Source organism: Lontra canadensis, unplaced genomic scaffold, assembly GCF_010015895.1.
Source record: "Lontra canadensis isolate GAN:19392208 unplaced genomic scaffold, GSC_riverotter_1.0 scaffold63, whole genome shotgun sequence".
Taxonomy (NCBI): domain Eukaryota; kingdom Metazoa; phylum Chordata; class Mammalia; order Carnivora; family Mustelidae; genus Lontra; species Lontra canadensis.
This window is the reverse complement of record NW_022631057.1, coordinates 11,625,739-11,686,686: the sequence shown is the minus strand read 5'-3', so window position 1 is coordinate 11,686,686 and position 60,948 is coordinate 11,625,739. Positions and strand designations below refer to the sequence as shown.

Genomic DNA, 60,948 nt, shown 5'->3' with positions numbered 1-60,948 from the left:
ATTTGGGGCCTGGCATTCTCACAGTGCTCTTGGGAAAACAAACCTGGACACTGAACTGGAAAGCAGAGCGAGACATGGAGAGCTCTGGGAGAGAGCAAGGAGGTCGTGTGCCCCCAAGGTAAGAGACAGTCTGGGCAACAGAAGGTGGAGTCCAAGTTTGTAGAAATTGCTGGATTGGATTAGGGACATGTGCAACCTCGTTCTGGGCCCTGGCCTTGGCCACCCCCCATGTTGCCCCTCTCCTAAACCTCCCCTTCTTCCCTCCCAAGAAGTCAGGGAGCGGTTTGGTTGGGGGAGCAAGAGGGCAGGTACAGCAGCCGGCCCCCCAGACCCTTCCCCGGGGACTCCCTCTTGCTCTCCTGGCTGGCCCCACCCCTCAGGCCCTGTCCCTGGTCCCTGGGTGAAGGCCTCCTCCATGCCTCCCCACAACACCCAGAGTGAACTTCCGGTTCTGGAGGCAGCAGCTTCCGGCAGACAGCAGGAAGGGTGCGGGCTCCCCTCCCGTGCCCAGGGTGGGTTCACAGATATACACAAACCAAACTCTCTGTCCACTTTATACATATACACATATAAGCAAGCCCCACCCACACTCATGGGGCCTGGGGAAGGGTCTTCCGTCCTCCATCTTTGGCATCAATCTGTCAAAATCAGCTTTTCTGTACAACATGAATTAAATATATTATCTGTCTTTGTGCTGAGTCACGGGACATTCACAGTACAGTGGGGGGAGGAGGGGAAGGACTCATGCGGAGGCCAAAACCCTCCGGGGTTGCTCCTCAGGCTTAGGGGTTGGGCTGGGCAGGGGGCTTGTGGAGAACAGCCGCGCCCGGCCTCCCTTTGGCCTTGCCATTAGAGATGCAGGCAAGTGTTGAGGAGACCTTGGGAATACAACAGGCGTGCTCGGAAGGGGTGGTGAGGGGCCTTCTTTGGGGCTGCGGCCCCTCATGCTCCCAGCTCCCCAGGGTGGGGCTCTGGCTCAAAGCCTGTGCGTCCTGTCCCACCTTCCTCCATGTCAGACTGTGGCATTTACACCCTGCCCTCTGGGGAGGCCGGGGTTATGGGGAGGCTGGTGCCAGGGTGGGGTAGGGCATGGACCGGGCAGTGGGGGCTGGGAAGGAGGGAAGAGGCTGGGTGAGCCCCAAGGAGCTGAGGCTGGTCTGGTACCAGAATCAGGGTGACCCTGCCTATCGGGGTGTCATCCCCCGGACCCTGACTCGGGTTGGGTTTTCAGGGCCCAGGCATGTTAAGCAGGAGCCACTCTTGGGGAAGGGTGGACAAGTAGGAGTTTGGGTCAGAGCTCTAAGGGCAGTGATGCTCTACCCCCTGCCGATTTAAGGCAATCCCATTCAGGCTGGGGGGCGGGCAGGGGCCAGCTGGTGGGACCAGGCCGCCTCTGGACTCAGCCGGGCAGCCAGCAGCATATGGGGCCTCTGGCCAGGAGAGGGAATGGGGACAGGCTGAGGATGTAGAGAAGGGCTGGTCTGCTCTGGGGACACCTGCCCTCCAGGTAGAGGCTGGGTTTTGGCGCCCACCACAGCACCCAGGATTCCAGAGTCCCAGACAAGTGCCCTGCGCTTTCTGCTCTCAGAGGGGAAGAAAGAGAGTGACGTGTGCCAGGCAGCCCCTGGCAGGAGCTATGGTAGGACCCACATTCAGTGCACCCTGCTCAGCCGGGCACCCGGATTCTCCCGTCCATGTGGGTCCTACACTGGTGCCCAAGCACCTCGGGGTGGGAAAGGGTCGGTGGTCCCTCCCTGCCCCTCATCTCCTCCCAGGAAAGCAGCTCAGGCCCAGCTCCGGGGCCAGCGACAGAGGGGTGGGTGTCGAGGAGAAGGCCACAGGGGAGGCATGTGGGAAGCAGGAAGAGGAAACAGCCGTGGCCAGCAGGGCTGCCAAGAAGTCTTCTGGGCCGGCCATTAGCCCTTGTTCCTCAGTCCTCCCAGGGCCATGCAGGCCCCCTCCTGTCCGTCCTCGTGCTCTCCGAGAACTCTCGTCTTTCGTCCCTGGGGCTGCAGCAGGGTGGGCCCGGCTCAGAAGATGCTCTGCCGCCGGCTCTTCCCTCGGCCTGGAGAACAGAGTGGGGGGTGGGGGTGTGGCTGCAGAGAGGGGGCTGGGCAGCAGGGTGCCCCAGGGACCAGGCGGAAGGGCAACCTGGGGGGCTACTCTGACAGGGCTAGCAAAAGCATGCTCCTGGAAGCCAGTCGGTTCTGGGTTCAAATCCCATCCCTGTTACTGACCAGCTGTGTGAAACTGTCCTCACCTCCCCGTGTCAATGAATGTGATGATGAAACGGGGACCACGAATAGTATCTATCTCAGGGCTCCTGGCTGGCTCTGTCAGTAGAGCCCGTGATGTGTGATCTTGGGGTCATGAGTTGGAGCCCCACATCGGGTGTAAAGATTACTTAAAATCACACACACACAAAATACCTACTTCAAAGGGTAATACTGTACTTGTCACATCTGAGGCCATCAGCTGTTCTAGAGACATTCTCCCAGAATGGAGGTGGGAGAATTCTAGAATGGAATTGTGGAGAATTCCAGAATAGAGAGAACCCAGAACGGAGGTGGGTTTGCAGACAGAATGTAGCCCAGAGATCGTGCACCTTCCTCAGGGCTCCGTCAGATGCCGTGTTGGGGCTGACAAGGGACACGCTGTGAGAGGAAGCCTGGGCAGGAGATAGGGAAACCAGTCCCTTCCCTGCTCTCCCTGGGCCCCCCAAAGGGAGGCCAACGTTGTGGGGAGGCCATGCTGACTGCCCACTCTGTTCTTCAAGAGGGAGGAGCAGCCTGTCCTGGTCTCTTCTAATAAGGGGCGGGGGCGGGGAAGGCTCGAGCCCCTACCTGGCTGCTGGAAGGCCAGGCCCCGATAGCCCGGGTCCTTCTGGAGCTGGATCTCCTTCAGGGAGAAGATGGACGCCGCTGTGGGGAGAGAGGAGAAAGGTAGGGAGAGGGCCGAGCCCCTGGGGGGAGCCCCCACACTCACCGAGGGCCCTCTGGCTGGGGAACCCCTTCATTCAAGACTGCCCCAGGAACACCTAACTGGGCCTTTCAGGCAGCTTCTTAGATCCCACAGTTTTGCCCTTAGTTACAGTCGGGAACCCAAGGAGGGGAAGTCCTGTGCCCAAGCAGCTTGGCTGCGCTGGGGGCCTCCGGCCTCTTTGCTCCAGCTCTTCTACCCACACCTGCCGCCCCATTTCTTTGGCTCTGAGGTGACCCTGGTCCCTCCCCAAACCTCCCCTCACTCACTGTCTTCAAGCTGGTGCACACGCTCTCCCAGAGACCGGAAGTAGGGGTGGTTCAGGGCTGCCTCTGCTGCCAGGCGACTCTTGGATTCGTACTGAAAGGTACAGGGTGGGCTATGGGGCCCTGGCTGGGGGACTCTGGGGACCCCTCAGTGCAGCAACTCCTACACTGAGTTAGATGGCCAACATGAGGGGGGCCCGCGGGGTCTGCTGCCAGCCTCCCCCTCCAAGCCAGGCTGAGGCAGTCTCCGGGCTCAGCTCCCAGATCTCCAGCCACCAAGAGAAAACCAGAAATGGGACTTCCTGAGTGACCTCCTCTTGGGATCATAACATTAATAATAGCAATACTAACACGTAATACCAACAACTCCCCTTTACTGTGTGCTTCCTTTAAGGCAGGTCCCACACTAACTGTGTTCCATTATCTCAGTGTGTCCTTGCGACCAGCTTAGGAAACATGAATTATCAATCCCTCTTTGCAATGGAGGAAATGGAAGCTCAGGAAAGTTCTAGAACTTGCCCAAGGCTACATAGTAAGAGGGTTTGAACTGCGTTTGAGTTCAGAGTGCGCCCACTCCCACCTCTGTGTGGGAACCAGTGCTGGGGGCGGGGGCTGGGGGTATGGGGATGGGGTGGAATATGGGGGAGGGTGTGTGCTGTGAGCTCAGAGGCGGGTGGAGGGCCCAGGTGGGGTCTCGGGCCTTCAGGCTGCCTGTCCCTGGGCCCCGCTGGGGGCACACTCACCAGGAGGAGGCTGGTCAGAAGGTGGATGCCATCTGTGTCCAACCTGCAGGAGGAAGGAACTGGCACAGGCCTGGCCTGGTTGGGGGACTGGGGGGCTGGGGGCCAAGGAGGGGTCCCCCACCTCCAGGAGGGACAGCCCGGGCCAAGACCAGCAGAGAAGGTGTGGGGCAGCAGGGCTACCTGGGAGCATGGCTGATGAGTGGCTGCGGGAGGTACCGCGGGAAGTTGTAGGCTCTGAACTCGGACAGGGCCATCACGCCGGGCCACGTCTCTTCCGTAGGGGTCCCTGGGGAGATGAGAAGGCATGGGAAGCGCACAGTGAGGGGCCAGGGCCACGGGCGACTGGGAAGGGTGCAATGAAGGAGGTGGGGGCAGGCAATGGCGAAGGCCACAGGGGTCGCTGCCCCGTGGAGAGCGAGTGGGAGCCCCTCTTCCCAGTCCCTATGTGAGCCTGGACTGGACGCAGTTCTGGCGCCCCCTGGTGGCGATAGGGTGGGAGCGGCCGGAGACTGACCGAGGAGTCGGAAGATGAGGTGCAGCTCCTCCTTGACCGTGGAGCCGGGGAAGAGGGGCCTCCCCGTGGCCATCTCGTAGTGGATGCAGCCCACGCCCCTGCGGGGAGCAATGGGCAGGGGCGGCGTCAGGCCGGGCCTCTTCGCACCCGCCCTTCCTAGGGCTCTTCCACCAGGACACCAAGGACGCCCTGCCATCCTGCCATCGTGGCTCCAAGGGTCCTGGCTCTGGGGTGGGCGGCCCAGGACAGCGGAGGCTAGCCCAGCTGCATCCGCCACTGGGGCCTCTTTTGGGGGCTCCTCTGGGCTCTAGGACGCTTTAACCTCTCCCCTCACCCCATAGAGTTTGGGTCTGCACCCTCGTAGCAGTTTCTCAAGCAGCGCTATCTCAGACTCTGTCCCACGGAAGAGGCGAGTCTGCAAATCCACTCTCTTGGGGACCCCGGGGCATAGAACACAGTGGCATTAATCAGAAACCTGGGTTTCAGCTTTAAAATTGGGCTGATTTTTTCTTCATTCTACACCAAATCATATGCATGTTAATTTTAACACACACACACAAATAATAGATCCTTTCCAAAATTTTCAGTAGAACTGATGCTTGGGGAAGATTCGTCGTATTTACGGTGGTGGCCCTCCCGCACCCTCTGGGAACCTCCCAGGGATCCCTGCAGCAGTATTTCAGAAGCAGAGCCGGGGAGGGTCTACTTAGAGACCCGGGAACGCTAACGGAGTCCAGACTTAATTCTTTCCCATCCGGTTACTTCAGGAGGAGGTCACATGGCTTCTAGTCAAAGGAGGTTAGGCAGTTCTTGGCAGAGGGCCTTGAGGCAGCAAAAGGGAATGTGGAGGTGTGGGAAGCCCCCTGGCCCTGGTCCCACAGCTCACTCACCACATATCAATGGGGGTGGAGTACTCGGTAGACCCCAGCAGCACATCAGGAGGCCTGTACCACAGGGTCACCACCTCATTGGAGTAGGTCTTCGTGGGCACTGACTTGGCCCGCGCCAGCCCTGGGGATGGACGGGTCACTGAGCCTCCCAGCTCCCTGCCCCCCACCCACACCCCCCCTCCGGCGAAGACCGTTGGGGACCCGCCCCCTGGCCCCGGCGGGCCCGGCCCTCACCGAAGTCAGCCAGCTTCAGCTCCCCCCTCTCGCTAATGAGCAGGTTCTGCGGCTTCAGGTCTCGGTGCAGGATTTTGCGGCGGTGGCAGTAGGCAAGGCCCCGGAGCAGCTGGAACATGAAAATCTGAGGGAGGAGGGGATGAGAAAGGTAAGCAGTGGAAGGCAGGTGTGTCACATCTGCGAGAATCTATGTTTCTGCCCTAGGGCTGGGGTGGGGGGGGGTGCAGTGAGGTCCCTGGGGAGCTACGCTGGTTCACCACCCGCACTGAGCCCCCTCCTGGGCTCCATGCATCCAAGGGAGTCCCATCCACAGAGGAGGGCCCCAGGTGTGTGGAGGAGTCAGCAGGGTGCTGGAGGCCAGAGCATTGTGTGGCCGGGAGCTGAGGGGGCACCACACAGGGCCAGGAAGCCCACCGGAGTGGGGAGCCATGCACTTGGTTCTCTCACAATGGCCAGAAGGGGTCTTTCCTCCCTTCAAGCTTCTCCACAAGCCTCCTTTCATCCATATACCCATTTTACAGATGGAAAACATGCTCAGAGTTGGAGAGGGAATTTTGTATCATCGGCTAGATGGTGGCAGAGGGTGCGTGTCTGCACTGGGGGGGGGAGGGTGTTAGCACAGTTCCTGGGATTCCCTGAATGGCATTGACTTTGCACGCCCTCATACCTTGGAAGGTCTGAGCAACCTCGCAGCTGAGCCCCTGGTGGTAAGAACGGTGCCTGTGTTGGGCTTGAGAACAGATGGGGACCGAAATGGGGCACCCGGGGGCAGGCGGCCCTTACGGAGGCCCTCACCTTGACATTGTGCATGCTCATGAGGTTTCCGCAGTGGTCCAGATACTGCTTCAGGTCACTGTCCTGCAACACAGAGCCTGCTCAGCCCTGACCTGTCTTGACCTCTAGCCGGAAGCTCCTCCCTGGGCAGGGCCCAGGCTCTGAGCTGCCCTTACACCCCCAGGCCTACTCCTGTATGGGAGCATCTGAGAACCTGATTCTAGAACAAGGCCTGGGTTGCCCCCCACCCCGCCCCCACGCCCCACCGCAGAGGAGAGAAGCTGCTAGCTCCAGCCCAACTCACCAGGTACTCAAACACCAGGGTGAGAGACCGCTCCGTGTGGATGAGGTCATGCAGGGTCACAATATTGGCATGCTTTAGGTTCCTCAGGAGAGACACTGTGGGGTGACAGGCCTGCCTGGGTCCCTGTGGCTCCACACACCGCTCACACCCTCTCTTCCTGGGATCAGCCCCTAGCAGACCCCACTCCGGCAATGACCTTCTGCCCCGAGGCTCCCACTGCGGCTCATGTCAATGAAGCCCTCCTCCCAGAGCCCCCAGGAGCTCAGGACCCTAGGGTGCTGTACCCTCTCGGATGGCCGTGCAAGGTGCCCCCTCCTCGTGCTCCAGCCGGATCTCCTTCAGGGCCACGAGGTTCTCCGTCAGCTTGCTGCGCCCTTTGAAGACCGTGGCATAGGTTCCCTGGGGACGAGAACCCCCACAGCGCCGGCCACACTCAGGGTGCACACTCCTCTGTCCAGCGCCCTCCTCTTTGTGTGTCTGCTTGGGCTGTGCCCTTCCCCCTTCTTCTCCTTTCACTGAAATTCATGTTTGCTCCAAGGCCCATCTCTCTCTGACTCCGTCCCTCCCTCCTCCCTGTTCCGAATGAACCGTCCTTCCCGTGAGCCCCCAGCAGGTGAGGCGCCCTTCTGTTAGAACGCCAGTTTTGTTCTTCCTTATGTTGATGTTTACAGGTAGGTCTCCTCTCTGGGTTCCTGGAGGGAGACGGCTGTGTCTTCCTCCTGTCTGTAAACCTCTGGCTGCCCGAAGGCCCTGCCACAAAGCGGGGCGCAGTGGTAACAGAGACAGCTAACAGCCCACCGGGCGGCCCCTGCGCCAGGCACAGTGTAAGCGAGCATGCAAGCTTATTATAGTAACCGAGCCCGCCCTCGCGACAGCCCTAGGACACACAGCCATCGCATCTCCATTTGACAGAGAAAAAAAAAAAAAAAAAAAAGCACAGAGCGGTCACATAACTGGCCCAAGGCCACAGAGTTAGTAAATGGCAGAGACAGGATTCAAACCCAGAGAAATAGTTGCAGGAAAAACAGACAAACTGGATTATGCCCAGAGCCCACGGGCCCCACGCCATCCTCATGCCTTCCTCCAGGACTCGGGCCCCCCTCAACGCCTGCAAAAGGCTGGGCCAGATTGGATGGCCAAGATGGTATGTCTCCACGGGGCAGGGGCAATAAGGCAAGACAGGGCAGCACGGGAGAGCCTGTCCCTGCTCCTCACCGCCCTGCCCAGCCTCTTACCTCCCCCAGTTTGTCCAGTTTCACATACGTTTCCAGTTTTCCAAAGCCGATATCTGACTGAGAGGGAAAGACACAGGGTCCTGTGAGTGTGAAGGCCACACAGCCCGACGTGCATGACACCCCCCCAGCCAGCCTCCAGGAGGGAAGGGAATGAGACCCCCATCAGGGAGAGGGAACAACAGAGCCTAGCACGGATGAGTGCAGCCACAAGTCCTGCCTCTTGGTCTCTCCCCTGTCCCCATGATAAAGGAAGGAGCCCTTGGAAGTATGAGTTTCTTCCTCCCCTGGCAGTGGAGGGGGCGGAGTCAGGGCCCAGGCACCTGGGATTGCCACGCACCTTCAAAACCTATCCGTCTCCACCATGCTCAGACCACTAGAGCCTCGTGGGCAGAACCTGCCTTGTTCCCCACTGTACCTCAAGTGTCCAGTTCAGAACCCGCCTCCCCAGCAGTCTCTCTCATCAGCATACTTCCTCTAGGTCAGTGGTACCCGACCCTTAGCAACGGAGTTTCCTGGGCCCCACTACCCGGAGTCTGACTCTGTAGGTATCTGGAGTGGGGGGCCAGAGTCCATGTTTTGCAAGGGGTTCCCAAGGAAATATGATAAGCAGCCGTGACCGGAAAGCACATGCCAGCTGGTCTAGGGGTCTCACCGCAGTGGAAACCGTGGGGGCCCAGAGAGGGCTAGGGGCTCTGCTCCAGCCCTGGTGGGACTCACCTAGGGGAATGGACGTCGCTGACCAAGGACTACAAGCTTGCGAATCAGCTGAGACCAGCAGGTGGCGCCAGAGGCCCACAAACTGCTGCAGGACTCCGCGGGGCCAGGCAAACCCCATCTGATGTGTCCAAGCTGGGTCTCCCCTGACCCTCTTAGGACTCACCAAGGATGCTCGGCGGGACATGCGGCTGAGCGGCTTGGGTAGGTCCGGACTCTCCAGCTGTAGCTTCTGCAGGAATTCCTGGGGTAGGCGGATGTCCATGGGCAGAGACAGCCTCTTACTGATGTCCTGCAGTGGCCAGGATAAGAGGGGGACACCTGTGCTTGCTCCAGGTTACCTCGTGCTGTGGGACCCTCACTCATCACCCAGGACCTGGCTTTCCCCTGTAGAGCAACCCCAGCAGGGCCAAACCACAGGCTGTGACCCCAGGCTCAAAGCTGCTTCAAAGATGCGCTCAGAGACATATGTGAACACGCAGGAGTTGCTGTGTGACCTCAGGAGGTTCCTTTCCCCTCTCTGGGCTGCAGTATAACCATCTAAAGAATGAGATTCCAACGGATAAGAAGCCTATTTTTCTCATACGTGGGTCCATGCCTACGAGTCATAAGAACAGTAGTCAAGTTGTCTAGCCTCCTATGTACCAGGATTGCTCTAGGTACTTGGCATATATTAACTTGCTTAATCTTCCCGATGACCATTTTAACACAAGGAGACTGGTATGCAGAGGTTGAGACAGGTGACAGAGATGACCGACAGCAGAGCTGGGATGTGAATCCATGAAGTCGGGGTCCCAGGCGGCCACCCTCCTTGGGCATATACTGTTGCCGGGTCCCCGGGGGAGAGCCCATTGCCCCTCACCTCCATGGAGAAGCGGCGCTGGTTTTGCCGCCGGTACTGCATGCCGGGGGACAGCTGCCCAGGGTCCTCCCCACTGTCCGTCGGGGAGAAGGTGCTGGACTCCGGCTGGGGGTCTCTGCCAAGAGGCCCAAGCTGCAGGTCTGAGAGGGGGAGGCGTCAGCTGCCCACCCTGCCCCTCCGCCCTGGGGCTGGGGGTGGGGGGAAGGGAGACTGCCTCCCACCTCTGTCCTCCCCCAGCCATGAGGGCCGGGTCAGGGAGGGCCAGGGCGGGGCAGGGGGGCGACCGGACCCCTCACCCTCATTGCGCCGGTTGTGGAGCTGGTTGAACTGCTCTGTGAACTCGGCCAAGGACTCCTCGATGGTCTCGGTGCGCGGCACGGACAAGGAGAGACGACGCTTGAAGTTCTTCATCTTGTTCATGGTCAGCGGGGCCCGGGCGGTGGGGCCTGAGACGGGGGGGGGGCGGTGGGGTTGGGGGCAGAGTGGGTGAGAACAAGGCATGAGGCCGGGCTGACAGCAGATGCGAATTCTGGGTCTGGGTCTCCACTGGCCCATCGAGCTCTGAGGCCTGCACCTCGGAAGGCCTTCACCGAGATTCCAGGACGTAGCCCTCTCCCTCCCTGAGAATCCCGCTCCCCCACCACCACCCCTCCCCCGCCCCCCACCCCTGTGCCTGGGGAGGTAGTCACACTATGGACTAATCAGTGTAGCAAACTGCGGCCTAATAGCGGTATGACGTGCCAGCAAGATCCTGGGGGCCTCACCAGGGCCAGACCTTTGAGCTGCTGGAGGTCTAGAGAATTCTCCAAAGAGGCCTGGAGTGGCAGGGAGGGGACCAGAACTCGGGCCAATAGCTCTTCACCAACTTGTGTGTAAGAGCCTGAGTATGTCAACAGCCAGTAAGTCTTACTGACGCCCAGCGGCTGAACCCAGCTCAGCCCGCGGCCTCATGACAGAGTCTGGTCCAAACCCCACTTCAGCCTCACACTGACACCTTGAGGTCCCTCTCTGGCATGTCCTAGGCCTCGGGGAGGCAGGAAAGGAGAAGGGACAAGGGAGGGGACATGTGCCTCTGAGCTGGCCCAGTGCCGTCTCTCCAGCTGAAATGTGGGAGGTCAGGAGCAGCTGAAGGTCTCAGGGGAAACACAGAAGCTTGCGGGAAAAAGAGGGCCCCAGGGACAGGAGGCTGAGGCCCTCTCATGCCAGAGCCCTGAGGGGGCAGAGTGTCCACGCTGCAGAGAACATAGCGCAGGGAAGGGTGGGCTGCTCTGTTCCCCTCAAGGCCCCTTCCCGAGCCAGAAAGTATTCCCTCCCGGGGCTCCCCAGCCCTCGTGCTCTGTGAATGAGGGGGTACCCTGCTGTCCACTCAGTTAGACTGCCTCTTCCTGCACACTCCTCCTTCCGTATCTGGCCCTGAAAACCCACCTGCCTCTCCAGTCACCACCACCCCCCACCCCGCCACTGCCCTCCATGATGTCCTAAGTTCTCTGTGCAGCTGCCCCTGGTCCTGCTCGGCCCACACCTCCCTGGTGAACAGAGGACCAAGAGGCGTCCCAAGCGCCCCACCGACACTGGCCAAGAAGGCATCCAGGGCCAGTCCTGTGATGGGAGAGGGGCCACCCCGCACCCCCTCCCAGCTTTTACCTGAACAGCCAGGCACAGCCCTTTCCCAATCACTAGCTGGTAATCTGAGGCCAAAGACCCCTTCTGAGTCCTCCTGGTTTAAGGGGTTCTGGGTCAGAACATGTTCGCTTTGCTTCACTGTCATCCTCTGTCCTCAGCCAGCCCGGAGAGGGCTCTTCCCTGGGCCAGCAGGCTCCTGGCTGCCCCCACACTCCCGGGGCAGCTACCTGCAGCAGCTCTGAGCACAGAGATGAAGGGGGGTGGCAGCCAGGCCCTCCTCCCTCAGGTTGGCATGGCAGAGCCATCTCTGTCCCTGGGCCCCAGAGTCGCCCTAGGTTCAGTTCAGACAGGTGAGGACCGAGTAGCTACTACGTGCTGGGTCACATGTAGTCACATGGGGAGTGAGTGTGGTCCCTGTTCTCCAGGAACTCAGGGGCTCCTGATGCCCCCTCTAAGAAGGCATCCGAAGCTCTTCTTCCAGCTTCCTTGGCAAAGCCCAACACCTCGGACTTTCCTGAGTCCCTGTCCCTAAGCTCATTCCTGCCCGCCAGCCTCCGCCTCTCCTTCCTGGCCCCCTGCGCTCACAGGCCTGCCGTCTACAGGACACACAGACAGACGTGAAGCTCCCAGCGGGCACTCACCCTGCCTTATCCTGCCGTGTGCAGGCGGCCGGGGGCCAGAGCGTGTCCCCTAACAGAAGCTTCGTGACAGTGGCCGCACATGGGTTCCAGGGACAGGGGGACCTAGATGTGCCCTACCCGTTGCCGGACATTTCCCAGCAGGACAGGAGAGTGGAGATGTCCCCACTGGACAGGTCAGTTGTCTACAGAGTTGTTGAACCTCAGTAGCACCAGGGAGGATTTTTAAAAATTCAGATTCCTGGGTCTCCCTGTCAGATTCTGGAACTGAAGACGGTGACTGTGAAAATGAATTTTTTTTAAAAAGCATCCCCGGGCACCTGAGGAGCTCAGTCAGTTAAACATCTGTCTTCAGCTCAGGTCATGATCCCAGGGTGTTGGGATTGAGTCCCCCATCAGGCTTCCTGCTAAGCAAGGAGCCCATTCCTCCCTCCGCCTGCCACTCTCCCCTATTTGTGCCCCCCACGCTCTCTGACAAATAGATAAATAAAATCTTAAAAAAAAAAAAAAAAAAAGCATTCTTAGTGATCTGGAGCCTTGGTGAGAAGCATCTGAGGTCTGGGTAAGGGATGGTAATTCACCCAGGATTCCAGATTGCCCTACTGTGCTGAGACACGGTATCCTCCGAGCTGGGAAGAAGGAAGGCAGACGTCAGGCTGAGTGGAGCAGCAGAGCCCCCCCCCTTTCCCAACACCCCACAACCCAGAAGGGGAAGAAACATCTGCCCTGCAGACTGATGTTCCATCTCGGTCATGGTTAGCCTAGGGCGATGGGGGGAGCCAGGCACTTGGCTCCTTTAGGTCTGAGCTCTGCCAAGAGGCAGTAGGCACGCCCCCTTCTAAAAACAGGGCTCCCCCATAAAGCCGTCCTGCCGTCTGGGATTTATGGGATGGCATGTTGGGTTTGTGTTCAGGAATCCACCAGTAGCTGCCATAAATCTTATACCCTTGCTCTTGCCTGTGGGGGAGGGGGGCTCATCAGAAGCCTTCTAGGAGGGAGACCCTCGATTTCTGCAAAACAAAAGAGAACCAGCCCTGAGTGGCACCTGTTCCTGCCGTCCCCCTCAGCTCCGTTAGGAGCAAGGGGCCACCAGCTGGGGCCTGGGGTGCGATGGAGGGTGGGCTGGGGAGCTAGAAGGAGGGCGAAGCTGAGACGGCATCTCAAGCAGGAACGCAGGGCCAGGCGATCAGAGCGATGGAGACCGGCTATCTGCCACCCACTTGAGAGACCCAGAGGAAGCAGTATTCCCTGGAGCAGGACAGGGATGGAGGTCAGATGTAAGGATGGACTTACTGATGGCGACAGCAAGGCAGGCGGCAGGGGTGGTGACCACAGCAGAGAGTGGACGCCTTGCTCTGCTGGGGACAATCGGGGCATTGAACCCAGCAGGGTCTTGGGTGTGACAGGGCAGACCGAGTCGTGAATGCTCTCTGTTGTCCCCTGGCTCAAGACATAAGATGCCTCTGTCACTTTTCCCTGGAGAGAATCAGCTCTTCAATTTTGGGGGGTCAATGGGGAAGGGAGACAGGAAAAAGGCCTGTCACCTTGTTGCTGTCTGCCCCTCACCCCCATCTGGGGACAGAATGGCTCAGTGTGACCCAGCCTGAGGCCAGCCCCAGGCCGGGCACAGTGTGGCCTTTGTCCCCAGGCCAGGGAGCCATCTGGGGCTGTCCTCGTGCAACTGGTGCCAGGGGAAGAGGGAGCTGGGCATCCAGGGATGCTGGTCTGGCCGGGCTGGCCGGGGAGGTGTCGTAGGGGAAAAGGCCCCCTCGGGAACCATGGGCACAGACCTGCCCCCTCCCCACAAGCAGACCCCGCAACCAGCCCTTCCCTCCTGCCCGCCTGCCAGGTAAGCCAGGAGTTCCCAGCTTACCTCCTGTCATTTCCTCCCGGGCACACACCGACCAGCCCAGAACTTCCTGCTGGTGTCAGAGCAGCGGGTGGCCCAGGAGAGGGAGGAGCCAGGCCCGGAGAGAGCTGACACTTGCCCAGAGGCCACCATGTGCCCGGTGAGAAAGGACTGAACACGAGGAGCCGCAGCAGGAGAAGCACTTACAGACCCACCGCTCCATCCCCTTGCTGCCCCGGGGAGGACACTGAGGCTCCCAGATGAGACCCGACTTGCTCAAAACCATACAGCAATTTCCTGCTTGTTAGTAAGGGCCCAAACTCCGTGACCACGTTGCTCCCTGCTTCTCCTAACGGGAGCCCTCCCCACCCTGCCCTTCCCTGGGGCCTAGGCTGTAAGAGCTGTTTCCACTTCCGGGTCTCCTCCAAGTCTCCTCCACCCCCACCCCGAATTAAAAGCCAAATTCATATTCTGGTGCCACCCTCTGCAGGGCTGGAGGGTGGCACTTAGGGTAAATAATGTCTCCGAGCTTTGGCGCCAGTCCTTCAGTTGGCAAGTAGCTATTAACAGAATCACATGCCAGGCACTGTTGTAGACCCTGAGAATCCACGTATGAAAGAATCAGACATAATTTCTGCCCTCGTGGCACTTCTATTTGAATGGTGGGGAGCAGCAGAGACAAGAAAATAAATACATAACCTGCACAGGAAGTTAGATGGTGACAGGTGCAAAAGAAAGCAGCAGAGAAGGATGGGGGTGGGGAGGGTAGGATGTTGCAATTTGAAACAGGGTGTCGGGAAGGTCTCCCTGGGAATGTGACATCTCAGGAAGAATTCCAAGGAGTTGTAAGCAAGGGAGTTAGTCATGTGGAATCCAGGGGAAGCAGATCAGTGCAGGAACAGGAGGTGCAAAGGTCCTGAGGCAGAAGTGAACTTGGTATGCTCTAGGAACAGCAGTGTGGCTGCAGAGGAAGCCATAGAGGAGTGCAGAGGAGGCCTTAGGGGAGCACAGAGCAGACCGTATGGGCCCCCACAGGGAACAGGAGAGTTTCAGCAGCTGCAGGATGTGGTCCCACTTAGATTTCAACAGGCTTCCTCTGGCTACTGTGTTGAGAACAGATTGTGTGGGCAAGGAAGGAAGCAGGGAGCCTATCGGGAGGCTACTGGAGAGATCCAGGTGACAGAAGGTGGTGGCTGAGAGCAGTGTGGGAACAGTGGAAGCGTCTGGCATTTGGTTATATTTTGCAGGTAGAGCCCAAGGGATTTGCAGAACGGGGTGTCAGCGAGGAGTCGAGCAAGACCCTGAGGGGCTCTGGCTGGAGCACCTGGGAGGATGGAGTGGCCACCGCTGGACACGGGGAATGCTGGAGCACAGGTTCAGGAGGCAAGACCAGAAACTGGGTTTGGGGCCAGTGTTTCATGTCCATCAGACATCTGAGCGCAGATGCCGGGTGAGCTAACATGACACAGCCCTAGCACGAGGAGAATACTTCCCTCCTCCTCTCGCAAGCTCCGGCTCAGACGCAAAGATGTGCCGGAAAGGAGGCCCCCGATAACACAGGAAACATGTTCTTCACAGACCTCCTTACAGCATATAAGGGACCCCCCGATGGAAAAGCGCAGGAAACCGGGCAGTCCCGAGGCACCCGACTAAGAGGGAAAGACCAGGCGGGCAGGGTCTCCCCCAATGCCGACTTAGACTGACAGGGCAGAGGACCCCAGCCTCCCAGCTGACTGCTCTCAGCCCCGCTCTCAGCCCCGGTCCTTGCAAGGGAGAAAGCTCCCCAGAGCAGGCCGGGCCAGCCCCCAGGCCCAGTGTCCAGGGAGGGCGGACACAGCCGGCTGCCCCCAGGACAGCCTCTACCAGGTCCCAGCCCTACCTGCTCCAGGACCGGGCCACCTGCCAGGCCCTGCCAGCGAGACTCCGGAGGCAGAGGAGGAGGTTGGCAGAGCCTCCAGGGAAGCTGGGCAGCCTTTCCCTCCCGGAAGGAGGTATGGAGGGCAGCAGCCGGATTCCTCCCCTAACCTCCAGGGAGCCAGGCTCTGAGAAGCCTCTCTCAAGCAAACCCCTCTGAGAAGCCCTTTCCCTCCTCCCTGAATGAAGCCCCAATTCACAGCCTGCACCCAAGGTCCTTCAATTGAGCCTCCTGCCTCCAAAGGCTATGGTCTCCCCGCTTCCCACAACCCAAGCTCAGCTCCAGTACCGGTACCCACGCCCACATTTAGGCCAGCTCAGGCCGGGGGTCTGGCAAGGCTTCCCCGACCCCCAGGGCCACCAGGCGGCTGGGAGATCACATCCTCTCCCTGGCTCTGGCGAGGACTTTTCATGCCTCTGTCTCTGGGGCCACTCTGCTCCATCGGCCTGGTGCTGCTGACAGACATCACACAGGCCCACGGTGAGCACCTTCTGGGCTCCAGGAACGAGTCAGGTGCTTCTCCAAGTCCCCCTGTCTCAGTCTCTGAGGGCCCAGGGGCAGGGCCTGAGGCTCTAACTCACAACTGCCCACTCTCGGGAGCCTAGAGGGGCTGAGCCTTGGTCTCAAAGGCTGATCACTGGCCAGGACACCCTCTGCCACCCTCTCCCTGCCCCGCCCCCCATCTCAGTCACTCTGCCACTTTGGGCCTTTGGGCGGGTTTCAAAAGAACAAGAGGCCACGGCTGACCGAGCTTGCAGACGTCATAAGCTGGGACTTCAGAGACACTCCCTCCTCCCAGGGAGAACCAAGCCTCGGGGAGCCCTGTAAGATAGCATCTCTTCCTTCATCCTGCAGCTGACCCGGCCCAGGGGGCCTTGGTTTCCCTGCGACAAACCACAGGGGCAGTCAGCAGCAGCAGCCCCGGGGGGCCTCATCACTGACCTCGCCCTGTGCCAGCTCGGCCTGGAGGAGATGCTGGGAGCCTGGGGCCTCCTGGGTGGCCAGAGAGAGGCCTGCAGCCGGCCAGTGAACAAGTGCTTCCCACTGCCTCTGCTGGGAATGCAGGAAGCAGGCGGGGAAGGCCTTCCGGGAGCATGCAGGGCTGACCTGCAGGAAGCATGGAAGGAGGGCAAGTGTCTGAGGCTCTGGGACGCCCCTGCTCTTCCAGCAAAGGTACCCCTGCAGGGTCCTACCTGATGGGAGCATCCTAGAGGGAGGGCCACGTGCTGGCCAGGCCTGCGCTCCAGAATTCTCTGCTGCTTGGAATATGGGAGAAATGTCAGCTTTCCCACTCACCAGCACCGTGACCTGGGAAAACACCCCATGCCTCGGTTTCCCAGTCTGCCAAATGGGGAGAATATTTAATCCCCGATCCAACTGTCAAGAGACTCCCAGACTTAACTTTCTTGGCTGCTTTCGGACGATGTCACTCCCGTCTTTAAAATCCTTCAACCTGACAATGCCCTCAGACAAAAGTCCAAACTCCAGGGCCCAGCAGACTGGGCCTCTTGTGTTTTGATCTGTCTCCTTCTCGAGTCTCGGCTCTCACCGCTCCCTGGAGGGTCCAGTTTTATGGGGTGCACTTGTTGTTCCCAGAGTAAACCGCACTCGTGCCCCACAGCTTTGCACGTGCCGCTCATTTGGCCAGGGACGCCCTTCCTCATTGTTCCCTTAGTAAGACGACGTCCAAACTCAAGTGTCACTTCCTCCGCAGAACCACCTGTGACCACAATTGGGACGCTTCCTCCTTGTCACTCCTAAACCAGCTTGCGTACCTTTCTCACCTGACTGTGACGCCCTCCAGGATGAGAGCAGGGTTTCGATGAGCTGTTTGCCCAGTGCCTTACTCGAATGAGTGAGGCCACAGGCCACTGAGCCCCAAAGGTTTATTTAAAACTCTTTCCTCCACATACATACGAGGCCCATTGAGGACAAAGGCGGTATACGCTGGTTCTCTTCCTCCTTTCATCCGGCCAAGGCCCATTTCCAGGTTTATCTCACGAGGCCAGCTCCATACCTAGTAGGTGGGTCCTGAGCACACCTGGGGTGGGCCCAGCCCTGCCCTCTTCCTGGGCAAGCAGAGCAAGGCCTGCAGTCCAGAGAACCAGCCCAAGACCCCAGACATCCTTGGTTCTCTGGAACAGCGGGACTGGTGGGCCAGAGACTGGAGAAACCCAGTCAAGTGCCCACATCTTCAAGGCTGGAGAAAGGCACGACCTCTTCCAAGAGGCCTTCTGTGAGGACTGTCGCTTCTCCCCTGGTCTGAAAGCCCACTGGCGCCAGCCTATGGCATCCTGGACATTCTCAAGCAGAGTGCCTGGCTTGCAGGTGTCCCTGTTCATTTGTCTAACCCACTGGTTTGCCTGCGAGCACGTTAACAGCAAGGACTGAGTCTGACCCATCATTACACCCCCAGGACTGGCACTGAGCGAACCCTCAATGGCCACCGAGAGTATCTGAAAGCTGTGAGTCCCGAGTTCTAGGGGCTACCTGGAGACCAGAGAGCAGCCAGGAACTGTCAGTTGCCTTCTGGACTTGAAGCCTTAGCTGTGACCTAACCCACCTTCCCGGGCCGCTCTTGGCTCTGATGGTGGTGGTGCGGGGGGGGGGGGGGGGGGCACCACTGAGGCACAGGGGAAGCTGCCTGCTGGGCAGCGACTCCCTCAGCGAGGTCTGTGGAGGTCTCCTCTTGGGCAGATGACCCACAGCGAGGGACGGACTGGGGATGGGGAAAGTCCTAATGCTAGGTTCCCACCAAACACCACTGAGCTGGGGTCTACGGGCTTGTGGAGAGGGGATTTGACAGGGCCCTGAGGCCTTCCTCAGGGGTTCCCATTCCCTCGGGGGCAGATTCCTAGGACCTCACAGGTCAGGTGCACTACGTGGGACAGACCTTGGCCTTGACCCCTACAGTTGACTTCTCCTGACCCCCTGAATGTCCAATTCTAGCCCCACATCAGCCCTGCTGATGCTCACTCTGTTGCTCCCTTTGGCTTCCTAAGGCTCAAGGAACGGAGGCCCATTTATCATCTTCTGCTTTTTTTTTTTTCTTGACCCTTTTTCAGACCTAGCTAATTCTGGTCTGCAGTCTTTGGGGAGGCTCTGGATTTGCAAATGATAAGATGGAACAAGGTGCCCTCCCACCAGCTCTGGTCCTGGCCGTGCAGAACATTCTAGACCAGAGGCTGCAGCAAGGGGCAGTAAAGGCAAAACCCATCCCCACATCACCCTGCCTCCAGACTAGGCCCGCCTTCCCTCCCAGGCAGAAGAAACCGTTTCCTTGCTCCTTTTCGCAGGTTCTGCTTTAGACCCTCACAGGAGGTCCCTCAGCCACCTCGATCAGCGTTTGTGAAATCCCAAAGTCTGGAACCTTTTCTGAGGTCAGTCCCAAAGGAAACAGTTCACACCTGTCTCCTCACCATTTGCTTAAGCCCCGGGGCTGGTGCCCACCATCTTCCACCCAATGAAAAGGAGGAGAAATATGGCGGACCAAGTTCGCCCACGCTCTAGCTCCCCCTAGGCCATGCAAGAAGCCAGCTTTCTCGGTGGTCGTCATGGGATCTTTGTTAACTTCCAGTGCTGGCATCCCTGGGGACCTCTCAGTCTCAGGAGCAGGGAGGGCGGGAGGGGAGCTTTTCCAGCCTGCAGTCCTATTTTTAGTCCGCTCCCAGCACCCCCCACCCGCTCCAGTCTGGCCCGCGTTCCAACAGGACCCCCACCAATATGCTCCAACCTTTAGGGCAAGCTGGCCTCCTCATGGCTTCCCTCCCACCAGGCTGGGCCCAGGTAGCCGCCTTGGCCCAGACCACCTCCCACTCCTCCCTGCCTCCAAGGCCCCCTCTGAGAAACCTCTGAACATCTCCCCCTCGTTCAGCTGTTCTCTAAATGCCCCCTTCAGTGGCACCTGCTACCCAGAGCCCAGGCTCCTCGGGGAAGGTGCTGGTTTCTCCTATTCACTCACTCATGCCACAGGTACCTGCTGGGGGTGCGGGGGGGTGGTGGGCAGCCACTGTCCTAAGCTCCACGCCCTATCTTCCCCTCCCCTGGCCTCCTGGCTCTCCTCCTGCTTCCCTCTCCCTCCCCCATCTCTCAGACTCACTTCCTCTACCTGTCTCTCAAAGCTGGCACTCCCCAGAGTTCCCTCTCGGGCCATGGCCCTCCGGTTCTTCCCCTCTGAGCACTCTTCCTGGTGACCTCATGCTCTCCCGTGGTGGAAACCGCCAGCCTCGTGCTGATGACTCCCAGACCCAGAGCTCTGGCCCCAGCAAGCCCCCGAGTGGCAATAAGCAGGTCTGAAGGATTCCCTGCCCAGCTGTCTGGACATCCCCAGGGGTTGTGACACACCAGGATAAACCTCACTGGGTCTGGAGGGAGCAGACAGTTTGAGATGTGTTTTCAAGCGAGGAGGGCCGACATGTACAATTGTGACGCTCGGTGCAGGCTAGGTATCCACACGCTGGAGACTCACGCTTATAAACACGGACACTGCATACATTCCAGACAGATACAAGATAAATGACTAACAGCAGGTCTCTCTGGGTGGCAGAACCGGGAGTGACTCTAATATCTCCTTTTTTGCTTACTTGCTTCCTCCAATACTTGCATAATGGCCACTCGCTGCTTATGTTAAAAGAAGTAACACTTCTTTTTAAATGAAAAGAAAAGTATTTTTAGATTGAGATTCCAAAACTCTTTAGTGCAAGCCTGGGGAGGACTATAATTATCTCGAACAGGGATTGGCACGCTTGTTCTGTAAAAGGCCAGATAGTCAATATTTTCGGCTTTGGGGGTCATACGGTCTCAGCTGCAATCATACCACCGCAACCCCCCCCACCCCCGCCCTTTGTAGAAAGTGCCCGAAGACAGGATGGACACAAACGAGTGGGGCTGTCTTCCGGTCAACTTTAACGTGTGGACGCAAAAATCTGAATTTTATATCATTTTCAGTGGCACGGAGTATTTTTCTTTTCCTTCTTTTGAATTTTCCCCAACTGTTTAAAACCGTACCAACCATTCTTGGCTCACGTGCCCTCACTCCCGGAGGCGTGCCCCTGAGCACTCGGCGTCTGCACAGGGTTTGAATCCAGCACCCACTCCCTCGGGAGGTTCTTTTCTCCTCTTATCTGACACGAGGAGGCCTCCCAGGGGTTCCTCAGTCATCTGAGCCACGGCAGGCCTTGGCTGGGGGAAGCCCTTGTCTGGGCTCCCGGGTTTAAAAGAACGGAAGGCGGGGTCCCTCCCGGAGTCCCAGAGCACATCTCACCTCAGCAGCAGGACTGGCAAAAGCTGGAACCACAAACCAGTCGTCTTGGACGGAGCTTTAGAAATCCCTTGGTCTGTGCCCTCATTTTTCAGGAGAAGAAGGCAAGACCCAGCCAAGGGGATGACCCGCCTCAGGCCATGCAGCCTGAAGAGGCAGAGCTGAGACCAGAGCCGAGGGCCTGTGACTGGGACTTCAATGCTCTCTTTGCTCCTTCGGGGACTTCGAGGACCTGCCCAGAGGCCCCCGGGCAAGCCCACCCAAGGACCACCCTACCTTGGGAAGAAGCAATCTCAGCTACGGCCTCCGCACAGAGCAGGGCACCCGGCCCAGCCACAGTGGGGGTACTGCCAGGTACTGCCAGTATAGGGAGGGGCTCTTGGACCCCTTCTCTGGCCTCATCCCATGCCCGAGTGGCAGAGGTGGTCTGGGGACCCAGCACTGCTGACGTGATGAGTGAAACCTTGGGTACAAGACCTGTCTCCTACCTGCTACCAGGCACTGGATCCTACCGCAACCCGGGAAAGGACAGAGCAGGGCCTGGTCCCCCAGCAAGGGTCTCCTTTGCTGGGGCCAGAGGAGAGAAGCAGCCCTGGCTCCTGAAGGGACCTCCCCCTCAACCCCCGGCCCCACAAAGGCAAGAAAGTGTAGGCTTCTTGAGGGAGGCAAGGGTGTAAAGAGAGAAATCATTCTGGAGTTTTGTCAGAGCTTACCACCATAACTATAAAGCACAGAAGGTCCTTGGAAGGAGGGAGAGTGGAAACGTTTTAAGGATAGCCCCTTCCCCTATGTGAGGCCTAAGCTGTGGTTTCTACAGGGACAGAGCAGAAGTCAAGCTACTGAGAACTGCCACGTGTGGCCCAGGGACTCGGACAGCCACCAGCCCTCGCGAACGACACGAGGTGAGGCAAAAAGCCAGGAGTGTGGTGGCCAGGGTCTCACTGTCGTCCTCGCAGCATCTGTAATGCTCCCACTCTCCCCGTTTTCTCACGGAGAAATCCAAGGCTTGGATGAACGAGGTCCTGCACCGGAAGCACCTCACGCCACAGCAGGGGCAGGACCGGAGCCCACTCCGAAGTCGCCAAACCGCCCCCCATGCTGGACAGAAGGCGAGCGCTCGCATATAAATGAAGGAACGCCCCAGCTGGCCATCACAGAGTCTCCTTGCCTGTCCCCACCCCTCTAATTTGAAGGCAGACTCAATTTAATGTTGGTAGGCGGGGAGGCAGCACAGGGTGAGACCCCAGTCCACAGTTCCAAGAAAGAGGGTCTCACCACCGTTCCTTCAAAAGTTCTGGCCCATGTCTTCTTACCCAGGGGGGCCCTGACTCACCAGGGACACTTGTGTCTGCAAGGAGCTTCAAGACCCCTTCTGGTTGCAGGCCAGTCCTCACACTTGCCTCCTGGTCCCTCCTCCCCTGCAGATATAACTGCAGATTTCAGAAGCAGATGGGCTCTCCTTCAGACAGGAGTCCTGGCTGAGACACGCCTACAGCGTTCCCCCTTCTTGATCGGCTGCGGCACCCCTGGCCAGCTCCTGCCGGGCCCAGCCCCCAGCTCTGTGGGGATCCCGGGCCCCAGGCCCTGGCCCGAACTGCTGTTAGCCCGGCCTTAGAGCTGGGTTCCAGGGAAAGGCACACAGCTGTGGGGGCCAGGACAAGACAAGCCCAGCCCTGAGGAGCTCCACCCTCCCGAGATGGCAAGCCGCCCACTCAGCACCTGATGGCAGGGGCAAAGGCAAAGGGTCCAGGGTTGGCGACAGAAGGGGTGGTGGTAGGACTCGGGGCTACAGAAGAGAAATGTGACTTGTTCCCAAGGAACGAGGTGACACTAATCAGATAAGTTTGGACCCAGGCCAGCCACTCCCTCACAGACGACAGAGGAGAAAAGGGACAGCAATTAATGAAGGAGGGAGCGAGGGTCTTTTTACCCCAAGGCAAAGAGGCCTGGCCAGAGACTGCTGGATTCCTAGCTTCCAGTGCCCACTTCACTCATGCTAGAAACTAGAGGGCAGAGTCCCCACAACACAGATTCCTGGTCCCCTCCTGGCAGGTTTCCAGCCACCCCTTCCTCCCCAGGCTGGAAGAGCAGGGAAGATGCTTAGGGCCCAGCCTGCTGGGATTAGGAAAGCCTGCCTCGGTCTCTACCCCAGAGCCAGGCATGGGGTGATAACTGGGAAATTTCCTTCCCAAATAACCATGCACGATTCAGCTAACAGTCCCTGAGCATCTGCTACATGCCAGGCACTGTGTGTTATTTCATTTCGTTCATCTAACCACCCGACCTACAAGGATTCCCATTTCAGAGACCAGGAAACTGAGGCTTGGAGGTGTCTGATGGGGGCGAGGGGACTCAGCTAGTATGTTCTGGACCCGGATTCCAACAAGACCCTGGTTCTCCCTCCCCTTTAGGTCTCAAACTCAGGGAAGGAAAGGAATCGGGAGGGATGGATAGAGGTGCGAGGCCAAAGTCCCAAAGAGGGTAACCCCCACCAAAAAAGAGGCACAGTTGGGATAGAAGCTAGGAAGACCAACCCAGGCCCTGCCCTACAGCATGGGGCACGTTGACAGATGACAGAGTCTGGGTCTACAGAGAAAACTAAGTGCGGTCCAAAAGGCAGCATCATGACCCCAGGGACCCAGGGGGTGGCTTCCCGGGTAGGCGGCTGGATCCCAGGAGAGCTCAGACCAAGAACCTAGCTGTAGGTTCCTCGGATCTAGTGTCTCCTCTCCTGCGACCCACGGAAAAGCCTGGCTCTACCTGGCACAGAACAAACGGGAACCTCCTTACCCAGAGCACCACACCCATCCTTCCTTCTCCTGGGGACTGATGTCAAGCCAGAGAACTCCGTAGCGGGACAGGATCTCCCCAGATGGGGCAGGGACTATCAGCAGGGAGCTCAGGTTCAGATGGAAGTGGGTTGGATCCCGCTTATGTGAGACTGAGGGAAAGTTGGTCTCTCATAGCCTCTGTTTTCCCATCTATAAAACGGGATGGCAATGTCTACTGTATCTGCTGGGAACCCAGCAGATACTCTCCAACTGGTAGCCACCAAGGCATTCAGAATTCAGATGTAGCTTACTGAGTCCACTCTGGCTCTGGAAACCCCCATAAATATGGGAAGAAGGAGGGATCCATTCTACTGGAGGGTCATGGTCGGCCAGTGGGGAGAATCCCAGGAACCCAACAGGCTGGTGAGGTTGCAGGGGTGCGGGGAAGACAGCCTCACTTCGGCTACACAGGAGGTGGCTGGGGCAGAGAGAGTAATCCGAGCCAGTAGCTTTGCTATGGCAAGGTGACCCTCTCTCTAGAGAGCCTTCAAGATGCAGACCCGAACCCAGAAGCCAGGGTTGCCTCGAACCACCTTTGCCTCCCCTCGACACTAAGCCATGTGTCCCAGCCCCTTCCCAAGGCTAGACTAAAGGTAGAGGATCTCTGTGGGGGCGGGCAGAGCCCGTGAGCCAGTCCTCCCAGCATCCTCCAGGATTCTGCGCCCCCGGCCCAGTGTCCCAGAATGTGCTGTGTGCCCATGCCCAGTGGGAGATGCCCCCTGTATCTCACACGGTCCTGGCCCGGGTCGGGGGCAGGGCAAGCTGGTGCTGGCAGTGAGTCACAGTGCCCAGGCCACAGTTGAGGAACTGCAGAGCAATTCCTGGGGATGAGATTCTGGGGGTGCTGATACCCCACCCCTCACACAGCTCTAACTTTCTTACTCCTGCTGTCCAGAAAGGGTTCACCAAGCATTAAAGAGGCTGCTGGTGCCTAGGAGGGTGCTGACCCTACAGCACAGAAAATCGGTCACTGTCTGAACAGCCCGACGCCCACAGGGCCTGCAGACAGCTCGGGGAACTCCTGCAGCTGCCAACACGGAGAGAAGGGAGGCCTCCAGCCCCTACAGACTCCCGGTCCTCTCCCCCCACCCATCTCTCTCCCCCGACCCATCTCTCTCCCCCCACCCATCCCCTGCCCCCCACGCAGCCGAATGCTCACCCGCACAGCTCAACAGGCCACCAGACGCCCTTCCCCACGGCTCTATTAACCCTTTGCTTACTGCTGCTGCGGACTGGGAGCCACTGCCCCTGTGGTCTCCTGGGGGGCAGAGAAGAGGCAGCGATCCCCAGAGGCCCCAGCGCCCCCACGCTATCCTTCCACCTTCACCCCAGGGCTCTAGTCTCCCACCCTCCAGCCTGTCGCTCTGGAAAGTTCACCGGAGCCCAGAAAGCCCTTCAAGGTGCGATCTGGCCCCACACTCGCGCGGGTTCTCCCGTCACCGGAGACTCCCGACCCTTGCCCTTCCCAGAAGGAAGGGCGATGAGAAAGCGCCTGGTCTGAACCTGGGTTATAAACTTTGCTTCCTAGGGTTCAGGGAGCCCGGGGGCCGGAGTGAGTCTCGGCGGAGACTCCCGGGTCGGGAGGGGGGGGTCTGCGAAGGTGAACCCGCGCACCTGGAACTTGGGAGGGGCCTGCTCGGGGCATCGCCCACCCCCAGCACGCGAGCCAGCGCGCCTCGTGATCTCCGATCTCGCAGCGGCGCTCCTGCACAGCCCTCCAACCTCCCGCCCCAGGGCAAAAGCAGACCGGCGCCTTTAAGAGCCGCTCCGCTTACCTTTGCTCGGTTTCCCCGGCGCCGCGGTGCCCCCTCCTCCGACCGCCCCCTTCCTCCCCGCGGCGCGCCGCCCGCCCAGCCCTCCGGACACTGCGCGTCGCCCGCGGGACTCACCGCGCGTGTCCTGGGGGCCGCGGCGCGCCGGCTCCCGCCCGCGACAGCCGGGGTGCCGCGGGGCTGGGCGCCGTGCCCTGCGCCCTGCTGGGGTCCCTGCCCGGGCTGGGGGCTGCTCCGGAAAGGTGAGCGGCTCCCCAGAGAAGCTGCAACCTGAGCTGGAGGAGGAGGTGGAGAAGAAGAGGGAGGAGGAGGAGGGAGAAGGGGAGGGGAAGGGAGGGTGGAGGAAAGTGGGGAAGAGGAGGGAGGGGGAGGAGGAGGAGGAGGAGGAAGGGAAAAACCCGGCCCCCGCCAGAGTTTTTCACGTGTACAAGTTGACTCCTCCCCCGTCCCTCCTGCCCTGCCCACAGCCACTGCCAATCCCCAGGGCTCCCTCTGCCCGGGTGCCCACCCCTTTCTCCCACTCTGGGAACCAGGGTCCAAGAGCCTCTTCCGGTTTCGTTCCTAGGCCCGGGCGTCTGCCGGCCTTCTGGGGCTGGCCCCGAGAGCCTTGACTATGCGCTGAGCCCCTCTGGATCGGAGCACCCCAGGACTGGGGCCAGATCACCAGGGGTGATTTACTGACAGTGCCTTTCTCTAAAGGTAGCCTTCCCACCTTCTGAGTCTGATCCTGGATCCCAGCACAGGGCACCGCAGGCGCTAATGCGCCCAGGCCAGTCCTGTTGGCCATCGTGGACTTTAGTGTTTTTGCAGCAGTGGCCCTGGGGTTCTCCCTTGGCCCAGCCCAGTGGGACTTGTCACTTACCTTTTGGGACCAAGCTCCCACCTGGTAGACTCCACCTCTCTGGGCCTCCATGAAGCTTTGCCATTAGCCATCACCCCCAACTTCCTACCCTGAAGGATAATTCAGTTTGTCCTTTTGGAATTAAATCCCACAGGCCAACAGAGAATCATCCAAGAAACCTTACAGAATAGCTAGTGCTAGTCCGGCTTTCATTTTACAGAAGGGGAAATTGAGGCCCAGGAAGATCGGACTGGCCCAACGTCCCACAAAGAGTTAGTGGCAAACCACAACTAGGACCCAGGCCAAAGGCCACACCATCCAACTTCAGGGGTCTAAGGGAGACTGGGAAGCAGGGAAGGTCACAGTGGCCCCATCTGGGCCCTGCCCAGCCCCGCTACCTCCTGAAGACTGTGAGGAGAGGGGGGTGGCATCAGATCATACGGGCAGCAAACCAGAGAGGTCTGTGTCCTCTGCCTTGCTGGTGGACATGACCCCTGAAGTCTGGGTGTCTTCATGGGGTGTGGGGGAGTGTGTCTTGAGGTGGGTGGTCCACAGCATGGATTTGTTTCCTTTCTGGAAGCCACGGGTCTGAGGTCCCTCTCTCAGGACCACCGCCTGCCCTCCGCCACCAGCCCACATCAGTCCTGCAACGCGGGAGCACTGGAGACTCCAGGAGCGCTGGAGATGCAGAAAGAAGAAAGACCCCGGGTGCTTCCAAGAGAGTGACTTTTGGCTGGTCCACAGGGGCACCCCACAAAGGGCCTCCCAACTCCGCTACCTCTGTTTTCTCTACCAAGGCATGCAGATTTCCTGGGCACATGCCCTCTAGAAAAAGAGATCTGCCTAGTGCTTGAAGGGGTACAAAGATTGGGTGGATCCAGAACCTCCAGGCTTTGGGGACAGCAGGCTGCAGGGCTCCATAATCCACGTGTATAATAATAACAACACGGGAGGCACAGAGGCAGGAAAGGACAGGGAGGGCAGGGGAGAGGGCTATGGCTAAGGAACTGTGGTTATTAGAGGATTCAAGAAAATGGACAAAAGGGTAGAGTTTCAAGGAATCAGGGGAATGGATGAGGTCAAGAAGTTTCAACAAAAGTTTTCTTAGGGGGCACCTGGGTGCTCAGTGGGTTAAAGTTTCTGCCTTCGGCCCAGGTCATGATCCCAGGGTCCTGGGGTTGAGCCCTGCATTGGTCTCTTTGCTCAGCAGGGAGCCTGCTTCCCCCTCTCTCTCTGTCTGCCTCTCTGCCTACTTGTGATCTCTGTCTGTCAAATAAATAAATAAAATCTTTAAAAAAAAAGTTTTCTTAGTATGTCTTATATGCCCAATAATAGCCAGGATGCTGGGCACAAGGGATGGAAAGAACACAGTCCCTCGGGGAGCTCACAGTCTAATGGGACAGGGAACAAGAGTTGGGATGTTGTGCAACCCAGCTTAGAGCTGGGGCTGTCCGTTTGGGGTGTCTTGCTGCTTGTGCTGAGGGTCTCAGGATGAGAGGACAGCGGAGGGCAGGAAGGGGTTTCTGTTTTCCCAGGAGGGTAGGTAACACCCGTGCAGAGTTAAGGGGTGAGAGGTCGAGCTTAGAGGGGCTGGGACTGGAGGTGACGTCATAGAGGGAGCAGGTGCTGGGTTCTGAAGACCCTTCCTCCATTTGATCTATTCGGAAATGTGGAACATTTCAGGGGAAAGAGAAATCCTCAGGTCTGTGATGTAGGATGACCCCCAGCCAAGAGGGGGATGGAGGGTGGGGCACTTCAGGAGACAGGAACCCCAGTTTGCAGGCTGATCGCAGTGAAGGCTGATGCTGGCTTAGGCTGGAGCAGTGGTAGCAGGGAAAGGGGAGGGGACTGACTTGAGATTAGGAGCCAGGATCACAGAACTTTGTGTCTGTTTGAGTCTGGAAGATACGGGAGCAACCTCTGGTGTGATAGACCAAGCTGGATATTTCTTAGGGTTGCTGTGATTCCTAAAACCTCCTTTTATTGGTTGTATGACCTTGGGCAAATGACTTAACCTTTCCGAGCCCAGTTTTTGCAATCTGTAATACAAAGATACTAATATTCATCTTGCGTGGTTGTTGTATATATTAAAGATAATGTATGCCAAAGCATAAGGCTCAATTCCTAACAGGAATTCAATAAATAGTAGATGTAATCACCATTGTTTGTCCTTGCCACAAGCCTTTGTTGAAGATCTGACATGTGCCACCAATTGTCCTCGATCTTTGGGACTTAAGTCTCAGTCCCTATTCTCATGTAGCTCCCCATCCAGTAGGGGAGAGATATGCAGAGAAACAGTCATATAGCAAAGCAATATGGGCGGGGGCAGAGGAAAAAATGGTGCTCAAAGACTCAGGGACAACTTCACAGAGGAGAGGTGACAACTTAAACAACGTAGGGCCAGCTGTCTGTTCAGAGATGGTCCCAGCACACCCCCTCCATCCCCCTACTCCTTGACATGGGATTGAGTTTCACAATCTGAAATGTTCGGTTTGAACGCATTTGTCATGCTCTTTGGGGTTGGGAGAAGGGGGTGGACTGCAGGGGGGTGTCTATGTGTAGCCCGGGGAATGGTTTGCAGAACCTTGGCAGCTCCAGGGAAGGGCACGCGCAGATGGGCAGTTAGAGGAAGGGACCGAGGTAAGAGCGAACATGGCCATGTGGGCAGAGCTTGCTAGCTGTGTGTGTGTGCTCTTTGGGCCATCCTAATTTTTCTGTTTCCTGTCTGTGCCCTTCTAAAAATTCCCTGTGAAACCATTTGGTGTCCCCCGCCTTGCCTCCCATGCCAAATTTCTTTCCATATATTTCTCAAGGAGCCCAGCTTAGAAGAAGCAGCCCTACCTGGTCCTCCACGAAGGAAGGACTCCCACCCTCCTGCACCACCAAGCAAGACCTTGGGCTTTACAGCCACTGCCTGTGACCCCTCTGATTTTCCAGTCTGTAACATGGAGACAGCAATAGTCCCTTTCTCATGGGGCTGTCGTGAGGTTCAAATGTGATAGAAACTCAGCACCCAGTCAAGGCTTGTTTCTCTTCTCTCCCTGATAACAGCCTCCTTGCAGAGGGTTAGACAAGAGACTCTCAGTGAGTGGTGTCTGGTGCTCCAGCTTCCGGGCCCCCTCCCCTCTAGACCCTGTAGGCCCCTTCCCCTCTGCTAGCCTAAACGGCATCTGGGGGTGACCCTGGTCACCGCAAGGCAGTGCTGACAGGATGACAACGGGGGGCCCCAGGCGCAGCCCAGCCCACTCCTCCACTCGAATCCCTGCTCTCCCCCCTGCTGCGGATAACATGCCACTGCTCTGCGGAGAGGACAGGCGTCCCTGGGTGCCCGAGGGCTGAGCGGGGAAGCTGGAAACAGCTCTCCCTCACAGACTGTGTGGGCAGTGCATTCGAATAGCTTCTGAAAAACCAAAGTTCAAGCCCGCCTCCCTTTCCCCAGGGAGGGGCAGCGTCCAGACAGCGAGAGTTCAGCCAACAGAGAATCTCCTTTCTGCAGACTGCTGCAGGCTGTCCTCCCTTCGGGTCCTACCCACACACGGGCAGCCGTCTTCCAAAGCACTGCAGGGACACTGGGGGGGGCCAGAGACCTGACTCTGCCCTAAGGTACAAGAGTCATTTCATTTATCTGGGCCTCAGTTTTCCTCCTCTGAAAAATGGGAATGACATGGAAGCTGCCTCTCAGGAGGGTTCGGTGAGAGGGTGAATGTGAAGGTACTTTGTAAACTCTAGAAAGATCATTAGTGTTTGGCCAAAGAGACCTTCTTAGGGTTCTTAGGAGACAAGTGAAGACCAGAGAAATGAGAAATGAAATAAGATCACAGAGAAACTCTCCCCAAGAACCTCAGGAAGGAGAATGGCAGTGGGGACCTTAGCCCCCAGACCAAACCCCCTGAGGCCTAGCTCCTTCCAAGTGTGCTAGTCAGTCGGGACAGCAGGACTTGGCTGGACGCAGCCAATTCTTCCTCCTCCTCTGAATAAATCCAGACCTGTTTTCCAGTGACTTCCGGAGAGTGGGGCTGACTAAGAGACAAATGTCATTTACCTGGTTCCGGTGTGATTCCACTAAAGAGCCGGGAAGCTGCCACTTGGTCATGGCACCAAGCTTCACACCGTCTCCTCACTGCTTGTGCTAAATGCACAGGCACGGATGTCCTTGGGTGTGTGCGCTCGCGTGTGTGTGCACGCACACACACACACACACACACACACACTCACTCATGCGCGGTATGTACAACCGCTCCAGACTTTAGATGGAGCAACAGCTGCATCTCCAGAGGGTTCCAGGAGAGGGGTGGGCACATAAACAGAGTAAGCCAATCACAGCCCTGTTGACCCTAGCAACCACCAAACCAATTAGAACCCCACCCCTGGGTCCAGCAGTGCCTCCCAAATGCACCACAGACACACACAACCTGCACTGCCATGGCAACAAAACCATCCCACAAAGCAGGGAATATGGGAAAGTGGCCCTTAGCAACAAGACCCGACCCGCCACTGGGGCGAGCATGCAGACCACAGCTGGCTAGCATTAGGTCACTAAGGGGAGAGGGTTGTCACACGGGGAGGGAAGGAAAAGAGAGTTAGTTCACCTGTGCTTGCGAAGTCCATTTTTTTAGTCCTGGGCCTCAGTTTGCTCACCCGTAGATGGGGTCGAAGACATGCTCAGTGTGTGTATTACAGAATGGGCTTGTATTATCATATCATAGTGCAATTCCTTTTCAACTACTAAATAAGGATAGGAACCATAGATTATCTTTTCAGAAAACCCTAAGAATTTTGAGACTTCTGGGTAAAAGTAAGTTGGCTGACCCCCAGATGGACGCTGAAGTCCAGCTTGTGAACTCATTGTACAGGTGGACCCCAATTCAGTCTAAAAACATTCCCTTGGTGTTTGCCACGTTGAAAGGCACCGATGCTGGCTTCAGCAGGGGCCAGGCGGAATGTGAGGAGCCTGCAGAGCGTGCTGGCCAAGACGGCTGGAGATGGCGGGGAGGTCTGTTGGACGAGCTTGGAGGAGGGCTGAAGACTTCCTCGAGGAAACTTTGCTCAGGGCCAGGGAAGAGGGCTGAAGCCCAAACCCTGCAGGTGTCCCTGGCAACCTGGCTTCTGGCTTCCATGCATCACCGTCCTGCCTTTGGTCAGCTACCGGAGAGATCTTCATTCCAAATGAAGATTTGACAAAGGGCTCCGCTGCCCGCTGCTTCTCCTGACGGCTCCCCAGCCGTGGGCTTTCAGTCCCCTGCTTCAGAATCTGGTGAAAGCGGAGGGACTCCTTTCCTAGAATCAAAAACATCCATGTCCAGCATTTTCCATTCATTTTTGGGAGCTATGGGCCTCTTGAAGCTCATGCGGACTTGCTCGGGAAGGAGGGCACAGGAAGCCCCACGTGGCAGGCCTCTGCCTCTGCCTCCCTTCTCGGCTTACTCTGCCCCCCCGCCGCCCCCACCACTGGCACAGGCCGCGTGGAACTCTGTGCACGTCCCTTGCACGCACCTCCACACATCACTGCTTCGTGCCTTCGCGCGTGTCATTCCCAATAACTGGAGAGGTTTTTTCCTTCACCTGCTACCTAGTAAACTCCTGCTCCTTCTTCAAAACCCTGTTCGGGGGTCCATATCTCACAGTCTTTGGTGCTGGCCGGACAGGCTTGATCACTCCTCAGTGTGAAGTATCCTCTCACTGCGTGTCTCCCAGTACCTTTACCGGGCTTTCCTGCGGCCAGACGCCGCACCTCTAGTCTCTATATCCCTAGTCCCTAGCACATCACAGGTCTGGAGAGCCCAAATGGCAGGACCGAATGGGCAGAGGAGGCAGCTGATGAAGGAGGAGAAGAATGTGGAGGCCTGGATTTAGGACTGGAGCCAGGAGAGGAGAGAAGGTATCGAAGAGGAGCGAGGTATCCAGAGGAGACTGGAGGTCAGGATGGTTAAGGACTGAGAGGCATCATTGAATTTGGCAAGGAGAAAGCCATTGGTGGTGTAACCAACTGCCCTAGTTTGCCCGGGAGTCTCCCAGTTCTAGAATTGGAAGCCTCAGGCCAACGGAGGTGGTTGGTCAGCCTGGATCACTGACCCTAATGAGGGCAGTTCCAGAAGCAGGACTGGGGCAGAAGCCTGTATGCGGTGGGCTGGGAGGCAGCTGGGAGAACTGGTGACCGCCGAGCCAGTGGGCTGGGCCAGGGATGGGGGGCAGCAGGAGCCTACGGAGGGCACCAGCCTCCCAGCCCATCTGTCCCAATCCCACTGCCCCACAGAGAAAGCAAACAAGACTGGCATCAGGAACATCGTGTACACCTCGACAACATTTTCTCGAAGGCTACAAGGCCACTGCTTCGGTCCCCTGACCGACCCTCGCCACCATCCCAGTGCGCACAGCATCGGTGGCCCTCTGTCCTGCGTCTGGATATTTTGTCCGGTAAGCGCAATGAAGGCTGCTACTGGTGGACTCTTTTCCTGGGCTGTTATTTAAAACTTTTAGTTTATGTTTCTTGTCCAACTAATTCAATTCTGAGCTTCTTAAAGGCAGGGGTCATGCCCTCCCTCCCTGGGTCCCTTGCTTCCCTCTTTCCTTCCTTCAGTAAACACTAACTAAAGCACTGTTTATGCGGTGGTTAAAGTGACAGACACCGTTCCGACCCTCAGGTATCTCCGTCTGGGTTCAGGCCTCCTACACGTGGAGAACTTCATACCCCTGAGTAGGGGCGGGGCGGGGGGAGTCCACACAGGGCTTTAGCGGGGCTGCGAACACCCATTACATCATACACAGCAGAGTCATCTGAAGGGATCCCGGTGCCACTGCATGGTATGGCCGGGCTGGTACAACACGTCAGGAGAGACCAGAACTCCATTTCTCCTGGCTAGGCAGATTAAAGAGAGAGAAAAAGAAGGAGGATGTTGCTCTTGACTGCGTGGAAGAGCGACAGCCCGCACAACTCTGATCACAGAGCCTGCCTCCGTCAGCGGCCTGGCACCGTCTCATTAGCCCGGGTGCCGAGATGCCGCCTGCCCCGCCGGGAGCCACCTCCTTGCCGAGTGTCTGCTCCGTAATTAAACACAAACTCCTCTCCCTCCTGTGGGGAGTTAGGGGGGCAGTGGGGAAGGGCTGGGCAGGGGTGAGGCCTTGCTCTGACCCTGCTGGGGGAAGGGACACGGAGGGCTGTGAGTTGTGAGTGCGGGTCCCCAGGACTCTGCCCAGAGCTGGGGAGGAGATTTGGGAAGTTCTTGCGAAAAGGAGATGAAAGTGCATGGAATGAGAGGCGGGACCGGGCCTTCTCCCCATCCGGACCCCCAGGACCCACAGATGGCAAATGTGCCACACCGGTTTCTGCAGAGACTTCTGAGCTGGGCACTAGGAAGCGGGGTTCTAGAAAGAGAGGTGTTGGAAAGTCTTTGCTCCAGATTTGTCTGAGAACGTGTAAGCACCCACATACCACACACTTGTTCCCACCACACACACATGCACACGTGCACACACGCACGCATAGACACACACAGACATGCCCACCATACAGCTTCCCCCACACCCCACACATACACACAACCACCACACACACCACACACATACACACACTCTCTCCACTGGTTTGTAACCAAAAGGGGGCTGACGTGGTGGATTCTGGGGGGAGGGGGCTGGACAAGACAGCCCCCAGAGATTTCCACAGCCAAAGCTGGAGGAGGGAGTGGGCTAGCTTGGAGGTGCCCAGACCACCTCTGGACGTATAACAAAGCGTGTGTAGGAGAAATCATCTGACAATCCCTCTCAGGGTAGAAGTGAGTTCTCCTCAGGATTAAGTCTGCTCTAGTGGCAAGATGGTGGCGTCGGCCAACCGCAGGGTTTCTGCTTTGCGCAGCGGGGAGCACACACTGATTGGGAAAGCCAGAGGTCTTCCGTGCCCACCCTGACCCAGCACTTGGCCTCTCTGCTAAGCCCACTTTGAACAAATACTGAGAAGATATTCCGGGCACCGATATGTCTCTAGCCAAACCTGATCTCCAGCCGAAGGGCAGAGACCATGCCCTCCACGAGTGTGACTGCGCGGGGAGGGCCCCGTGTGAAGGCGGAGCTACAGGAGACCGGGAGAGAAGGCGGCTGGCTGAGGCCCGGAGAGGGGGTGCCTACACCCCTCCAGAGTTATCTGGTCCCCTAACGAGTGGCCTGGGCCTCAGTGACTGCATGCTCCAAGCTCCAGCTCCGGCAGCTGGATCCTGATGGAGGACAGACCCGCAGAGCAAACCAGTCTACACAGGCCAGAAGATGAGTTCATTGGGGGCAGAGACCAGGAGACCCAGCAGCCAGAGCCTCTGAAACCAGGGCACAGAGGGGAGACGTGTGTGCTGTTTGGCATACATTTGCGAGACATTAACGGTTAAAACAGAGCAGTTGGGTGGATGGCCAGTGCCCAGCGGCCACCCAGGGAGCTAACTGCCTGCAGTCAGAAAAGCGCCCAGAAACCCTTCCAGCCTCTGGCCCTCTCCCCCGCGGTTATCCTGACTATGATGGACCCTGGGTCAGCAGGGTCAGCACCGCCACCCCCAGTCTGGGGAAAGGGGAAGAGGCGAGGACAGCCTTCCAGCGGTGACTCACGGCTCTGGCCTCTGAGGCTAGCAGGGCCCTGAGAAATGCCTAGGCAGGAGCCACCTGTGGCCTGCTGCGATCAGCGGGGAGCCCTTTGCCACCACACCACTACCCCGTGTGAACTCAGCCCTGGAGTCACAGCTCATTTCCTAGGGGCCCCTCCCAGACCCACTTCCCCTTTTCCTGCCGCCTGGGAGGGGTGGGGCCCCCAGAGCCGCCAGGTGTGGCCTGAGGGATGAGAGCCTGGAGAATGGCAGCGGTCGGGGGGATCAGGAACCAGAAGGAATCTGGATGGGCCTGGGGTTGGGGGAGGAGCAAGAAAGGCGTGAGAAAGGGTTTACTCAGTCCTCTGTCTCTGGGGTGAGCCCGTGACCAGCGTGCTCCCAGGAGCACCCCGTGTGAGTGATTGTGAGTGATGGAGCAGATACTGTCCCGCTCAGGTTGGATGCCCCAGAGTGATCAGCTGGGGCCGGGGGCCCCTCTACCTAAGTGAGCAGGTATGTCCAACCCAAAGACATATGAGCAGGTCAGGAGCGGCCAGGCCGAGGGGTAAGTCTAACAGAATGAACAGGTACGACCAGGTGCGGTATCTGGAAGCCCAGACTGCCCCAAATCAGACTAGAGCGCCAAGTGACCTGGCAAGAAAGACCAATTCCGGGTGACAGGCCGCTCCAGGGGACAGCCTCGCTCGCAGGCAGGTATGTGGCAGTGCCTGGCAGAGCCGGGGCGGGGGGGTGGGGTGGGGAAGGAACTGTGAACTGTCTGGACCCCCAGGCCTCCTGTGTGCCCCAGGGAGCTGGCCCACGGTCCCCCTGGGGTGTTAATACCGCTCAGCATTTCTTTCCCAGGATCCCAACTGTTGGTGAGCTCACGACTTCGCTCTTAGTTAAACAGCTGGTGACTGAAGCTGATCCAATATTTACTCCTGGAGAGAGGGCAAAGGGGCAGGCGTCTCCCCAGGCAGCCTGAGGCCGCAGTTGGCTGGGTTCTGGGGGAGGGGAAGGGAGGGTAAGGGAGAAGTTGCTGCGTGTTCCCAGGTACCAGGGTGTTTCTCAGACCTTAGGAGTCCCCCAGCCCAACCATCTACCTCTTCTTCCTGCTGTGGGCTGGGAGGGACTCAGGGAGACTTGGTCCTAAAGTCAACAAAAGTCAAGTACATGAGGGGCCTAAACAGGGAGTTGCCAGATCTCCAGGCCTCTGCCTGAGAACTAGAAGGCACTTAGGTCCTGACCCAGTACCGAGTTGGAGGCCTCCAGGGCAGGAGGCCTTCCTGTAGGAAGGGGACTGCTCACTTTTCCCTGGAAGGGGATGTGGGTAAGGAAAGGAGGTGCACTGGGCTGAGACCCCACTGAGGAAGGAAAATAGGCAGACACAGGCATCAGGACCAGCAGCTGCCACCCCCAAGAGGAGTCGGACCCACCGTGACCCTGTAAGAATCTTGAAACTTGGTCATTTACCTACATTTACGTTTTGATTGTTCCTGGCACAATTAGCAATAAATCAGTGCACCCTGCCACCAGGTTATTTAGGGGAAAAGCAGTTGAGGAGATCTCCCTGGCCAGCCAGGCCCAGAGGAGAAGCCCTAGGGATGGAGGGAATTGCCACCTCCTCTTGGAAAGATAGGGAACAGGTGGAGAGTGGGGCTTTCAGAAGAGAGGAAAGCTGGGCAGGAGGACAGCCAATGTGTTTACTTTCCTGGGGGCCTGTTGTGTGTCAGGCACATAATCTAAATCACAGTTAATCCTCATGATAACATGAACTCGATATTGGTTTCCCATTTTACAGATGAGGAGACTGAGGCCGAAAGCGGCTAAGTGGCTTTCGTAGTCACGCAGCGCAGTGCAGAGCTGACTACAGATCCAGGTCCATCTGAGTCTGGGGCCCGTGTACAGTCCACAGGGCCCTGATGCTCCAGTTCGGCTCCGGACCCCCTGCAAGCGCCAGCATCCCGGCCCAGGCCGGCCACACTGTGCAGGGAGTCTCTGCCCCACCTCAGAGTGCCCGCGCTTGAATTCCAGGATCCTGGCAGCCCCTGAACGCTGCAGACCAGGGCCAGCACCGCTCGAGAAAAGACACAGGCTCTGGCCTCGGAAGAATTTATGTACCGTTAGCACTCACCAGCACGTGCGACCTTAGCCAAGTGCTTTAAGTTCTCTAAATTGTCTCATCCATAAAGAGAACCTAATCGTGCCTACTTTATAGGGTCGTTGGAGGACCACAGGAGAGGATGTAAATCAAGTGTCTAGCACATAGTAGGTCCTTAATACATGAAAGTTTTGGGCATGGTTGGTTAGCTTCACAGACCAGCGATCATGCAGTGCCCTGGGGGGTCCCACACTCAGAAGGCCCCACACCTGGTTGAATGCTTTATTGTTGCCTTTTTTTTTTTTTTTTAAGATTTTATTTGACAAGAGCAAAGAGTACAAGCAGGGGGAGCAGCAGGCAGAGGGAGAGAGGGAGAAGCAGGTTCCCCACTGATCAGAGAGTCAGACACAAGGCTTGATTCCAGGCCCCCGAGATCATGACCTGAGCCAAAAGTAGACGCTTAACCAACCGAGCCACAGATGCCTTATGTTGTTGCCGTCTTGAAATTCTTCATGCCTTTTGAACAAGGGGCCCTGCGTTTTCGTTTTGTTAGGATCCAGCAAATTATCAAACCAATCCTGCTTTTTTGTTTGGGTTCAGTTCCCTGAATCCAGAAGGGACTGACTGTGCCCCAAACCCAAGCAGGCCACTGCTTGTCCTTTCCTGATTCTCTGTGCCCTCGAAGTCTCTCAGCCTCTCCTCCCCGCATCTTGCTGTGCGGCTCCCAAGAAATCAGAGAGCCAGCCAGAGCCGCTCTCTCCATCCACTTCTGGCACCTCCGTGGTATCGGGAGAAGGTCACATTCTTTTCTTTTTTTTTTTTTTAAGATTTTTATTTATTTATTTGACAGAGATCACAAGCAGGCAGAGAGGCAGGCAGAGAGAAGAAGGGAAGCAGGCTCCCTGCTGAGCAGAGAGTCCAATGCGGGGCTCGATCCCAGGACCCTGAAACCATGACCTGAGCGGAAGGCAGAGGCTTTAACCCACTGAGCCACCCAGGCGCCCCAGAAGGTCACAATCTTGCTTGCTCTGACGAGAGGGCCTTTTGGGGAAAAACCTCGAGGCCTGGCGTCTGGTGGGCAAGGGAGGTCCCCCCTCCATGCTACCAGCCCCCTGAGGTATTAAAAACCCTACCCCCCACACCCCCACCCCATTGGGAGCCTCCATCTCCCCCAACTCACTTCCTCCCTGGGGCTCCGGAGGGTCGCGGCCCCCTCGGCACCCACCCGGGTGAGGGCTGCAGCCTGGGGCCTAGACAGAGCTGTGAGCAATGTCGGGAAATGACGGCCCAGGCAGGCACCGGAGACACTGATGTCCCAGGACCGGAGCCCCCGCTCCCTCCCCCTGATGCTGACTGCTCTCAGGCGTCTGACCTCTACAGCGTCTGCCCGCCCCGTAGCTGTTTTTAGACTCCTGTTCCCAGGGGCCCAGCGTTGGCTAAATTAGCAGTCTGGGCCCACCTACTGACCCCTGGGAAGCATTGCTGCAGGGGAGAGGGAAACTGATAGGCTGCGAGGCTGTCTTTCTCCTCTTATTCACTCTCGAAAAAGACTTATCCCATCTGTAGACCTAGGAGCCTTTTGCAAGGATGCCGGGTGGGGGACGATGAGGGAGAAGCCAGTGGAAGAGGAAGCTGGGATGGAGTGGCGGGACTGGGGGAGAGGAAGTATAAGCCCACCCAAAGTCCATGAGATACCAGAGCCCGGAGGGACCTTTGAGGAACATATCAGAGAGGGAAGGTATGTCAACTAAAGTCACAGAGCCAGGATTGGAACTGGGGTCACCTCATGCCTAGCCCAGGGTTCTTTGACTTCATGATCAGAGACAAATTGGGGTAGCTGAGGAAGTGAGGGGTGGAGAGACTGTCTTCTCCCCTCACGCCCATCCTTCTACACACACACACACACACACACACACACACCCCACGGTTCTGTTCTATTCTATCTCTAATTCCTCCTGGAGACTGGTGGGGACCCAGATCAGGTAAAAGGGATCAGGGTCGGGGGGATGTGCCCTCTGACCCTTCTGTGGGCATGGCCCCTGAGATCTGTGACCCCTGAGCTGGTCAGCCATGCTCCACTTCTGCCTGGACCCTTCTCCCAGTGGCTGATCTGACATGGCTGCTATCACTCTGGGTCCCCAGGCTGAGACTATGGGGAGTCCTCATGGGAAGTAAGGGACAGGGTGGGGTTCTCATTCAGTGTGGGATCTTAAAGTTACTGACATTAATTGCTCATGTTTAAGCATTTTCTATGTGCCAAGCACAGTCCTAAGAGCTTTTCATGTATCAGTCCATCCAATGCTTACATAGCCCTATGGGTAGAGATACTATCATTGTTCCTATTGTATAGTTGAAACCGAAGCAGAGAAGTTAAGTAACTTGCCCAAGGTCACACAGCTCGTAAACACTAGAGCTGGGATTTGAACTTAGGTAGCTTGGGAGCAGATCATCATTTGGAGAAGGTCCCCAGCCCCAGTCACTGAGCCGCCCAGGGCTTTGTGACCATTTGTATGCTGCTGACTCTCAAAGGCCCCCAGCCTTCTCCAAATGAGGGCTGCCCTTTGGGCTCCCAGGTCAGTGCTGCAGGCCAGATAAAACCTGCTTCATCCCATCCAGTGAGTTTTTAGTTGGAAAAAGCTAGCTATACTTTCTACCTAACATATACATACACCTTCTTTTTTTTTTTTAAATAAAGATTTTTATTTATTTATTTGACGGGCAGAGATCACAAGTAGGCAGAGAGGCAGGTAGAGAGAGAGAGGTGGAAGCAGGCTCCCTGATGAGCAGGGAGCCCAATGTGGGGCTCCATCCCAGGACCCTGAGATCATGACCTGAGCCGAAAGCAGAGGGTATTAACCACTGAGCAACCCAGGCGCCCCTATACAACACTTTCTGATTCAGCTCCCCTCCCCTCCCATACCTGGCTCAGCCCCACACCCGACCCTCCCAACCTGCCCAACCGGTAGGCAAATCTATAGTCTGGGGGGCCTACTTCTCTCTCCTCAGCCCCTTTCCTGCCCCTCTGAAGGCTCCTTAATGGCCTATGCTGCCACCTCCTGGCCACAAGGTGTTAAGACTTGCCCTTTGGGTGTTTTTCAGGATTCTTTTCTTTTCCTCTACTTCCCTCCAGAGATGTCATCCTCTCCCAGGGCTTTGTGACCATTTGTATGCTGCTGACTCTCAAATATATATATATATATATATAAAATTATTCCAGGTTTTGTTTTCCAATCTTTATTGAGATGTAATTGACATATAACATTATAAATTCACAGTGTACACATGACGATGTGAGAGAGATATATATATATATATATAAATGATGACCGCAATAAGGTCAGCTAACACATCCCATGGCCTCACATAGTTAAGTTTTGAATGGGGGGAGTGAGAACATTTACGATCTATTCTCAGCCCAAATCTTCATCTCTTCTGAGATCCAGCTTTGTGTGTCCCGGTGCAAATGGCTCTAACACCCCAGCACCCCATAATTCCCCCAACTTCAGAGCCGAGACAAGATGCCCATTGTCTTGGCTCGTAACTCAGTTCTCATGTCTCCGCACCACACTGCTTCTCCAATGACAGAGCACGAGACGCGGACACAGTTAGGGCCCTGGAGAAGGACAACATCAGGATCCCATGCCTACTGGTGCCAGAATCAGGATTTAGACCCCTGTCACGGGGGCAGCAACACCGGCATGCTTTCTGGAGCATACCGCGTCGCCGCTGGCGGTTTGGAGAAGGAAAATGCCTTCTCAAATGCACAGGTAAGGGAGTCTCCTGTAAGCTGGAGGACTGGCGAACCCTCAGAGCTTTTACATGTTTAAATGGTTGAACACACATTCAAAAGAAGAACATTGTACAACACCCCAAATCACATGAAATTCAAATGTCAGTGGCTGTCGGTAAAGTTTTATTGAAACACAGCCGTGCTCGTTCACTCATACATTCTCTAGGACTGCCTCCTTCTACAGGGGAGGCTTGAATTCTAACACAGACCATAGGACCACAAAGATTCAAATGGTTATTATTTGGCCCTTTGTAGAAAAGTTTGTGGATCCTGACCTTAGAGAAAAAGGGCCCTGAGCCACACAATTGGCCCCCATGTTGGAGGGGAAGCAGCCTGGCCGCTGGGTAGGGAGTGTGGGGTGGGGTGGGGGATAGGGTGGGGGGTAAAGGGTGGGCTTTGTGGGGCCAAGGAGCAGAAGGAGGAGGTGGGCTCTTGGGAAACCTTTGCTGGAGGCAGTTGCCCTGATTCCCCGGTGATGAACCTGCATCTTCCCAGCTCTTAGGTAGCTATCTAAGGGAATCCTGAAGGGACCTGGACCCCTCCATGCAGCCTCTGGACTGGAAATCCCAGCTCTACCTGTATGAACTCTAGGACTTACACAATCCCATAACCTCTAAACCCTAGGATTTTGTAAGAAGGGGATGATAACACAGAACTTGGAGGACTGTGGAGAATTCTATAAGGTGCCAAATCTCATAGCACAGTTCCGGTGTGCATGGCGGCATCCCCCCAAGTCCGGAGACCTTGCTGCTCTTCTGGTAGGCGGCTCTGCCTGCCTTCCGGCTACCGAAGTGGGTGCACCTCCCAGTGGTGCCCACTAGAGGGCGGGAGGGCCCTGCTGGCGCCAGGAGGGTGTCAGATGGAGTCTGTCTGCAGCTTCCCTGCGTGGGGAGAGGTGCCATCCCCGCTGTTTACGAGCCTGGCCTTTGATCAGCTCCTGCTCCCCCCACACCCCGCTGAGGGCCAGACTGGCGCAGGGCTTCTTAATGGGGGCGGGTCAGGCTTCCTTCTTGCTCTTTCTCGGGCAGGTTGGGCTGAGACCAGACGGTGGGGTAAACACGCCTTCTCCCACCTCATGTCATCCTCCGGTGCCCCTGCATGCAGGCAGAGCAGGTGGGATAATGTCATCCCAGGGAGGGAGCTGAAGCTCAGGGAGTGGCGTGACTTGACCAAGATCTCCCTGCTTGTTTGTGGGGTGGCTGGGATGGTAGCTCACAGCATGTCTTTGGACGCCAGGCGTGGCTCTCTCCTGGGCAATGGCCACACTCTTCCGGAGGCTCCACCCACTGCAACTTTTCTCAGTGTCCCACTCCTGCTGGTCAGACCCCAGACCACTCCTCTGGGAGGGTTGGGAACCTTTCAGGGGCTTCTACAGACGTGAGCTCATTTCAAGCGAGAACAGGTTCTCCCAGGGGATTTGAAGCAGCACATATTCTGTGCGGAGGCTGTGGATACAGCTGGGAAGACGAGGGCAGGCTGGCTCAGCAGCGGACTGCGACAGAGAGGTTGCTGGGCTCAAAGGGTCGGGGAAGGCTGTCAGGAGGATGGCCTTCCAGAAACTGCTGGAAGCAGAGTGAGGAGGCAGAAAGGCTCAAGGTCTTTCAGGGTCTGGAGCGAACCAGACGGGGGCCTGGAACAGACCGCAGAGGGGAGGGCAAAATGGGAGCCCATGAAGTTAGAGGAGGCTGCTTGGTGAAGAGCCTTGAATGCCAGGCTAAGGGAGGAGGATTTGGTCATGTGGGCAATGGGGAGAACAGAGAAGGCTTTGGAGAAGCAATGGTGTTTCAGGAAGGCTGAGACGAGAGTGATGAGGAGAGGGGGCACATTGGGAAGGAGGCAGAGGAGGGTGTTTCTATGGTACAGGCTTAAGGTGACTGTGGACACAGTGGAGAAGGCACGGGTTCCAGACAGACTGTCAGGGTGTCGAGGATGATGGGATGTGGGAGGGCAAAGGAGAAGGACCAGCCTCAGTTAGGATGAACAGGAGAGGTAAGCGGTGTGTATGAGTGACGGGTCAGTGGGAGGGAAAAGATGATTAATTCTTTTTATATGAGGATGAATTTGAGGACATCACGTAGAAATGCTCTGTGAGGGGTGCCTGGGTGGCTCAGTGGGTTAAGCCTCTGCCTTCAGCTCAGGTCATGATCTCGAGGTCCTGGAATCGAGCCCCGCATCGGGCTCTCTGCTCAGCGGGGAGCCTCCTTCCCCCTCTCTCTGCCTGCCTCTCTGCCTACTTGTGATCTCTGTCAAATAAATAAATTCTCTAAAAAAGAAGAAGAAGAAATGCTCTGTGAATACTTCAGGATACCATAGCCTCCCCCCCCTTCTTCTGAGTCTCGTCAGTAGGTCACAGCACCCTCACGCTGGGTCACAGTGCCTGTGTCATTCCTGGCACCTTGGCTCATCACATAGGCTTTTTATCATCTCACAGCATCATAAGAAAGATGAGTACAGTACAGTGAGAGATTTTGAGAGAAAGACCCCATCTGTATAACTTTTATTACAGTCTATTGTTATCATTGTTCTATTTTGTTATTATTGTTGTTAGTCTCTTACTGTGCCTAATTTATAAGTTAAACTTGATTGGAGGTGTGTTCATACGGAGAAAAACATGGCATACATTGGGCTCCGTCCTCTCTGTGGTTTCAGGCACCCAGTGAGGCTCTGGGAGTATATCCTGCATGGATATTGGAAGAGAGGGCTCGAGACATAGACAGGAGGGAATCGGCCACATGGACATGACCTCTGGAGCTGGGACAGGGAGTATTGTTGCCAGTGTGGGGGAAGGCTGAGGCCAGCAGGGAGAGAGGAGAGAAGGGGCCGGCCCGGGGCCCGGGTGTGTGTATGGTTCTCCCCACCGGTCAGCCCCCTTCCTCATTCCAGCAGCTACTGAGTGGGGCACATGGAGCCCCTCTAGCAACCACGATTGGTCCAGGGGGAACATTTGTCCCAAGTCAGGCCAATCAGAGAATGACAGCACTTTTGATGGACAGTGGGACAAAGAAGCTCTTTCCATTGGTACATGAACAAAGAGCCATGTCAGACCAAGAGAACTTGACCCCCATCGGGGACCCCCAGAGGAGCCAGCCTTAGGCTGAGGAAGACAGCGGGAGAGGGAACGAAGCTTGGCCCTCGGTGATGTCCTGAGGTTGTCCCATCAATCCTTGCCTGAGCCGTTGGTGAATGAACCAATGTCCTTGTGGTTTAAACCAGTAAGGTAGAGTTTTGTTTCCTGCTAAGGGAAGATCCCTAATTCACACAGAAGAAGGAGAACCTAAAGAATGCCACGTTTTGGTAATCAAGGGAGAAGATTTCAAAATGGAAGGAAAATAGGTGGTATCAAAAGCTGAGGGTGTCAGGTCAGAGATGTTTTTCCATCCAAAAATTGTGTGACAGAAGAGGAAACAGTGGGTCAGAGAGGTTCCTGTAGTCAGACTCACACCCAGGACTCAGGACACACACTCAAGTTCATTACCTCAAGAGGCAAAGGGGAGCTGAGTCTTGGAGAGCTATTCCTGGGGGTTTTCCTCATGCACAGCTTTGATAGAGCACCTACCCCAAACCCCCACTCAACTCCTTTCTGGAGAGTTCTGAAGGCTTAGTGGCCATCTCCCTGCCCTTTTGCCAAGCCTCCACTCAGCCAACTTGTACCTCAGGCAAGAAAACTGCTCATACTTTCAGAACTCTTTAGACAAACAGGGACCACATTGCTTCTCACTCAACCACCCCAACCCTGGGACAGTTCTTCCTACAGTCTAACTGATTCCTTTCAGTTGAGAGTGACCAGTGCGCCCTCCCACTGACAGGCGCTTGCTGGTGGGCGGGTGGGGCATGGCGGGTGAGGGGAGGGGAGAAAGGAGACTGGGAGGCAGACCAGTGGGAGAGGCTGCACCCGTGGGCGGGCGGGCTCCCTGCCCCAGACAGGAGGCCTCTGGGCTGGGCTGGGCTGGGCTCTTCCTGAGCGGATTACCCTTGTGGTCTGAGCGGCTGAAGCTGCCCAGAATGCTATTTATATATTATTATGCTGAGTTCTCTGCCAAGTGCCATACCTCCCTCTAGAACAGCACTGTGTGGCCCTCTGGGCTCCCCCTCTCCTAATGGAGGGAGAGGCTCCCCCCAATAGGAGGTGAGGGCAGTAGGGCCCAGAGTTCATGTCATGCATGGTACGGAGGAGACCCATGCAAGCGACCGTGCTGTCCAAGGTCACGTGTCGAGGCGGCAGAAGGGCTAGGATAGCATCGAGGCCTCCCGGTCCCCAGTGACCGGTGCCCGCTGTGCACCTCGGGTCCCCTCCCTTCCAAGCATGGCCTGCCAGACTCAGCTCTTCCCCATCTCCCGCCATAGACCAGAGGTCTCGCCTCCAGGAGCCCTGTGCCCGCTCCCCGGGGCACACGGACGCGGGGTCTTCCTCAGTCTGGCGCCAGTTCGGTTATCGGGGGTGCGGTCACGGGCCACGGCCGTGTCACATAAAGTGTCCCGTAAAGGGAGATAACGTTCTGCAGCTGCCAGGGGAAACCAAAGTGGAAAAGTCCCATCCCACCGTCAGGGGGCAGGCAGGAAGTGGGGGAAGGTCGCAGTGCCCCCTCCAAAGGAGGCAGGGAGGGGCCCTGGGAACCGCAGAGCCCTGGAAGGGGCTTTCCAACAAGCTGGTGGCTCTGGGGCGCTGTGGAAGACTGGGCAGGGGACAGTGGTTGGCTGGGGGAGAGGGCGGGATGGTGGTGGGAGGAAGTGGGGCCTGGGAGGAAGCAGTGGGGCTGTGGGACATCACCACCTGGGTGTCCCCTAAAGGCATTTCAGGGGTGGCATGTCCCCGCCTAAGCTCTGGCGCTCCCCACCTTTCTCCTGAGTTCTGTTTCCCAGCTGGAGGAGCACAAGCTCTCAGCACCAGCCAGAAATCAGGAGGTCCTCCCTCCCAGCCCCCGCATCCTCTTTCTGATTCTTCATGTCCTGCCATGCACCTCATTGTGCCAAGTTCACCTTAGCCTATCTCAAACCCAGCACCCATCTCCCACCAGCCTGTTTCCCTCTCCTCACCTGGGTTGCAGGAACAGCTTCCTCCTACCAGCTCTCTCTGACTCACCCCCAAATCCATCCTCCACGTGGCCTCCAGGCTACTCTCTAAGGGGCCGTGCTGAGCAGCCCTCTGTCCCATTAAGTCTGCAGGATCTCCACATCCCCTGTGGAATCATCTTGGGCTCCTCAGCATGACCACAAAGAGCCAAGGGTTTGACCTGCCGGCCAAGGCTGTGCCGTGTGCGATCAGAGGCACAGAGGCTGGAGCCTGACTTCCTGGGTTCGAATCCTGCTGGCTGCTGCCTAGCTGTGTGACCAACGGCAAGTTACTGAACCTCTCTGTGCCACCGTCTCCCAAATGAGAATTTTAAGACTACTGGCCTCAGACTTGCGAGAATTAAATGAGTTTTTCTGGTGACTGGGATGGTTACCACCTCCTCCTCCAGCTTCCTCTCCTGCCACCTTCCCTCCTCATGGATTTGCTTCAGCTGCTTGGCTTTTCTTATAATCCTCCCTCTCCTCCCCTGCCACACGCACACCCCCTGCAAATTGTGTTATTTCTCATCTCCGTGTCGGGGCCCCTCCGGGAGGTGACTTCCTCTTACCCTCCTCGGGGCACCCTACGCAATGCTTGTGGCTTAGCCCATTGGCTTGTGACGGCCTGTCCATCTCTCCTGCTAGACTGGGAGTCCCTTGAGGTCATGCCTGTGTCCCTGGTGCCAAGAACTGTGCATGTACACAGTGTGCCCTTAATAAGTATGTACTGCGCGAGTGAACAAATGAATGAAGTGATTTCCCTGAGAGTCAGGGACATGGGTCCTCACTGCAGTGAAGGGGCCGGTGTAGAGGATTTTGCTGGTGTCGATATCTGTGTCCCTCTCCAGTCACACGTCCGTTCCACTACGATGGGCATCAAGAACACAGCGATGAGCCAAGCCAGAGGAAGGGACTGCAACCTTTTGGGGTCTACAGACATGCTGCCGGAGGGACCAACAGAGGGAAAAGGCGAAGACGAAGGAAAACGGGACCTGGGATGGCAAGAAGTCTGCTGTCCTCTGATTCTTGTGATGCTGGGGACCTGTCCTAGTGTGACCCAAAGAAGTTCCCTGGGCTGGAGTCAGACCAACACTAGGGTGCGGCAGCTCTGCCCTGCCTCCGCTCTGAACCCCTTCAAATGGGGGATGATATTACCTACTCCACCTTCCTGGAGGGATCGTAAGGCTCAAATTCATTCACTCACCCCATCACCCGCCCACCCGTTCATTCAGTGACTTTACTGCGTGTCTTCCGCAGGAGGCAAGCGTGGCTGGGAGCCGGGGGCATGACCTGGAGTAAGACACGCGTAGCCCCGGCTCCCAGGGAACTTGGAGAATTACAAGACAAGCAGACAAACCGTGAAACGGTGAAGTTCAAGTGTGGTGAATTATGACCGTGAAAGTGCAGAGTATCCTGGGAGTGAAGGAAATCCTTGCCAGGGTCCCAGGACTGCCCCCTGCTCATGCAGGGGTACCAGCTGCCAACGACGTGGTGTCTCGTGGTCCCTCGTGGTCACGGATTCCTGGCACCTTGACCCTGCCCCCCTATACCAAGGACCACATTGCTGCCCTTCAGTTCATGAAAAGGCTTTGACCATTAAGGGCTTAATATTGGGAGCCCCAAAGGCCCCTTTATTTATTTATTTATTTAAGTAATCTCTCCACCCAACGTGGGGCTTGAACTTGGGACCCTGAGGTCAAGAGTTGCATGTTTCTCCTCTGCCTGAGCCAGCCAGGTACCTCCCACCCTTGTGTTTAAAGCCAAGTTTAAGGTTTTTCTCAGTACCCAGTAGTCCCTCCCTCCTCCTCCAGGCCACTGAGATGGCCCCTGTGTGTCTCTCTCCTGTACTCCTCTGGAAGCAAACTAACATTGTTTAAAAGTTCCACTCTAGGGGCGCCTGGGTGGCTCAGTATGTTAAACACCCAACTCTTGATTTTAGTTCAGGTCATGATCTCAGGGTTGGATGATCGAGCCCCGCATCGGGCTCCGTGCTGGGCGTGGAACCTGCTTAAGATTCTCTCTCTCCTTCCTCTGCCCCTCCTCCTCTAAAACATAAATACGTAAATAAAAGTTCCACTCTGGAGGTGGATGGTGTGGGTTTGAATCCATTCTCACCCCCTGTACTAGCTGGGTGACCCGGGACAAGTCACCTAACCTCTCTGAGCTTCAGCTTCTGTCCTTGTGATAGCCATGCTACGGCGTCGTTGTGAGACTTCATGACTTAACAGAGGTGTGTTTAAACAGTAATTGCACAAAAACAAACTGTGCTTGCACCCGGTAAGCTCTCATGCCATGTTTTACGAGCTCTAGTCTTGCTCTTACCACATGTCACGTGTTACCTGTCTGCTTCTCCCCAGGTCCTTGAGGGCAGGGACCCTCTGACTTCCTTACTCATCTTGGTCTCCTCTGGACCTGGCAGAGTGCCTGGCCTAGAGCAGACGGGCCAAGGACATTTGTTGGGGGCCGACTGACTAAATGGTCAGTAGGAGCGCTAGGATGGGCTGGGGTGGAGAGCCAGTGCTGCCCGGACAGGAGCAGGGCTCTCTGGGGTAGGGTCCAAAGGAAGATGGCAGGGTCACGGGAGGCAACGTCAGGGCACGCCAGGTCCCGGCGCCATGCTTCTTCTTTTCCTGCTCTCAGCTCCCAAGGGCGCTGTGGCCATCTGCTGGGGCGGGAAGGGCAGGTGCCCAGGGAGGCAGAATCTGGAGCCAGCCAAGAGGATTTAGTCTTCTGCCCCTGAGCTCCTGGACTGGGGACAGCTAGAGGGAGAGTCCACATGGCCCTGCAGAATGTGATGGGGCGGCTGGGCAGACACTCCTGGAACTGCCTGGAACTGCTGGGGGTGTGAAGAAGGAGGGGGTGGTCGCGGTGGCTGCCAAGGTGGCAAGAGGAGGACGGCTGTCCCGTGTTGCACAGGACATGGAAGGTCAGAGTCAGCAGACTCCCAGCCCCATGCCCTTACCACACTGGGAGCAAGTGGGCCCTGCCCAGCGCCGCCCAGCGCTCACACTCTGGTCACCCGTGGGCTTCCCACGCATCGCACAGACTCGAAGGAGACTCCGTGCGGCAGCTTGGAGTTAATCTAGGGAGCTTGGCAGAGCCCTGGGCGGCTGGGATGGGGGACTCTGAAGTCTCCGTTGAGTGGGATGATGAGTCACAGAGAATTGGATGCACATTCTAATGGGGATTATGCTCTAAGGTGATTAAGAACTGACTGGTCTTATTGGTAACAGTTGAGAAAAGTTCTGAATTATTGGATTATGCACGTGAAGGGGTTGCCCTACTCTCTCAGCCTGCTCAGAGTTGGGTTCCTTTCTCTCCTCTCAGCCCTCCTCGCCTGCGCCGGGGACCCGCCCAGCAGTGAGCCGCGGAGAACGAGAACGTTGGCCAAGCCCTCGCAGGTAGGAACATCCCGCTGAAGGGACAGCGTCCGCTTCATGGGCCCGGAGGAGACACAAAGGGGGCAGGGAGGACCTCCCTGGATCTTGGGTCTCCGGAGGTGGTCCCTGCCGCTCAGAGCCTTCCCCCCCACAGCACCCAGCGATTCTGTTGTTAGATTCCCCGGGCTCCTACACTGACCCTTGCCTCACCCCCCCAACGCACACACACAAACATACACACACCAGGCAAACCATACACACAAACATGCTCACACATGCACGCTTCCACACTCACACATGGGCACACCCTCACACAGAGATACACTTGTATTTGCACACACACACGCGTGTGCACACACACATACACACACACACTTTCCCACTCTCCCCATCTCAGGGACACACATACACATACCATTCTGCCCCCTTCTCCCACTGAGATAATACCAAACAGAAGTGCCTGTGAGATTGGGGATTTGTTCCCAGTAGCACACGGGGATGATTTGTCATCAAGCCTTTGCCTGCAGCTCTTTCCCATTCATTCAGTTACTCACGTGTATTTCTTTCTTTCTTTTTTTTTTTTAAAGATTTTATTTATTTATTTGACAGACAGAGATTGCAAGTAGGCAGAGAGGCAGGCAGAGAGAGAGGAGGAAGCAGGCTCCCTGCTGAGCAGAGAGCCCGATGTGGGGCTCGATCCCAGAACCCTGAGATCATGACCTGAGCCGAAGGCAGAGGCTTTAACCCACTGAGCCACCCAGGCTCCCCCTCATGTGTATTTCTATGTCGATCGAACACCAGCTACGTGCCAGGCCCAATCCTAGGTTCTGGTGACCTTCCTTTGGGTTCCTTTAGGAGCGGGCCTTGAGGAAAGGGCTCTAAAGAAACTAAAAGGCTTTACTGAGATAACATTTATTTACTGTACAATTCATCCCTTCGCAGTGTATACTTTGGGGATTTTTAGTATAGTTACAGAGTTGTATAACCATCAGCACTCTCAATTTTAGAACATTTTCATCACCCCCTAAAGAGATCCCGCAGCCCTTAGCAGTCTTTTCCTGCTATCCTCGCTCCCTTCCCCCCAGCAGCTGTGACCGGGCTTTGTCTAGAGATACACCTGTTCTGGACACTTGGTATGGATGGAATCATACACCACGCGGACTTTCATGACCGGCTTCCTTCGCTGAGCACAGCCACCCACACTGCAGCCGCGGCCAGCACTTCCCTTCGTGTTTCTGGCTGAATACTATTCCCCTTATTGATCTGCACATTTTGCTTCTCCATGCATCAGCGAATGGTCACTGAGGTTGTTTCATGCTCTGACTATTCTAGATTATGCTTCTATGAACATGTGTGCACATATGTTTTCAGTTCTTCTGGGGTCCATGCCCAGGAATGGGATTCCTGTGTCATATGGTAACTCCATGTTTGACACTTTGAGAAACTGCCAAACTGTTTTCTAAAGCAGCTGGACCATCTTACATCCCCACTAGCAAGGCATGAGTGATCCAATTCAAGATAAGAGTTTAACTGTACGATTCTATTTGGGAAGTGATCCCAGGAAACACCAGTAGGAGCATAGGGGAGGGAGAAAGAGAAGGGAAGGCAGCCAATAAAGGATTATTATCAAGAAAATTACCACTGAGAATAATTGAAGCTTAAAGGCCCTGCCTAACTCTGGGAGTCCATAAAGAACTTGGACTTCAGAGCCATCCTACCAGAGGAGAAGGGAGCAAGGGGATGTATAAACCGATTCCCAGCAGCCTTGTTTGAGTGTTTCTGTGTATGTCTGCATCTGTGTGTTAATTTCCTGTTAATTCCCTTTTGCTTGATGCAGATGCAAGCAATGCGGGCACAGCGGGAACAAGCCATCATGCAAAGAAATGCAGATGCTCGCAGCTGGAGTCAAATCTGCTGTGCAGGACTGGGTCAGGGCAAAGGAGGTGAGCTGGGACACCAGCAGCACCTGTTACCTTGGGGGAAACCTAGATTCCTGCCCTCATGGAGCTTATAGTCTAGTGAGAGAGATAGAAAGGAAGATCTGCAGTACCTAGCCAGATGACACCTGGGTAAGGAGGTGGCAGGGCATCAGGGGGGCTGTGGTAGCTCAGGGGGTCCTCTCTTGGAGGAGAAGACATTTCAGCTGACACCTGAAGGAAGTGTGAGACAGGCCATCTGAAAGCTGGTTGAACGTGGAATGGGAAATAACCCTGGAAAGAGCAAGTGCTAAGACCCAGAATGGGAAGAGCCTTGACAGTAAGCCAGGGGAACTGCAAGAAGTCCAGGGTAGCTTTGGAAGAGAGGATGAGGCAGAGTAGGACAGAACAGAAATAAAGGCAGAAGTTGTGAACACCTTGTTGCTGGGCATCTGGACCCAGCCCCGAGACATCCATTCATTCCACTTACTAGTTTGGGCACTAGTCTGGGTGCTGGACGTGCTCCAGTGAATACGTGTGACAGAGCCCTGCCCTCACAGAGCATCCATTCTGATAGGGGGATGAGTAAACAGCATAAGTATGTACTAGAGGCTATTAATATGTGACTCGTATTAGAAAATGACTGATGCTTCAGACTAGAGAAAAATGAAGTAGACACAGGGAGTCCAAGAGTACAAGGAAGTGCTTAGAAATTCCAAGTAGAAGGGTGAGGATGGCTTCTAGAAGGAGCTGACAACACTCAGCACCTCTGAGCCTGGTGGGCTCCTGAAGATCCCTCCATACCCCCAGGGCATGTATCCAGGGACATTCCCCCCCACCAATGCAGCCCGGGAGGGAGGGCACGACTGGATGTCCAGGAGAGAGAAAGAAGAGCAGGGACCACAGAGAGGAGGGCTGGGGTGTGTGCATCAGTTGGTCCAAGCCCATAACCTGGGAAAAAGAGGAGGAGCCAGGGTGGGGGCAGGGGAGGGAGGGGGGCTGGGTCTGCCAAGCAACAGGGGAATATTGATGAGTTTTCTGGCAAGAAGTGACGGAGCCGGTAGGGATGGGGTAATGAAGACGGATGATCCCAGGCCAGCTCTGCTCGTCTTCCTGCCCGAGGAGGGAGAGTCACAACGGGGATGCGTGGTGGTGGGAGGCCTGCCAAGTGCCTGGGTGCCCTCTACTCTGGTACCCCCATCCTCTCTCCTTCTCCCTTGCCACCCCTCCTCCCTGCTGCTATCATAGCATCACAGAGGAAAAGGAATGGAACTCCACCCACCCAGCGCCCCCGGTCTTTCTTCCTAATTGTGGTGAAATACGCATAACATGAAATTTACCATTAGGGACATTTAGTATACTCACAGGATTGTGCACCATTGCCACTTTTTAATTCCAGAAATTTCATCACTCCAGAAGGAAGCTCCATACCCATTAACAGTTATTCCTCCCTCTCCCCTGCCCCCCCCCCCCAGCCCCAGGGCAACCATTCACCTGCTTTCTGTGTCTATAGATTTGCCTGTTCTAAACATTTCATGTCAGTGGACTCATACAACGTGCAGCTTTTTATGTCTGGCTTCTTTCACTTAACAATGGTTTCAAGGTTCCTCTGTGTTACAGCGTGTGCTTGTAACTCATTCCGTTTTCTGATTGAATAATACTCCGCCGTATGGTTATACCACATCTTGTTTATCGATTCGTCCGTTGATGGGCATTTGGGTGGTTTAGGCACTGGATTTTGAGACAGAAGTCCTAGTATTATGTCCCACACCCCCTCTACCTCTGTGGCCTTTGGGAGCCATGTAATGTCTTCCAGCCTTACAATTCCTCTTATACAATGAAACCACAATGTTTTAAATCTCTAGTGCGCTTTGAGAGCATCAGAAAAATGGGAAACTTCCTCTCCCCTCTCTCGTTCTGTACTCTCTTCCCATTTGCTATTGAATTTGGGATAAACATCCAATAAAAAGATTCATATACCAAAGCCAGGTGGACTGATAGCAGCGTTGTGTTCTCTGTCGTTCAAACCATCTTGCTGATCTTAGTATGTGTTATTTTTCATATTTAAGCATCTTTGAAGTCAGCTCACAGAGTACAGGCAGGGGTTGCATAGTAATTGGCAAAGCGCTTCACTTTCTTGGTGGTTTGTAAAATAATGGTGCTTCTGTTGTGTGGTCCGAGGTTTCTGTAGCACGGTAGGCACAGTTTAGTGACTATCACTAGGAACCATAGGAGAAATAAAAACTGATTCCCTAATGAAACATTTTTGGGGGTGGGATGGTGGGGGTAGAGAGGCAGAGGCAGAGGGAGAAGCAGTCTCCCCGCTGAGCAGAGTGCTGGTTGTGGGGCTGGATCCCAGGACCCCCGGGATCATGACCTGAGCGGAAGGCAGACACTTAACTGACTGTGCCACCCAGATAGATGTCCCAGCACGCACTGTTCTAAAATGCAGGGGTGGCCCCAGGGCTAGGGGGCAGAGCTGCTGAGAAAGGAGAGGCTTGTGCAAGTGAGCGGCGAAGTTACTACTCTCCCATTCTCCCTGAGAAAGGCCTCCCTGCCCAGCCCGCTCCCACCCTTTCCAACACAGGAGAAGCCACATACAAATACTGAATACGTTTGCCTTCATTAAAACAGTCCAGAGAGTGTAATTATGTCCCACGGAACAGGGAACAGAGGGCTCCGTGTGGAGGGAGGAGGGGAGTGCACGAACGCCAGCTGGCAGAGCAGAGTTCATGAGGTTGGCTAATAGAGCACCTCCGGGATGGACCCTATCTTGGCTGCGTGGGGAGGAAAACTGTCCTCCTGACGGTCCTAGCCCTGCCTGAACCTCGCTTCCTTCCTGGAGCTTTCTCCGACTCAGCCCACCCTTTGGCAGACTCTCGGGGCACGTGGCATCTGTCAGGAGCTGAGCACTAATTACTCCCGTGCTGTCTTCTTTCTCCTGCTGGACTGTGAACTCTTCGAGGGTGGGGTATTTTGTAAGTTCTGTTTTGTTGTTTTGGGGTTTTAAGATTTTTTTTTTAATTCATCTCTACACCCAACATGGGACTCAAACTCACAAACCCCGAGATCAAGAGTTGCATGTTCTACTGACTGAGCCAACCAGGAGCTTTGAGGGTGGGGCATTTTGTAAGCTTCCTGTGGTTTTCCCATAGGTCCACGTATGGAATAGGAATACAGACAGGAATCCCCAGGCAGAGCAGTGTTTCCCAAAACATCCCGCCACGCCACCTGCGTGTACCACCAGCAGCTGCTGGAGCTGGTTATAAATGACATTTCCAGCTGTCCACCCAAGAGACTGTATTTCAGGTGGACTCGGGTGAGGGCCAGGACTCTGCATTTTAACAAGCTCCCCAGGTAATTCTATGCTCAGTATTTTTAAACTTATTTGAGAGAGAGCGTGAGCGAGAGAGTGAGTTCAAGTCAGGGGATAGGCAGAGGGAGAGAGAGAGAGAGAGAATCTCAAGCAGACTCCTTGCTGAGCATGGAGCCTCATGGGGGGCTCAATCTCAGGACCCTGAGACCATGACCTGAGCCAAAATCAAGAGGCAGATGCTGGGGCGCCTGGGTGGCTCAGTGGGTTAAGCGTCTGCCTTCGGCTCGAGTCATGATCTCAGGGTCTTGTGATCAAGCCCAGCATTGGGCTCTCTGCTCAGCAGGAACCCTGCTTCTCTCTCTCTGCCTGCATCTCTGCCTGCCTGTGATCTCTCTCACTCTCTCTGTGTCAGATAAATAAATAAAGTCTTAAAAAAAAAAAAAAAAGGAGGCAGATGCTTAATCAACTAAACCACCCAGGCGCCCGTATGCTCAGTCTTTTTAGAAGTCCGTCGATGGGACGCTAAGGATTAAGCATCCAGGCTCCCCCTTGTTGCTGAATGCCTACCGTGTGTCTTGGTCTTCCCAGCAAAGGAGACTGATGCTCAGTCAGGGCTCAGGGAACTAGTCAAAGAAGAAACTAGTGTCACTGTCCCTGCTCCCACCAAGAGAGTGGGGGTGGTGGGGAAGGAGGCAGGATGAGGCAGTGAACTGCGGAGGCGGAGAGACAGGACAGAGGGGCTGAGTAGGCGAGCAGGAGGTGCACTTGGACCTGGTGGTTGCGGACCCCTGCTGGTCCTGTGCCTTCTGCTGCCCTGTCCACCCAACCGGCTCACCAGGGGAGCAGGAGATCCTGTCGTCTAGACACCTCTCTGTTTTGATCATCAAGAGGGCCTTCCAGGCCACCCAGAATGGGCTGTTGAGGTTTCAAGGACTAATGTCTGAGGATGAGGGGCAAGACCCAGGGCACTGGCCGAGTCTGCAAAGCTAGTGGCTCTGCATGGATTGATGGCAGTGGAGAGCCCTGTCCTGGGCCATCCAGTGTGCCTTCCACGGCTGCCCTTGTCTGAGATGAACAAGCTTGGTGTGGAACAGCAGCTTCTCTGGGTCCCCCAGTTCTGCTTTCCTGCCCTGACATCTCCCATATCTGCTTGATCGTGCTTGACCTAAGTTACAAAGTGGAACGCAGAATTTCAGGGATGTGTAATCCAGCCCCTTTGTTGTACAGACAGAAAAACGCCCAGTCCCTCCCGCCAGTCCTCTGTTGCTTCATTTTGTTCCAAACCGGTCGTATTTTCAGCATTCCCGTTACCGCTTTTTCTCTCTCCAGCTCATGTAGCAATCAGATGGGCCGCGTTTCCCCAGTGCAATCAGGGAGCTCCCAGCCCCAGCTTGCCGGATTTATGGCTCTCTGCCGTCCTGCGGGGTCCTGCAGGGTCTGGGAGGCTCAGGAGTTATGGGCAACCGGAGAAAATGTGTTTGGTGCACTTGGCCCAGCTAGTCAGTCACCTCCTGGGGCCGGTTGCATGGGAAGAAAAAAATACCAGAGCCAATATGCTGACTACATTTTTACACTCCTCGTTCAAACCCAAAAATTTCCACAGGAGACTTGCTGGAAACTATCTAGAGAGGACCACACGGGGAGGATGCAGCAGGAGCCTGTCTGAGCACTTTGGGAGTCTTGTGTGCTACCGTGATAGGACGTGGACGGATGGAGCTCTCCGTTCTCTGAAGTCTCCGTGAATGCTTCCAAACCAAGGTCAATAGTTGCGCAACCAGCTTCGAGGCAACTCCTGCCCCCCTCCAACCAAACCACCACCTTTACTCCTCTAATGCAGAAGTCCTGGGGTCAGCCCTCTGCCACAGGAAAATTAGTGGCAGCCTCTGTAGGACTCGAGGCAGTTTCGTAATAGTGGGGCTAGTTGTGTAGCTAGCTTTGTTTCCAAGTAAGGAAAAAAAATATGTCATTTCTTCAGATAAAGGACATTCTAACACTAAAAGAAAGAGAAGGAAAGGGAGGAAAGGAGGAGAAGGGAGAAAAGAAAGAGGACGAAATGCCAGACCGAAGGACAATCCTTTAAATTGAATTAATTTGGCCTTTATTAAAAAGTCACTAGATTGTCTTTATGTTTGCTTTTTGCTGCAATGCAAAGAGCCCTGGGCCTGGGGGCTGAGCTCTGGGATTTAATTTGGGGTCTGCCAGATAGCAAGGTGTGACTTTGTGTGAATTAACCAATAGACTTAAACATCATTAAACTTGCCTTCAGTTTCTCCATTATAAACCAGGAATGAAACACTTACTGGGTGGGGGAATGGGGAGGGTTCAGGGAAGGGAAGGGAATAAAGCATTTACTGAGCATCTGTGAAAAGGCAGGCATGTGACCGAGGATGTTTGTTTAATTCTCAGGACAACCCACTGAGGCCCGTGTTATCATGACCGCTTTACAGAGGAGGACACTCAGACTCAGAGGTTAAGTCATTTGCCGCATCTCCCTGAACGCAAACCCCACCCTCTTTCCAGAAGGGCAGACAGGAAAAAGAAAAAGGAAGGGAAAAAAAAAAGGTCTCAGGAGTTCTTGGTCTGGACCTCAGTTTTCGCTGGGAAATAGAAAACAAGATCGTCTACTGAGATGAGGAGGCAGGGGAATGTTGAGAGTGGTGTTAGCTTCGAGAAGCGTCTGCAGCTGAGAAAGAGGGTGCATAGCCAGCCTTAGAGTCAGTGTTGTTAAGAGGTTGATGGGGATCTGGTTATACCTGTGACATTGCTCTGGGATCAGTGTCCCTGTCCGATTCAAGGAGAAGGAACAGATTTTTTTTTTAAATTATTTATTTATTTTAAAGATTTTATTTATTTACTTGACAGACAGAGATCCCAAGTAGGCAGAGAGACAGGCAGAGAGAGAGGAGGAAGCAGGTTCCCTGCTGAGCAGAGAGCCCGATGTAGGGCTCAATCCCAGGACCCCAGGACCATGACCTGAGCCGAAGGCAGAGGCTTTAACCCACTGAGCCACCCAGGCGCCCCAACAGATTTTGTTTGTCACTCGTCATCAAATCCCCAGGTCCTAGTACAGTGCCTGGAGTGATAAGTTTATTTATTTAATAGACATTATGGCGCACCTACGATGTACTGGTTCTTCTTCTTTTTTTTTTTTTTTCCTTCCCAATGTACTGGTTCTGTTGTAGGTGCTGGAATTTCGAAGAGGCAAAGGCAGATCAAAGGCACCTGGCTGGCTCAGTCAGTACAGACAGCATGTGACTCCTGATCTCCGGGTCGTGAGTGCAAGCCCTATGCTGGGTGTAGAGCTTACAGAAAAAAGTGAAATAAAATAAAAATGAAACTTTAAAAAAAAGGAGACAGATTAAACCCTCGTCCTTATGGCATTTGCAGTCTGATAGGAGTCCGACAGTAAACACGGGAATGAACAAATAGTAATGAAGTTATGAATTTTAAAAATAGAATAATAGGATAGAGACAGTGCCTGTCGCCGAGGGGGCGTTTTCTCAGGAGGTGACATTTGAGATATGACTGGAATGAGAGAAGATGTTGTTCTTGCCAAGATGGGGGAAGGGTGTTCCAGACAAAAGGAACAGCAAATGCAAAGCCCTGAGGCAGGAATGAGCTTGGAATGTTTCAGGGAGACAGAAGGAAGGCTGGTACAGTTGGAGAGGAGGCGAGAGTGGGAGAGAGTGGTAGGAAATGAGAGAAGAGGGGTCACATCCTATAAAACCTCATAAGCCAAGTTAAGAAGCTTGGATTTTATGCTAATTCCAGTAAGAAGTCTTTGGAAGGTTTTAAGCAGTGGGAGGGATGTGATCTGATTTATGTTCTAAAACAATCACTCTGGCTTTTCGATGGAAAGTAGACTGTGGTGGGAGGGGGGAGGCGAGTAGAACAGGAGGCTGGTGCAGCCGCCCAGGAGAGAGGGGAGATTACTAGACTCACGTGGTAGCAGGAGAGAGAGGAGAAGGACTTGGATTTGGGCAGTGGGTCTTGCTGGTTAGACACAGCGGGTGAGGAATAGAGGGGAAGCATGGATGTTCTCGAGCTTTTGGACAGAGCTGGTGGTGCTGTTAACTGATGGGGAAAGTAGAGGAGGAAAATGCTGGGGGCAAGAGGTAGAGAAACCAAGAATCCCATTGTGGACATGTGAAGTTTGAAACATCTGTTATGGGTTGACTTATGTCCCCCCTCAAAAGATACATTGAAATCCTAATCCCCAATACCTATGAAAGTGATCTTTTTTTTTTAATTTATTTGACAGACAGAGATTACAAGCAGGCAGAGAAGCAGGCAGAGAGAGAGGGAAGCAGGCTTCCTGCTGAGCAGAAAGCCTGATGTGGGGTTCGATCCCAGAACCCTGAGATCATGATCTGAGCCGAAGGCAGAGGCTTTAATCCACTGAGCCACCCAGGCGCCCCTGAAAGTGATCTTATTTGGAAATAAGATCTTTGCAAATGTAACAAGTGAAGATGACATCATTAGGGTAGCCCTAATCCAATCTGACTAGTGTCCTTAAAAGAAGAAGAAAGGGGTGCCTGGCTGGCTTAGTCAGTGAAGCATGCGACTCTTGATCATAGGGTTGTGAGTTCAAGCCCCACATTGGTGTAGAGATTACTTAAAAAAAAAAATCTTAAAAAAAAATAAAAGAAGAGAACACTTGGACTCGCACACAGAGAACACAGTGTGAAGACATAGACACAGAGGGAAGATGGCCATGTGAGGATGGAGGCAGAGATTGGAGTGGTGCTGCTACAAGCCAAGGAACATTCTGGGGGTCCCAGAAGCTGGAAGAGGCAAAAAAAAAAAAAAAAAAAAAAAAATGATCCTCCCCTATAGCTCTCATAGCCGTGCGGGTCTGCCAGCACCTTCATTTGGGATTTCTGGCCTCCACAAATTCCTGTTGTTGTTGTTTTTCTGTTTATTTGTTTGTTTTTTTAAAGATTTTATTTATTTATTTGACAGAGATCACAAGTAGGTGGAGAGGCAGGCAGAGAGAGAGAGGAGGAAGCAAGCTCCCTGCGGAGCAGAGAGCCCCATGCAGGGCTCGATCCCAGGACCCTGGGATCATGACCCAAGGCAAAGGCAGAGGTTATTAATCCACTGAGCCAACCAGGCCCCCCAAATTCCTGTTGTTTTAAGCCAGCTAGCTTGTGGTCCTTTGTTACAGCGGTCTTAGGAGACAAATACAGCATTCAAGGGGGGAGGTCAAGTTTGGATATGCAGGCCTACAGTGCAGGGGAGAAGTTGGTCCTTCAAGCCACAGGACTGCATGAGATTGCCTAGAGAGAAAGTTAGAGAATGTTGAGAGAAGAGGGTCCTTGTATGTCAAGGGCAGAGTGTTTCAAGGAGGAGAGAATAGTCGATCGTGTTAAACATGGGTCATAAGTAAGTCAGACTGATTTAGCCCTTGGATTTGGTAAGAGAGGAGCTAAAGAAAAAAAAAAAGAGGGAGGTTGCTGATGATCTTGGCGGGAGATGTCAGCAGGTGGTGGAGAGAGTAGTCCACGTGGAGTGAGTTGAAGAGAGACTGTAGGTAAGGAAGTATAGAGTGATGCCAGAGAACTGATTTGAAGCTCACTATATAACAGCAAAGAAATGGAACTTTACTTGGAAAAAGATGTGGGGGCCAAGGGAGGGTTTTTTAAAGGTGGGAAATATTAAGTCATATTTTTTATGTTAGTGGGTATATCTAAGGAGAGACCAATGACTCAGGAGAGAGAGGGGATAATTGCAAGAAGCAAAGTCATGGAAGAAGTAAGAATGGATGCGGTCCAGTGCACAAATGAGGGGAGACTGACCTCAGAGAAGAACAGAGCCTCTTCATCTGCAAGGAGGGCAGACTACGAGTAGCAAATCATGCAGATGGGTTGGCGGGAGGATGAAATAGCTCTCATTTGTTTGCATTTCTTTGTATTTATACTATCAGTGAATCAGTGGTGCTGGAGGGTTGAAAAGAGAAGTAGGAGAGAGGAGGCATGAAATAGTCCTTTGAGAGGGAGGGAAGGGGACTACACCATGGGAGTGTAGAAGGTTTGCAAGGTAGAGCTCAGTGCTCTCGTGAGATTCAAAGTAGCAAGTTTAGAGCAAGACCAGTTGATGAGCACAGTTGTATGATTATCCTCAGTAATGTTCAGTTGCTTGGGTACAGGTGAAGGGTACACGGCTAGCTGGGTTTAACCAGAATTAGGGTCTTACCAGAAAAGTACAATGGAGGCAAGGAGACGAGGCAAAGTAGCTGAGGGTGTTTGTAAGAGAGAGCTTACAGCAGTAACATGACAATGAAGCTGGTTAAGGGATGATGGTCCCATGCAGGGCACAGGGACAATAAAAACTTGCTCACTGTATCTGGTCCCTATGGGATCAAAGAATAGTTGGAAGGGAGGTCTCAGGGAAAGCTGATGGGAACTAGAGGAGGCATTAGGGGCTGGGATGCCTAAAAATAGGATTATTGAAGGTAAACATATTGGTGAGGGCAAGAATTAGGGTATGACCACAGAAAAAGGTAGAGAAGATAGCAGAAAGGTAGCATAGGGTGGGGTCTAGCCCCATTCACATCACACACGCTGACATTTTTGCAGGAGGAAGAGGAGAAGT

General features: G+C 55.5%; 1 protein-coding gene and 1 long non-coding RNA gene across 5 annotated transcripts; one reads left to right on the top strand and one right to left on the bottom strand.

Moving 5' to 3' along the window:
* Positions 1-1,222: 1,222 nt before the first annotated feature.
* CDK18 (cyclin dependent kinase 18) lies at positions 1,223-25,627 on the bottom strand. 4 transcript variants are annotated; one of them, XM_032878441.1, is made up of 17 exons: positions 13,650-13,674; positions 13,070-13,252; positions 9,812-9,961; positions 9,516-9,655; positions 8,820-8,945; positions 7,940-7,996; positions 6,989-7,103; positions 6,705-6,799; positions 6,422-6,484; positions 5,627-5,750; positions 5,393-5,513; positions 4,503-4,600; positions 4,169-4,274; positions 3,989-4,031; positions 3,249-3,339; positions 2,844-2,921; positions 1,223-2,065 (listed from the first exon to the last, which is right to left on the bottom strand). In XM_032878441.1, the coding sequence occupies exons 1-17, from the start codon at positions 13,657-13,659 to the stop codon at positions 2,031-2,033; spliced, it is 1,635 nt and encodes a 544-aa protein (XP_032734332.1). In that variant the 5' UTR covers positions 13,660-13,674; the 3' UTR covers positions 1,223-2,030. The 4 variants fall into 4 exon arrangements, with proteins under 4 accessions (XP_032734332.1, XP_032734331.1, XP_032734334.1 ...); XM_032878440.1 differs by lacking the exon at positions 13,650-13,674 and adding an exon at positions 11,897-12,056 and having other exon boundaries at positions 13,070-13,510; XM_032878443.1 differs by lacking the exons at positions 13,070-13,252; positions 13,650-13,674 and adding an exon at positions 25,521-25,627 and having other exon boundaries at positions 1,224-2,065.
* LOC116879858 lies at positions 25,542-27,346 on the top strand. The gene is made up of 3 exons (XR_004385110.1): positions 25,542-25,645; positions 25,969-26,102; positions 26,825-27,346. It is a non-coding gene; the product is annotated as an uncharacterized LOC116879858 (long non-coding RNA).
* The last annotated feature ends 33,602 nt before the right edge of the window (positions 27,347-60,948 follow it).

Excerpts from the sequence above, each read along its gene's own strand:
- CDK18 (XM_032878440.1), bottom strand. The coding sequence starts at position 13,153 with ATGCCCCGATTGTCCCCAGCAGAGCAAGGCGTCCACTCTCTGCTGTGG. Across the intron at positions 9,962-11,896 it reads TGGGAAATGTCCGGCAACGG|GCCCCACCGCCCGGGCCCCG; the intron begins GTAGGGCACATC and ends CCCCCGTCTCAG. Across the intron at positions 3,340-3,988 it reads TTCTGACCAGCCTCCTCCTG|TACGAATCCAAGAGTCGCCT; the intron begins GTGAGTGTGCCC and ends TGTACCTTTCAG.